Here is a 72089-nt window from a genome sequence, read left to right as displayed (position 1 = left end):
CAGCACAAAAATAAAAGTAAAAATGCCATGATGATTTGTTGCATCACTTCAGTAAGAATGATTATTATTACAAAGGACTACAATTAACAAGTTCTGGAGAGAATGTGCACACTGTACGTGGGAATGTAAATTAGTACAGTCATTAAGGAAAACAGTATTCAAAATCCAATTATCATATGATCCTGCAATCCCACTCTGGGTATACAGCCAAAGAAAATAGAGTCAGTAGATAGAAGAGACATCTGCATTATCATGTTCATTCAATGCTGTTCACAAAACCAGTGTAGACAAGCTGCCAGCTGATGAAAGGGTAAAGAACATGTGGCGCGTATACTATTTAGATATAAAAGGAATGAAATCCTGCATTTGTGGCAACATGAGTAAAACTGGAGATAATTATGTTCAGTGAAATAGACTAGGCAGGAAAAAACATTTACCACATCATCCCACTCATATGTGATTAACAGACAAATCAATTGCATAGAAGTAGAGAGTACAGTGGTGTTGCCAAAGGGTGGGAAGAAATTAGGTAGGAGGGAAGAGAAGGGAAAAGTTGATCAAGGGGTACTGAGTTACACTTTGATAGGAGCAAGCTGTTTTTGTACACTATTGCATGGTAGGGTAGCTGCTTTATATTTCAAAAAGCTAGAGGAGAGGATGCTGAATGTTATCCCCATAAATAAATGATTTACGCTAGTGCTGAGATAGATATGTTCACTCTGATAGGAAATTTATACAGTATGCACATGTATGGAAATATCAAATGGTACCTCAATGATATGTAGAGATTTTATGTTTTTATGTCTCAGTTAAAATAAACTAAAAATGTAAAACATATCTATGTTTTTACATATATAAACATATATAATACATATATACAGGTACACTATAGCTACATATATATGTATGAAGAGAACTTTAATTAAATGCATGTTGGCCAAAAGGAAAATTCTGTCTTGGCCAATAGGTAAGAGCAGATGTTTGGGGAGATATGAGGACTTTAGGAAACTCCTGAAATTCAGAAAGTTAACATCCCATGCCTGTATTCAGTGATCTTATCCTTCTTGAGACACATAAGGAAATAAACACAAATTCAGATATTGAAATTGTGAAATACTCAGCTGAATTTCCACATACCTTAAGATACATAGGTCTGTCTATTTATACTTATGTATTTTAAAGCAGATTTTTAAACTTAGGACAAGGATTTTATATTCAACTTCAAAATACAACTTGATGATTTTTGATAATATAATCTGCTTATAGAAATAGCATAGCATTAGTAAGAGAATTTTTGCATAATGTCTTTACTCAGAAAACCAAGTGACACTCAGGAACCTATCCAATAATACAGTAGTCAACAGCAGACTAATGTATAAAGCAAAGCTCCTTGAAATAATCACTGTGTTGTTTATTAACTAAAGAACAAGAAAAAGGTAAAAAGTACTTTTCTAATGAAAATTTAAATCTCCCTAGCAGTACCCTCTACATTTTTGGAAATTTTAATGCTCAGAGTGGTAAGGTACAAAATATTTTCTATGGCCACAGAATGATAAAATGGATTGTTATGCAACAAAGCTTCAGGACACTATTTTAATTTTTAATATTTTCTTATTACATCCTTATTATATTCACATTCTGGTTGATATTTTAAATGTCTCATATTGGTTTTGGTATAAAAGATTAAAGGTTAAAGAATCCATGAGGTCTGAAACAAATGTATTTCATTAGCACTGAATTCAGTTTGTTTAATATTATCTATACCAAAAACCTTAAAGGTAAGAAATTTAGAACATTATAAGGCAATCCTTTAAATTTTATCTTAGAGAGCATAATTGAGGTAACAGTCAATCCAGCAACCCACTCCTGGGGATATAACCAAAGAAATACAACACAGATTACCCCAGAGGCACCTGCACACCCATGTTTATTGCAGCACTATTCACAATAGCCAAGTTATGGAAACAACCAAGATGCCCCACTATTGGTGAATGGATCAAGAAAATGTGGTCTTTGTACACAGTGGAATTTTACTCAGCCGTGAAGAAGAATGAAATCTTATCGTTTGCAGGTAAATGGATGGAACTAGAGAACATCATTCTGAGTGAGGTCAGCCAAGCTCAGAAGACCAAAAATCATGTGTTCTCCCTCATATGTGGACTTTAGATCTAGGGCAAATGTGGCAATGTGGTTGGACTTGGATCACATGATGAAGGGAGAGCACATTTGGGTGATATAGAAATAGGTAGAAAACCCAGAACATGAAAGCATTTGATGTCCCCACTCCAGAGGAACTAATACAGAAAACTTAAAGCAACAGAGGTTATCATGACAAGGGGATCAGTAACCACGGTAAAGATCAGTTAGAAATGAATCAACATGGGTCATAACAAGTGTACACAAAAGCAATGCTAGGAATATTTCTCTATAGCTATCCTCAACTCAACTAGCAAAAATGCTTTGTCTTCCATATTAGGCTTGTGTCTTTTCTCCAACAAAATTAGTGATAAAGGCAGAACAGGACCTGCCTGGAACTGAGGGGGGAAGAGAGGAGAGGATGAGGGAGGGGGGCAAGAGGGAGAGAAATGACCCAAACAATGTATGCACTTGTGAATAAATGAATAAAAACAAAAAGTCAGCATAAAAGTAGAAATAAGCTATTGTCAATCTTTTGGAGTCAAAATCAAAACTTGTCATTAAAATTTAACATTATTCATGATTAGGACATGTAGTTTTGCATAGAATTTTGTGTATAGTTCCCTTAATTAAAACCTGAAATTTTAATTTAGAAAACAAATATTTAAGACAAATATTAAAATTTCACTTCACCACATTTGATTTCACTTCCCTCTCAGAGTCATGGCCTGGATGACAGGTATTCATTTTGTCCTTTTTCTTATGCATTTCTGTAACTAATTAACATGCATATGGTTTTCATTTTAATAAATGTTCTAATGCAGTACATACAATTATTGTGGCTTTTTTGATGGTGGTGCAGTTAATTTTATATAAAGTGTCTTATCTAATTTAAAATGCAGCATGCAGAGCCAATGGGAAAGAATGCTGGAGGTAAATGTCTCAGGGCTGGGCCCTGGAGCCTGGGTTTGTTTGATACACAACAGGCAAGGCCACCCAGGCTCTCAAGAGACAACCACAAAAGGTAAGCCCTGTACGTCTTTTTCAGATGCCTTCCACTTATCCATTATTCTTGGTACACTGATATGAATGCCTTTTTTTATGAGACTAGAGGTACTGAGTTTTAATCTCATTATTGTTAATGAATAATCATTATATTTCTTTTTCTGTTGTGTCAAAAGTCAAGAGAACAGCATCTGCAAACAGTTTACTCTGCTTTCTTTCTAGCATGCTTCCCCTAGTAAGATTATGATTCCATAATTTCCATAAGTGAAAACTCACTTGAGTCTGGCCATGGTGGTTCATGCCTCTAATCCCAGCTATTTGGAAGGTGGAGAGTTGGAAGACTGTGGTTCAAGGAAGAGAGTGAGACCAGATCTCAAACAAGAAGCTGGCCATGGTGGTTCATTCCCAGAATCCAGCTATACAGGAGGCATAGGCAGAAGGATCATAGACCCAGTTAAAAAAATGTGAAAAATCTCTATGAGAAATAAAGCAAAAAGGACTGGGGTATGTTTCAAGTGGCAGAGCACCTGCTTAGGAAAGATGAGACCTCAAGTTCAAACCAGAGTAGTGCTTTAAAAAATGATAAAAAAGAAAGATTCACTTAAATTGATAACTATTCATGGATAAAAATATATGTATTCATTTGTGTAATCCTATAAGAAATTCAAAAATTTCTGTTTCAAATAATTACTTATTTTTTCACTTAGTTTGTCCTTTGTTAAATTACCATGAACAAGTGGGTCACAATGCCCTATATAAAGGAGGTAGGTACAAAGGCCTAGGGCACTAGCTATTTCTGAGGGCCTGAGGATAAAATCATGAAGTTAATGAGTTGAGCAATTATGTTTAGTCATGGAGTTAATTAATTTCAAACACACTTTTAAGTTATTAATGATACAAAAATTATTTAGTACCATTCAGTGTAAATATTCTAGTAGAGATATTTCATCTCTTCAGTTCTGAGTCACATAAACAATTCTGAGAATATTTAAAAGAATAGGATCCCCAACTATCAGTGCACAAAAGCACAGTTCTCCATGGCTTTAACACATTCTTCTCACATGTGTACACTTTGTTTACTACAATACAATTGCATCCTATTGTGTAAGTTGCAACACAAGATTTTAAATTATACATCGTCCTCCTTGAGGCTCATGTTTAGAGTCAGAGGAGAACAAGCTATGCCTTGTTGAGCTCTTTGAAACACATAGAAATAGTTGGAACTGAATAAATATCTTTAGAGAAATGTCCTGACAAAGCAATAATGAAAAGGTCATGGCATATTTCATGCAGCATTCATCTTGTTTAATAAAAGTTGTGTACCAAAATTAGCTTCAATTCCTGATAATAAGAAACATTATATTTAAAGAGGAAATCAGGGCCAGCTTACTACTAAATTAAGCACATGGGAGTACATTTTTTATTGAAATGACATCCTTTTGTTTACAGCATCCAAATTTATCTTTAAAGCTTTTTAACTTTTCCTAAGCATCAAGGGCGTAGAATTTTGCAGTTTCTATTTTATTGAAAATCAGGACAAGTTTTTGACTGTTATTACTTTAAGAACCATGGCTTATGTCTGAAGACAGACAAGAACCAGTCATAAGAATACCACATTATAAATTTAATTGAATATGTGCAGAATATAGAAAACCCATAAATACCCTAGAATGTTTATTATACTCTACCACATGACTTTGAACAATAAAATATATAAAATCTTAAGTTGTAAGAAAGAACAAAATGGAAGCCAAATCTTTCATGTGCTTGTTATTGAGTTTCCTAGTAAGAGTTATTTTAAATATAAAATGAAGCTGAAATAAAATTGAAAGGGTAATAACACTGTTCCTTTTGCTGAGGTCTTATTTTGGGCAAAATTCCAGTGAACATAAAACAATTTTAAACAATTGGACACTGTTGCAAAATTCAGAATTCAGCTGGAGTAAAATCTTAGCAATAGCATATGTTATCTTGCTTACCAAAGGTAGGCTATTTATTTTTTTTTAATTTTCAATTTTTTTCATCTATAAACAGAGAAGATTGTGTGTGCATCTTAGTACTGTTATAATGTGTAAACAAGGTGGTGTGACTGCAGCAAGATAGCCTCTCAGAAAGTGTGCTATCTTTTCATCACTCCTGTCAATGGAGATTTGGAAGTTTCCTATGTTTTGGTCAATGGCTATGTTTTTTGTTTGTTTCCTTTAATGCATACACACATACTTTAAATATTCCTAATTCAAACTATGAAATTATGTCTTATAAGAGTTTTCCAACGTGCTAATTGACTGTGAGATTGTAAAGGATATTTCAGTATAGAATCATCTAAGAGAGTGAGAGAGAATTTATATAAAAGTTATTGAACAGTTTCTAGCTAAATTCCAGAAAGTGACTTACCTAAAAACTTACCTAACTTACATGTTTGGTGAGGTGAGGGGAACAGTGCTACTGGAAAAGAAGCTAAATTTTCTGAGATTAGTGTTTTAACTTATTGCAAAGCAGAATATTATTCAGGGTTATTAACTAATTATATATTTAAACTTTTTAATATATAAAATATATCTAAGGAAAAAGATGAAGACATTAGCTTGATATATATTTGCATGTAAAAATGTTTATATGTCAGATATAAAGAAGTCACATATAAAGTAATATACAAAAGAAAATACATCATATGTAAAGAAGTATAGGTGGTACTTAACATGCTTGGAAGAACTCAAATGGCTTGAAATGCCATGGCTATTAGGTGAAAATTATGCTTTCAGAAAAATATTCACTCTGTGTCCTTTTTACTGATGTAAGAAACTTGTTATAGTCATCAAGTAAGTATGTCACCACATTTATTGTGTTTTGAACAAAATTTAGCATAAGAGAATGCATTCCTGAGGATGTTGGATACTATTTGAACTCAGTGGACTGAGGCATGAGATGACAAGATATGCCTGAGAGCTCAGGAGGAACAAGATTAGACTTTATAGGTCAGAGAATGAGACAGGACTGATGTACAGGGAAAGGACTTCAGGGATCTGCAGGAAGACTCTTCTCTGCCATTCAGTAAGAGCTGGTTAGTGTATGAGTGTAAGGACCTGGTGTGACAAGGCACCCCATTTGCTCAGGGCCAGGAATAGTACATGTTCTCACCATCCAGAATGGAGAATCTCAAAATTTAGACAATGTTGGTGTTGTGTTCAGAGGGAATTATTTCAGTAGTAGGGAGTAAATAGTCTTAAACAGAATACTGCAGACTTCCCAAATTATAAATCCAAAACAAAAACCAAAAGGATTCAAAGATTTCCTCCAAGACATTTAAATAAATCCCAAAATGAAGCATGAGAGTATTTACAAAAATAAATACACCAAACATTCAAGTATGTAAAACCAACCATGTCAGAGAACAAATATGCTGTTGAAAGTGTACACACAGATATTTTAAAAATGTCACCTGTATCACATGTGTTCAGAGGTAAGTGGAAATAAGATATGATGTGGTGCAAATCAAATGTTGTAGCCTCTACAGATGAAAACTGCAATGTCTAAGATGAAAAAAGACTGGATATGGTTAAAGAAAGATTAAACATTGTCAAAACAAAGATTAGGGAATATGAAAGCATAGCAGCAAACCCATCTAAAATATGGTAATAAAAGAGAAGTGAATGTCATTATTGTCTATAAAACTGAAACCATTTGTAGTGAGACAAGTCATCTTGGGTGTCTGGAATAACTTCTTGTCTTTAGAGCTGAGGCAATGAGTGCTATTTTTACAGAATACTTTTGAAAAAAATGCCTGTATCACAAGCATCTTTTGTGGAGATCATCTCTCCCTCCAGAGCAAAGGGCAAGTGTGCTGCTTAAACAACATAGCAAAGATTAGAACAAAGGTCAGGTGAACCCACCATAAAAGATTCAGGTCAGTAAACTCAGAGGTCCTGTCTTGTAATTCATCTCATTCCTTAAACTTGTTTTTCTTTCCAATATCACACTGATAATTTTGGCTTGTAGGACCAGCAAGAACTCTGATATGTTACCACAATAGCTGTGAGTATCAAACTCTCCATTGCTCTGGCCCCAGACTCTGGTCTCCTAAGACAGCACCTATAGAACTGTGGCAGGGCAACTTGTTAACTTGCAGCTAGGGCAAGACCTTGGACCTTTCATTGCTATTGACATCATTATACTTGTATTGAAAGTCAAAAACTGTAGGGATGACTTTACTCAACGAAGGGCAGAAGTTTAAAGCTCACAGCATACTTTTCAGAAAAAAAATTCCTGAAAAGCAATGAACTTTGTAGAAACTTCATTGTTTTAATCTAGGCTTTGATTTTCTACCTCATTTTGAACAAACTATTCAATATTTTTGGCTTGATATCCTCATAATACTATAAAGCCTATTGAATTACTAGCTTGTGTTTTCATTTTTTCTTATCCTTATTTTCTTATTTATACAATATCATATGTGTGCATAGGAGGACAATATCTAAAACACATTTTAATAAAAATGAAAGACCTGGGCTGGTGGAAGACTTAAGTGGTAAGTGCATCTGCCCAGCAAGTATGAGGCACTGAGTTCAAATCTCAGCACTACTCAAAAAATGAAAAAGCTATTTCAATGTCTTGCTAAAGAAGAAATAAGTCCCTACTTGCTTAGCTATTGACTACTCTAAGAATTCCCACAAGGTACTCCTTCACAAGGAGGAGAAAGTAGATTAGATAATTCCCAATGCAAAACTGGTATGATATAAAGTTGCTATTATGTGACTTATTCCAATTTAATATAAATGTATTATTTTAGAGAAATGTAGTAGAGTGAGTGAAATTATTAGAAAGTATTAATTTTCACTTAAATCCAGGCATGTTTGATTGGTCATCTTTAACAAGGAAATGGCTTGCTATAAATCTTGAATATTAAAAATATGTACAATTAAAGTTGAGTATTGTCACTGAGAAATTCCTGAATACCTTTATAGGATTCATACTAGCAAAACAAATGATTTTAGTGCTTGTCATATAGATCTATTCATTAAAATAGGGATTATTTATAACATTATATTGAGTTTGATGCATTACTTTACCTGAACTTATCAGTTGGCTCCTAGCTTTGCTTCAGTGCTTTAATATATAAACATATACATCTAAATTTCTTCATTTGTCTCCCTATTACAGTATCTAATCATTTATTTATAAAACAAATTAAATTTCTTAGTCATGTTTAAATAACAAACTCTTCAATATCAAATTTGATCTTGAAATATATTTATTTTTCCCAGTGAGCAGGTTGCTCATAATCCTCAAATACTATGCTGTTTCACCAACAACATGTGTTGGCAAGGATGTGGGAAAAAAGGAATCCTTATGCACTGCTGGTGGGACTGCAAACTAGTACAACGTCTCTGGAAAAAAATTTGGAGGCTTCTTAAAAATCTAAACATATATCTGCCATATGATCCAGCAATACCACTCTTGGGGATATACCCAAAGGAATGCAACACAGGTTACTACAAAGGCACTTACACACCCATGTTTATTGCAGCACTATTCACAATAGCCAAGTTATGGAAACATCCAAGATGCCCCACTATCAATGAATGAATTAAGAAAATGTGGTATTTATACATAATGGAATACTACTCAGTCATGAAGAAGAATGAAATCTTATCATTTGCATGTAAATGGATGGAATTGGAGAACATCATTCTGAGTGATGTTATCTAGGCCCAGAAGACCAAAAATCATATGTTCTCCCTCATATGTGGACTTTCAATCAAGGGCAAACACAACAAGGGGATTGGACTTTGATCATATGATGAGGTAAGAGCACACAAGGGAGGTATGAGGATAGGAAAGAAACCCCCAAAAAACAAGATAGCATTTGATGTCCTCAGTGCAAAGGAAATAATGCAGAAACTTTAAAGTGACAGAGGCCAATAGGAGAAGGGGACCAGGAACTAGAGAAAAGGTTAGTTTGAGAAGTATTAATTTAGAATGTAACACATATGTACAGGAAAGCAATGTGAGTAAACTCCCTGTATAGCTATCCTTATCTCAACTAGCAAAAACCCCTCCTATTATTGCTTATACTCTCTCTTCAACAAAATTAGAGATAAGGGCAAAACAGTTTCTCGCTGGTAGCGAGGGGGTACGGGGGGAGAGGCAGAGGGTTGGGGGGAAAGGGAGGGGGCAGGGGGAAGGTGGGAGAAATGACCCAAACATTGTATGCACATTTTAATAAGAGAAATTTAAAAACTACTATGCTGTTCTTATCCATTAGTTTCAAAAACATCTCAACCAAGGACAATTCTAATAACTCAGGTTATTAGTTAATGGCACCATAAATACACCAGATTACAATGAAAGTCATGTAAAAGAAATTTATAACATTCATGTGGTTGTATTGTGAATTTATAATGTGTCAGATTTTATACTAAGTAAATTATTAAAATAAACTACTACCTCTATTATTCCAGTGGATTGAGAACCCTTATCTGAGCAGAAATAAAGTAATTGTCCTTGCTAGACAGTTCTACGTGAGTGCATAAGCTTGGTATCATATATGCATTTTGGGCCATGGTGCATAAGATTTATCCACTCAAAAAATTAAGCTCTCCTCATAAAGTTACTATTTCTTACAAAGTTGCTACAATATTTATAAGCATGTTAAGATTAAATGTGAACTGTAGTAATTCATATCATCTTTGATACATTTCATTACTTTTTAAGCTTTTTGAAGGCTTTGTGTCTTCCAGATATTTTGCTATGTTCTAGAAAACAAAGAGAAAGAAAAAAAGGATATGGTTCTTGTATTCAAACTGAAATATTGTCTTCATAGGATAGAAAAATAACAAGATTACTAGACTTTAAAAGTCAATTATGGATGTAGGCACAGGAAAATATGATTGCATAGGTAAATGTGTGTCTAATTCTACATGGAAGAATCAAGAGAGATTTTCACAGATGGAGTTCTTCACATTTAATGACCAGGTTAACTAAGCAGATGGAAGCATCTGCAAATATGTGTAGTAACTGAAGGAGTTCAATGCTTCTGGAGAAAACTGTACATGTGTGTGATAATTGACATATGTGTGGAAGAAAGATGGAATAAAAGCTTATACTGAGTCTAGAAAACATCCTAAAGAGATCTAGGGAGCTATTGAAAAATTGGGACTGCAATAATGACATATTCAGATTTATATTTCAAAAAGATAACATTGATAGCAGTGTGAAGGGTGGATTGCATCATAAAAAGTTTTACATAAGGAAGGAGAGATGATATTGTGAACAATCATGTAGACTGAAGGCTAAAAACTTGCTTAAACAATGTCAACAGTAGTCTAGATAGAGAAACATCAACCTACGATGATGCATCAGTAATAAGGAAGGGTGACAAGGTCTAGTAAATAAGAGAAAAGAGTTCAGTAAGTCACAGGTTCCTGAACAAGGTAAACAAATAGAAAGTGGAACTACTCACTAAATGGGAATTAGTTACAAGAAAGCTGCATTGCATTCATTGTGCTAGTAGAGTATGCTACTGAAAATATACAGAATGATTTGTATGAACGTACACAATATGTACACCTTTTGAACACTATGAGGCACATATGGTTCTATGGTACATACTAGAACATTATGAAAGAGAAGTATTTATATGCATGTATTGTGTGTGCATGTGTGTGTGTGTGTGCATGTGTTACTGGGGATCAAACCAAGAGTCTTTCATATTCTTGGAAAGTACTCTACTCTCTATCACTAAGCTGTATGCCCAGTAAAGAAAAATATATTTTGATATAGATAAGTTTAAATTTAGAATGCAAATGATAGGAATACCTTCTATATGGACAAAATTATCTAGGGAGAGAGTACAGACAACACAGGAACATCTATCAAGGAAAACCAACAACTAGGAGCCAATAGAAGAAAGAAGAAACTGTAAAACAGAGTGATGGGCCGGTGGAATGACTTAAGTGGTAGAGCATCTGACCAGCAAGCATGAAGCTCTGAGTTCAAACCCTAGTACTGACATAATTGGAAAGGATGCAGAAAAGACTGAGACAATGGAGAAAGCCAAATAAGAAGTTATATTAAAGTGCACCAGTCATAGTGATGTGATGGAAATATTATCGGCTTGCTTGTGGTAATCATTTCAAAATGTACAGGCTTATCAAAACATCATGATGTACATTTTAAATATATATAAATTTTGTCAATTATAGCTGGAGATAAAAAATTGAAAGTGAGAAATCTTCTATTTAATTTTTGTAAGTAGATTGTTAAATATAAAATAAATTTAAATTCAATCTCACATCCAGAAAACATAAAAATTAGACTTTGATTTCCTAGATCTCTTGTATTACAAATAAGGATTTTTTTGGAAGGCAGCAATGCTCACTACTATACTACCAATGTGCTCAAGGATATTTTTACTAAATTTCTGCTACTTTCTCTCCCTACCCATCTCCCATACAATTCGTGAAACTGCTTTTCTATACCCTCAAATATACCTCATAAAGCATTTTTATTATATGTACATTATAAATATTTTGAAAGCTGAGACATGTTGGACAGTGCCAAGAGGATCCTGGTTGGAGTTCCCCTAATGGATGGTAGTAAGCTGTTGTGGGTGACACCTACTGAGTGAAGTACAACCCTCAGCTTCATCACAACCATATTTGTGTCAGGTGTAGGGTGTGGATGCTGTCATGAAATTCTTCACACACAGTTTCCAGCATTAGAGGACTCTGCTTCCAATGTGGCTTTGAAGCATTCAAACAACACCCCAGAGTCACTGTCTTTCTATGGTCACTCCTCTGGTCTGAGGTTCTGAACTAAAAAGTGATGCTGTAATTACTTTTGAAGCTCTTTCTCCTTCCCTTTCCAATTCTGATTGACTCCTGTCTCCATCCTCTTCAGTGCCTACATCTTTCTTAGTGTGAAAATATTTGTTGGTTTTATAAAAACCTTTCACTGTCAATAAGGAAACATCTCAATTGCACCTTAAGTTCATGAAAGCCCTATGCAAAGCCATTAACAACAATAAAATATGTTTTTTATTCCTTAACAGACTACACAATTGAAACTTACAAGGATTAGTCTTAAGTGGATACTTGAAAGGGAGAATTTAACTGACTCTATGGCATAAAACACAGATTTGCTTATTGATATCCACAGCTACTTCCTAGAGGACAGGAGGTCGAAAATTGCATTTCTCAGACCACTTGCTTGTGATCTGTATTGAGCTAGGCAGGATCACCAGCAAGAGACTGATACTGCAGAGTGAACAGGGACAGGTGGTGATCTTGATTCAGGTGAACAGCTGTGTAATGCTGGACAGTTCTTTTGTGACAGCTAAAATAGAGATTTTTTTTTCTTAGATCACTTTACATCATAGGTGTTCAGTGGTAAGTAGCATTATCAGTGGGCTATCAGGGTAGAAAAATTGAGTCTTTTTCCAGGTCATGTGGCTCTAAACTGTGTAGTATCTATGCTTGAGTCTCTGGATTTTCCAGCAATCTTGAAGTTTCTCAATAATTTGTGTAAATCTCTTTCTGCTTAAATTATATATGATGAATATTATTTGGTGAGCTACAGTGGTAACCAAGACTCTGAATAATATAAAGATAATATTGAATATATATATATGTATATATATATATACATAGAGAGAGATGGTAATAGGTCAAAATTTTGCTCAAATTCTTGAACTCTCCCCACAGCCACACATTTTTCACCATGTGACTTTCCAGTTTCTTGTATAAACAATGAAATATGTTTCTCCCCCTTTGGATTTGACTTGGCTATATGTCTTCTGTGGACAATGGATGCTAATTGTCGTGCAGTAAGCAGTAGTTTTATATATGTTTATTCAAATGGAGGTTGGTCTCATGCATTTAGGACATGTTACAAAAAGTGTCCTAAATAGCTTCCATCCCTGCAGTCTGGGTTTCATGGTCTGCAGAAGAATCAATCAGTGTGCATAAGAAGTACAATCATCACAGATGTTGCCATAGTTTGAAGCAGACCAACTGAACCTCAGATCCCTAATAAAAATAATTGTCATTTTGAGCAGCTGAGTTTGAATTGATTGGTTGAGTACTGCTATCATGACAATGGGCAACTCATATAATATTTAGCTGCATGCTGCATATAAAACCAGTCATTAACTACATTTATTTCACTCTTATTCACTTGCTCATTCATTCAATAAGTATTTTCTAAACAGTATGTATTAAACCTAAAAAGCTGGGGATATAGTGCTCAGCAAAAGAGCCAAAATGGCTGCTGTTCTGAGGCTTATAATACAGTGACAGAAAATATTAAACACATAATTACAACATTTTAAATCACTAATCTATACAAAGTAAAACCATGGAGTCCTGTGAAATGGTAGTATTATCATGGAGAAATATTTAAAAGAAGGCTTTCTTCGGTATTGATTTTTATAAGAATCTTTGTAAAATAATAAGGAATAAGGAGGAATGAAGGTGTAGTCCAGAGAGCCTGGTGTGTGAGGCACATTGCCTAGCTGGCTCATTGGACCAAATCAACAAGTTCCTGGAATTTCTGATAATTTGTCATTCTAGAATTAGGCTCTTGATCTTACTGAATCACTCACAGTGATAGAGGAATTATATTCTGAGGTTTGAGGAAAGCTTGCTCTTTATTTGACTAAAACAATACTTTCATTATTTAGCCAACAACCAAAAGAAGAAGAATGGAACCTGCAATCTGAGATGATTAGAGAATATTTTTATATTGTCTAGTTAAATGTTCCAATAATCCCTCTTCTTCAGCTAAATATACTAAGTTTAAAATGATATTTTATGTCATTTCAGGGGGCAGAAAAAAGCAAGCATCTGAGGTCAGGTTCACTCTGGACTGAATGGGTTATGAATGTGAATCTAGCTCCTGTGCGCCTCCATGATGTGTCTTGATTGTTGGCATCCTACCACTGTGACTTGCTAGGATTCATTAATGCCATTTGAAGCTCAACGATTCAAAGCTATTTTGCCTCTTCTCTGTTTTTTTCTGTACTGTCTCCTGTCTCTGCTTCCTTTTATTTGTGTCAGAGTCTATAACTGCTATTTTAAGTATTTGTAATTGCTACTTATTTATCATGAAGAAAATAGGCATTGGAAAGGCTATTATGTGAAACATAAGGAAAAGACAGTAACATACTTCCTAGATTCATTGTCATTGCTGTTATACTCAATAAGAATAGAAATGAGAGAGTTTATTGTTCATTTATTTTCATATGTATTGTAAATATCTTATAAGAAGAAAAGACACCACATGTAAAAGTCATTGCATTTTACTCAATATGCCCGTTGTAAAGAGTAGTCTGAAATTTAATATTTAATTTGCCAAGAAAAATAACCATATTTTCTATATCACATTGAAGACATTAAAACAAATTTTATATAATATAAATAAATGTAAAATATTTCTTTCAATGCACTGACACATAATTTATACCTTTAGAAATTAATCCTAAGCAGAATCCAAATTTTATAAAAAAATTAGAAAATAACTCTTGCTATGGTTTGATTTGTAATCATGATTATAAGAAAGAAATTACATATCAAATTTAATTTTATATAAATATCTATTGATGTAGATATTAGGAAAGAAATATGTCATAGAACATCAAGTAGTGATCTGTGTTTGAAGAAAAATAGAATAACTGGATGTATTTTAATCTATCTTAGTATATACAAGATTTTCTGTAATAAAAGCACAATCATAATAGGGTTTACATTTATAACTTCCATATAAGGGAAAGATGTTTTCCTAAATCACTATAAAAGGAATTTTATGCAATTGAAATTGAATTGCTGATTCTTCATATTCTTATTCATGCCATACATTAGTGTTTGTGTCAGAAATTTTGAAGAGTGGTGAAAATTAGCTGCAGTAAGTGGCAGTGAGTATATAAAAATTAAATGACCACATTCTTAGCCTACCAGAATTAAAATTTTGGGATTTAGTGATAAATTTAAATAAATTTATTGATCATATCCTAATTGTATAATTCAAAACACTTTTAGTCCAAGGATTTTATCATTATATTAGAATGTTGTGAGTTACAAATTTGTATACCACATAGATTTGTAATATTTGTAACCATAATTCTTTCTCTCAAATAGTGTAATTCTGTGGGCTATAATTTGTCTGACAGCAAAATGATTAGCAGTAAGAGAGATTTAGCAATTTTATTTAGGGGGTATGTACTACCTACTACTCCTAGTTTTTAATAATTACATTATATTTAAGCTTTACTTCAAAATGAAAGACAAATATTTGGTAATGCTATTCACTTTTGTTGAGCCAATCATTCAATTTCTCTCTCGTATTCTCTGACATAAGCCAGAACGTTATAAAAAGAAGTATTCCTTAATAGGTTATTAATACATCAATGAACCAGGAAGAGAGAAAACTATTAAAATGAGAATCTCAAAAGCTCATTATTATTCATTGAAATTTGGATTAAGTATGCTGTCTGTGTTAAATGTTACTTTCCTCCAAGTAAATAATAAAGCTTTATCCCGTTAATGCTTTTTTGCTATTTTCCTATTATATGTAGACACATTTTTCCACATTTTAATTTGTGGGAATCTCAATATTTGGGAATAAGTGCTTTCATTAGTCCTCCCAAAATTAATTGTTCTTTCTAACAAGAGAAATTTTACTTTGTTGCTAAATCTAAGAACTAGTATTTGTGGCATATCTACTGCTTGAATTTTTTTCCACCAAAACCCAGTATTTATCATAACCATAATACATTTTCATAATTTAGACCTTTGTTTTGTTCAAATTTGTTATAAAATTTCATATGTGTTGTATAAAAGACAGCATTAATTGGTTTGTGCTTTTATTTCTGCTGATTCCATTTGCTTTAAATTTAGGTGAGCAGGGAAAACTACTTAAGGTTCTTTTTCTGTCTGAATATATTATATTCTATGAAAAAATGGGCAGGGTGATTGGAGGGGTAGGACCTGTGGAGTCATATGCTGTTTCAGTAATTTTAACTCATCCAAATTACTTTAAAAAGCTTTCTTTATTTTTTAATTGAAAATATAAAACACTTATTGAATTTTTATAAGGTTTTTAAAGATTTCAAATAATTTTCCAAGTATATTTATAGCAGGGTATACATATGTAGTTTTGTGACATTTCTTCTTTTTTTAGCTTTTCCTTCAAAGGACTTGTTGTTTAACATCTTTTCATTCTCCTGCCTTCCTCCTTCTTGTCATTGTCATTATTTGAGGGTGATTACCATTATTAGCACTAACATACTGTAATTATGAAATCCTCAAAAAAGTCAAAGACCTCACTTATTCACTTTGCATTGATTAAGTACCAGAACCACAGTGTTATAATTCATTCTAAGTTTTAAACAAGAAAAGACACAGTATATCAAATTTCCAGGGGTTAAGAAGATTCCCAAAATACGTTCCTTCACTCCTTGCATTTTGAGGCTTGGAAATGAGCTTTTATCTTAAATTAATAGTATAGTTTCCTAAATGAATATTTACTCTCTCCAGTTTTGGGAATATTTTTATAATTGGATGCAATGATGTTTCTCACAGATGTATAGCCTGTGAAGACTGGTTGACTACATCCTTGTTCAACTCTTCTGGGTTGTCTTTTCTTGTTGATCTTTTCCAAGTTCCAATCCTTATTTTTCTTCCTTTACAAAATCACTTTGACAATTTACTTAAATAGAAATGTCCCATGCCACCAAACTGCTATTATTTAAATTGGTCATAAGAAGTATTCACGTCTTTGTTAAAAATCATTTTCTATTTTTACTGTTTTATTTTACAGTTGTATAAATTGTAGAACCAAGTCCCAAGTAGCCTTAGGATGTAGAATTTGTATATTTCCTACACATAGAATACCTTTATGGACTTTATAATCACTGTTCAGTTGTTATTTATTATGTAATTTTAATCATCCTAACATAAGCTGATAGAGAAAAGTTACCTATATGCATTTAAAGCATACTTTATGAAATACTTAAGTAGAAATATTTCTAACTCAATTGATTTATATTCCCTACACACTTTTGAGTGTCAACTACAAATATTGTAAATGTATTTTCTAGGCATCACAAATCTGTGTGACTCTGACTTCCTTATTTCTCAGATATTCTATGAATTTATTTATTTATCATTTATGTATTTTTCTGTGTAATTAAGAATGGATCAAAATAAACAAAATCTCTCTCAAAGTTAGATGAAAAAGTTTTCATAAAAAATTTCCTAATACACATATATAAATAGAAAGGCAGTTATATATATATATATATATATATATATATAATTATATTGCCAAATGGTCACTTGACATGTGAGAAGAACTGTCTCTACAAAATATACTCATGCATGTGAAATGAAACAAAATTTGATATGTGGTGATTTTTTAATTAAAATTATAGTGACAATTTTTCAATACAGTGATACAGGCATTATTATAAGAGACAGGCAGAGATATATGTAGTAATATTTTAACATAGAAAAGAGAGTGACATACATCATAGACTAAATAAAATCATGTGAACACTCACTATAACCAGTGAAGTACTTGACCTTAATATTTTACCAAAGACGTGTTCTTTCTTCCATTGCTGTTTCTTAGATATTCACAGAAATACCTATATCCTTATAAAATGTTCTTTCTTTTGAACTTCATGTCTGTGGAAATGGATTAAATAAAGCAAGATGTATCATGAAAAAAAATCAGCAGGCAGTTCTCTTGGAGACCCAAGCTGCATGTGGTGGTAAAACTGAAAAATCATACAGTTACATAATTAAAGCATCTGTTTAGAGAATACAGAGCTATTCTAGAAGCACATACTTATTTTAAAGCATTTAGAGAGGGTATATTTATTTTTTCTGTACAGCTTAGAATAACTTTGGAAAATTTCCTTACAGGTTTGCTTGAAGGAAATATTAAAAAGTACCTAAAAGGAAGTTTAGTTAAAGTAATATTCTTGGCAAGTTATTCTTCTTAGGTTCTCTCTTATTTTTGTAATTTTTCTTTGCTTTGATTATTTTATGCTTTACACAAAGTGCAGTTCTTGGGAAGGATTTGACCATTAAATTGAACATGGGCTTGGGAAGGACTGTAATTATAAATGTATGGGCTTTAAAAAATGCCTAAAAATGATATCACCATTCCAATATAGTGATGAAAATATTATGATGAAAAACATCTATTCTGCATAGAGTAAAACCCAGGTATATTTAATATCAATTATATAACATTAATATCAATGCTGATATGATAAAGATAGCAGTATTATATGATAAATGGGAGAAATAGTACTTTTATTTTTATTTTTGTATGAGATAAAATCTACAAATAAGATTATCAAATTGACATACATTGGAAACACAATTTATCAAGGTGCATCTCAGTGGTTAAAACACTTGCCTAGCATATGAAAGGCTTTTGGCTCAACACACAATAGTACAAAAAGAATAGAAAAGAGAAAGACAAGAAAGAAACTGAAATATAACTTTCATTAATGAATATCTAGATGATTTATTTAGAGAAAGCAGAACTTGTGAATTTTGGCTAAAACCTACAAACACTTAGGCCAGAGATGAATTGAGCTTTAATGTGTACATTCTGGAGTAAGTTTTGTTGTCTGGAGTAAGTGGTGTGTCTATTCAATGACCTGACATGATGGAAATATTTCTGAGTGCTTCATAGAGGTAGTTCAAACTGCCAAAGACTAATTAAAATCAGATGAGTGTGAGTTGTTAAAGTTAGGACTTGATAGTCTTTTTCCACTAACTAGTCTGTTGAATCCTTATGGTTCAGGGACCCTTGACATCTGTGTTGCCATTTTCTTCTTCAGTTACTACTGATGTAGCTTCAACAGAGTGAAATGAATGTTGATCTGCCTTGGATGCTTTAGAATTTAATTTGATTTTGAACTTCAGACTTAAACTCTATGAAGCAGAAGTGTCAGAAATAAACACACATTTATGTATTCTTGTGCGATGATTCAGCTCATCAGTGCTATACTTAGGTGTATAAATCCACAAAACAACTCAATTCTCAATTTGCAACTACAGAGTGTCAAATGGAAAATAGATCCTAAAATGTAAAATCTAGGGCTTTCAAAACCCAGCTGCTTTGACATGATATAGGCAAAATAAAATGAAAAATGACTTTTAAAAAATATTGGATGCAATTAAAAATTAAAGAATTAACCAAATTTTAACTTATGTACACTCAACTGTTTATGTTATCTCTTTTATATAATTATGTTATCTTTTTTCTCTGCACATATTAAATTGTTTTTATTAATCCAGAATGGCATACTACAGATACTGTACAGCATGAACATTTATTCATTACAAAAATGGCTTCCAAACCATTAAAAATGAATTTGAAATAAGAGCATGAAATGGAAGAGTAACATCACAACTGTTAGGAAACATTCAAAGTATTCACAAAAAATTTTATAGTTAGCATTTTAATAAACCAGACAGTTTTACAATCACTTCATGCCAACTACCATGGCACTGAATGAACAGGTTGCAGCTCTATACAGCATTTTGCAACATCAACATGCCTACATTTTTATTTTATTATTATTCTTAAAGTTCACTACCTACTTTATGTCATATGCGTACATAAAAGCGGCTGCTGGTTTTTCATTTAAGAGTAATCTAATATGCTGACTTTTGACCCTTAAGGGTTTATGCCTCTTTGTTTAAAATGCTTTCTGGATAATCTGCTACTAAACACATTTTGTTATAGGTGACATTAAAACTACATACAAATCTACCTATATGACATCACACCAAAACATGATGAACAGAAAGTTCAGCATCAAAATAGGGAGAAAGCTAAAGTCACAGAGAATTTTGGCACATAAAGTTTTGCACACTGTCAGTCCCTGTCCTAAGGGCACAGGGCATTTGGCTAGGAGTTCATGGGAGAAACGGGCAGTTTCCACTGCTGCTCAGACAGCATCTAACATTCCCTCACTAATGTTCAAGTCTTGTTGTCCTTAATGGCTTTTAAATCAACTTTGTTAATGCTACTGATTCTTAATGCAGAAATTAATGTCCATTTGGTAGCATCTAGGTTTCATACAGGAAAAAAAAGTCAAAAAGGGAAACAAAAAATATATACACATTTTATATATAAACTTAAAAACCTTGTACAAATGAGTTGTTATATATAAGATGCTTATGCTAAGGGAAAAAAACTTTATACAGTTTCAAGAAAAATATTTAAAAAGGGACAACATACAGGTACGAAAAGCAACATCTAAAGCAATAAATATTAGTGGTCCAACAGCTCTGTGATTTCATTAAATGATGAATAGCACCCCTTTCCCCCAAAAAGAACACCACCATGGAACAAGGTATATTAACACATTTTAACTCTTTGTTTCTGTACTTTTAAATGATAACAAGTAACATCACAATAAAAGTTGTTTCACACAGAAAAAAAAAGGCAGTGGCACTGCATTCATTGTGTCCTTGTGGTTTAAAAAACAGGTCTAAAATGATTGGTTTGCAAGCTCACATTTAATACAAATAATACAGAACCAACTTCTTCTGGAGGGCTGCTACAAAATTGCTTCTCTCTTTTTTTTCTTTTTGTTTTTTAATCAGTCTTTTGAAACTTAGCTATCCAAACTATGTAACAATTATGTATACGTATATATATATATATATGTATGTATATATTTATGTTATATATATATATTTTAACACTACAAAGACTTTAAACAGATGTTGATAAAAATTTCGGTAGAATCATGAGGTTGTTCTCTCATCTACATATGTAAAAGGAGATATTGAAATAAGAATAGGTCATATATTGACCAATGAACTCAATAAACATCAACTCATGTAGCCATATGGCACAAAATTAAGAGTACAAAACAAAAGTTTTCAGAGTGGGGTGCGGGTCAAACCAAGAACCTGGAAGAAAACACTTAGAGCTGACTCTAAAGCTATTCTAACGACTTGGTTATGAGGCACAGAGGTTGGGGCTGGATCCCAGCCAGTGAGTTGTGGAAATGTAAGGAAGATGTTGATGGCTGTGCGAGAGATGAGGAGGGGACGATGGGCGGCTGCAAGGCGGCAGGTGGCAGGTCCAGGGCCCCCGTTGGGACAGATGGCAGAGGCCTTGCCATGGGTGGTCTCGGCCAGCAGGAGCGCAGGTGGTGGAGGCATCATGGACAGTTGCGCCAGGGGGTCAGGCTTCAGGGACAGGGACAGAGGCTGTGTCTGTTCAGCCTGTGACTTGGCGTCTGGCGTGGGGACCCTAGTAGGTACAGGGACCGGGGTGGCGAGTCTAGTAAGCGTCCATCTGAAGAGGGTGGGCTGAGGCAGGGTTTGCACCATAAACACTGTGGGTCAAGCCGGAACAGAGCCCTACACTTCTTTGGAGTGTTTGCATCAGCAGGGGCCTCACCAGTTTGTCTGCTGATCAAGGCACTCAGCCACGACCTTGGCTCTCATTTCTTTTTTTTTTTTCTTTTATTATTCATATGTGCATACAAGGCTTGGTTCATTTCTCCCCCCTGCCCCCACCCCTTCCCTTACCACCCACTCCAGCCCCCTCCCTCACCCCCCCACCCCCTCAATACCCAGGAGAAACTATTTTGCCCTTATCTCTAATTTCGTTGTAGAGAGAGTATAAGCAATAATAGGAAGGAACAAGGGGTTTTGCTGGTTGAGATAAGGATAGCTATACAGGGCATTGACTCACATTGATTTCCTGTGCGTGGGTGTTACCTTCTAGGTTAATTCTTTTTGATCTAACCTTTTCTCTAGTTCCTGGTCCCCTTCTCCTATTGGCCTCAGTTGCTTTTAAGGTATCTGCTTTAGTTTCTCTACGTTAAGGGCAAAAAATGCTAGCTAATTTTTTAGGTGTCTTACCTATTCTCACCCCTCCCTTGTGTGCTCTCACTTCTATCATGTGCTCAAAGTCCAATACCGTTGTTGTGTTTGCCCTTGATCTAATGTCCACATATGAGGGAGAACGTACGATTTTTGGTCTTTTGGGCCAGGCTAACCTCACTAGAATGATGTTCTCCAATTCCATCCATTTACCAGCGAATGATAACATTTTGTTCTTCTTCATGGCTGCATAAAATTCCATTGTGTATAGATACCACATTTTCTTAATCCATTCGTCAGTGGTGGGGCATCTTGGCTGTTTCCATAACTTGGCTATTGTGAATAGTGCCGCAATAAACATGGATGTACAGGTGCCTCTGGAGTAACAGTCTTTTGGGTATATCCCCAAGAGTGGTATTGCTGGATCAAATGGTAGATCGATGTCCAGCTTTTTAAGTAGCCTCCAAATTTTTTTCCAGAGTGGTTGTACTAGGCTACATTCCCACCAACAGTGTAAGAGGGTTCCTTTTTCCCGCATCCTCGCCAACACCTGTTGTTGGTGGTGTTGCTGATGATGGCTATTCTAACAGGGGTGAGGTGGAATCTTAGTGTGGTTTTAATTTGCATTTCCTTTATTGCTAGAGATGGTGAGCATTTTTTCATGTGTTTTTTGGCCATTTGAATTTCTTCTTTTGAGAAAGTTCTGTTTAGCTCACGTGCCCATTTCTTTATTGGTTCATTAGTTTTGGGAGAATTTAGTTTTTAAGTTCCCTGTATATTCTGGTTATCAGTCCTTTGTCTGATGTATAATTGGCAAATATTTTCTCCCACTCTGTGGGTGTTCTCTTCAGTTTAGAGACCATTTCTTTTGATGAACAGAAGCTTTTTAGTTTTATGAGGTCCCATTTATCTATGCTATCTCTTAGTTGCTGTGCTGCTGGGGTTTCATTGAGAAAGTTCTTACCTATACCTAACTCCAGAGTATTTCCTACTCTTTCTTGTATCAACTTAAGAGTTTGGGGTCTGATATTAAGATCCTTGATCCATTTTGAGTTAATCTTGGTATAGGGTGATATACATGGATCTAGTTTCAGTTTTTTTGCAGACTGCTAACCAGTTTTCCCAGCAGTTTTTGTTGAAGAGGCTGCTATTTCTCCATCGTATATTTTTAGCTCCTTTGTCAAAGATAAGTTGCTCATAGTTGTGTGGCTTCATATCTGGATCCTCTATTCTGTTCCACTGGTCTTCATGTCTGTTTTTGTGCCAGTACCATGCTGTTTTTATTGTTATTGCTTTGTAATATAGTTTGAAGTCAGGTATTGTGATACCTCCTGCATTGTTCTTTTGACTGAGTATTGCCTTGGCTATTCGTGGCCTCTTGTGTTTCCATATAAATTTAACAGTAGATTTTTCAATCTCTCTAATGAATGTCATTGGAATTTTGATGGGAATTGCATTAAACATGTAGATTACTTTGGGGAGTATCGACATTTTTACTATGTTGATTCTACCAATCCATGAGCATGGGAGATCTCTCCACTTTCTATAGTCTTCCTCAATCTCTTTCTTCAGAACTGTATAGTTTTCCTTGTAGAGGTCTTTCACATGTTTTGTTAGGTTTACACCTAGGTATTTGATTTTTTTTGAGGCTATTGTAAATGGAATCGTTTTCATACATTCTTTTTCCGTTTGCTCATTGTTAGTGTATAGAAATGCTAATGATTTTTCTATGTTGATTTTATATCCTGCTACCTTGCTATAGCTATTGATGATGTCTAGAAGCTTCTGAGTAGAGTTTTTTGGGTCTTTAAGGTATAGGATCATGTCGTCTGCAAATAGGGATATTTTGACAGTTTCTTTACCTATTTGTATTCCTTTTATTCCTTCTTCTTGCCTAATTGCTCTGGCTAGGAATTCCAGTACTATGTTGAATAGGAGTGGAGATGGTGGGCATCCTTGTCTGGTTCCTGATTTTAGAGGGAATGGTTTTAATTTTTCTCCATTAAGTATAATGCTGGCTGTAGGTTTGTCATATATAGCTTTTATAATGTTGAGGAACTTTCCTTCTATTCCTAGTTTTCTTAGAGCTTTTATCATGAAATGATGTTGGATCTTATCAAAGGCTTTTTCTGCATCTATTGAGATGATCAAGTGGTTTTTGTCTTTGCTTCTGTTAATGTGGTTTATTACGTTTATTGATTTTCGTATGTTGAACCACCCTTGAATCCCTGGGATGAAGCCTACTTGGTCGTGGTGAATAATCTTTTTGATGTGTTGCTGAATTCGGTTTGCCATTATTTTGTTGAGGATTTTTGCATCAATGTTCATTAAGGAGATTGGCCTATAGTTCTCCTTTTTGGAGGTGTCTTTGCCTGGTTTTGGGATAAGTGTAATACTGGCTTCATAAAATGTGTTTGGCAGTTTTCTTTCCCTTTCTATTTCATGGAACAGTTTAAGGAGGGTTGGTATCAGTTCTTCTTTAAAGGTCTGATAGAATTCAGCAGAGAATCCATCAGGTCCTGGACTTTTCTTTTTGGGGAGACTCTTGATTGCTGCTTCAATTTCATTTTGTGTTATAGGTCTATTCAGGTGAGTAATTTCCTCTTGGTTCAGTTTTGGATGATCATATGTATCTAGAAATCTGTCCATTTCTTTTAGATTTTCAAATTTATTTGAATATAGGTTCTCAAAGTAGTCTCTGATGATTTCCTGGACTTCCATGGTGTTTGTTGTTATCTCCCCTTTTGCATTCCTAATTCTACTAATTTGGGTTTTTTCTCTCCTCATTTTAGTCAGGTTTGCCAGGGGTCTATCGATCTTGTTTATTTTTTCAAAGAACCAACTTTTTGTTTCATTAATTCTTTGTATGGTTTTTTTGGTTTCTATTTCGTTGATTTCAGCTCTTATTTTTATTATTTCTCTCCTTCTATTTGTTTTGGGATTTGCTTGTTCTTGTTTTTCTAGGAGTTTCAGATGTATCATTAGGTCATTGATTTGGGATCTTTCAATCTTTTTAATATATGCACTCATGGCTATAAACTTTCCTTTCAAGACTGCCTTAGCTGTGTCCCATGGGTTCCGGTAGGTTGTGTTTTCATTTTCATTGACTTCTAGGAACATTTTAATTTCCTCTTTTATTGCATTGATGATCCATTCTTCATTAAGTAATGAGTTATTTAGTTTCCAGCTGTTTGCATGTTTTTTGTCTTTACTTTTGTTGTTGAGTTCTACTTTTACTGCATTGTGGTCAGATAGTATGCATGGTATTATTTCTATTTTCTTATATTTGCTGAGGCTTGCTTTGTGCCCTAGGATATGATCTATTTTGGAGAAGGTTCCATGGGCTGCTGAGAAGAATGTATATTGTGTAGAGGTTGGATGAAATGTTCTGTAGACATCTACTAGGTCCACTTGATCTATTGCATATTTTAGATCTTGGATTTCTTTATTGAGTTTTTGTTTGGATGACCTATCTATTGATGATAATGGAGTGTTAAAGTCTCCCACAACCACTGTGTTGGCGTTTATATATGCTTTTAGGTCTTTCAGGGTATGTTTGATGAAATTGGGTGCATTGACATTGGGTGCATACAGATTGATGATTATTATTTCCTTTTGGTGTATTTCCCCTTTTATTAGTATGGAATGTCCTTCTTTATCTCGTTTGATCGATGTAGGTTTGAAGTCTACTTTGTCAGAGATAAGTATTGCTACTCCTGCTTGTTTTCGGGGGCCATTGGCTTGGTAAATCTTCTCCCAGCCTTTCATCCTAAGCATATGCTTATTTCTGTCGGTGAGATGAGTCTCCTGTAAGCAACAAATTGTTGGATCTTCTTTTTTAATCCATTTTGTCAAACGGTGTCTTTTGATGGGTGAATTAAGTCCATTAACATTAAGCATTAGTACTGATAGGTATGTGGTGATTCCTGCCATTTAGTTATCTTAGTTGTTTGAAGGTTTGATTGTGTGTACCTAACTTGATGTTACTCTCTACTGTCTTGCTTTTTCTTATCCTGTGGTTTGGTGCTGCCTGCCTTTTCATGGTTAAGTTGGGTGTCACTTTCTGTGTGCAGGATCCCTTGCAGAATCTTTTGTAATGGTGACTTTGTGGTCACATATTGTTTTAGTTTCTGCTTATCATGGAAGACTTTTATTGCTCCATCTATTTTGAATGATAGCTTTGCTGGGTAGAGTATCCTGGGGTTGAAGTTATTTTCATTCAGTGCCCGGAAGATCTCACCCCATGCTCTTCTTGCTTTTAATGTTTCTGTTGAGAAGTCTGCTGTGATTTTGATGGGTTTACCTTTGTATGTTACTTGTTTTTTCTCTCTTGCAGCCTTCAATATTCTTTCCTTAGTTTCTGAACTTGTTGTTTTAATGATGATATGTCGTGGAGTAGTTCTATTTTGATCTGGTCTGTTTGGTGTCCTGGAGGCCTCTTGCATTTGTATGGGAATATCTTTCTCTAGATTTGGGAAATTTTCCGTTATTATTTTGTTGAATATATTACGCATTCCCTTCGCTTGCACCTCTTCTCCTTCTTCGATGCCCATGATTCTCAAGTTTGGTCTTTTGATGGAGTCAGTGAGTTCTTGCATTTTCTTTTCACAGGTCTTGAGTTGTTTAATTAATAGTTCTTCAGTTTTTCCTTTAATTACCATTTCATCTTCAAGTTCTGAGATTCTGTCTTCTGTTTGTTCTATTCTGCTGGATTGGCCTTCCGTTTTGTTTTGCAGTTCTGTTTCGTTCTTTTTTCTGAGGTTTTCCATATCCTGGCTGTTTTCTTCTTTATTGTTGTCTATTTTTGTCCTGAGTTCATTTATCCATTTATTCATTGTGTTCTCTCTTTCACTTTGGTGTTTATACAGTGCTTCTATGGTTTCCTTTATTTCTTCTTTTGCTTTTTCAAATTCTCTATTTTTATTTTCTTGGAATTTCTTGAGTGTCTCCTGTACATTTTGGTTGACCCTATCCAGTATCATCTCTATAAAATTCTCATTGAGTACTTGTAGTATGTCTTCTTTTAAATTATTCTTGTGGGCTTCATTGGGTCCTTTGGCATAGTTTATCTTCATTTTGTTGGAGTCTGGATCTGAGTTTCTGTTCTCTTCATTCCCCTCTGGTTCCTGTACTAATTTTTTGCTGTGGGGAAACTGGTTTCCTTGTTGTTTCTGTCTTCCCGTCATTGTCCTTGGTGTTGTTACTGTCCCTGTACTGTGTGTAATTAAGTATTTTCTAGCTTGTAATAATAACAATGGTAATATTGAGAATGGAAGAGTGAGCTGAGATGGAAAGCAAGAAGTTAAAGAAAAGGGGAAAACAAATATACAGACAAGAGGGAGAAAGCAGAACAAGGTGTCAGACAAGAGAGTTTCAAAGGTATAAACAGGGAGTGTTAGTGTACTAATTGACAGTAAGCTGAACAGACAATAGAGAGACAGAGAGAGGATTGAAAATCAAAGATAAAAAAATAAAAAATAAGTATATGAAAGTAATATCTATTTATAAAAATGAATTAAAATAAAATGGAAAATAGAAAATTAAAAAAAAAAAAAACCAAAAAACTTCCAAGTTTATATGCAATGCAATTTCAGTCTTAATAATTTGGATGTCCGTCTCAATCTCCAGTCCTGGAGTTGGTGCCTCAGATGTTGTTCTGTAGTTGTCTCATCAAAGGGGATGCATAAAGTAGAACAAAACTACACTCACACACACACAGAAGGAAAAAAAAAAAAAGCCCCACCAAGTGTCCCCAGTTCAAATGCAATACAGTTTCAGTAAGTTTTTCGGCTTGCAGGTGTAATTCGGTTGTTCTCTCATCAAAGGTAGGGAGAAAAAGAAAAAAAAGCGTCTGGAGGCAGTTCTGAGAGTGGTATCTGCAACTGTGGCTCGCCTGCCTGCTGCTCTCAGCCTGTAGCTGGCGGCGTTATTTATGCAGATCTCTGGGGTGAGCTAGCACTCACCTGGTCCCACAGGCTTTGTTTGTTCAGAGTTCTCCTGTGCGGGGGGCCTCTGCTACAGGCTTTCCCCTTTTCAAGCACTGGGAAAGGTGACACTGCCCCGCGTTGTCAGGCCTGCGTGTTTATTTACAGTTCACGTGGGAAGTGGATCTTCCCTCCTCTCACAAGCGTCCCCGCTCCTGGTTGCTGGGTGCGCCCCGCTCCCGCCAGAGCCTCTGTGGCCCACCCAGCTTGTTTATTTACAGTCCCGGGAAGGATTCCCTTCCCCCAATCTTCAGCGCTCAGGGCGCCCCACCCTCTTTCCAGTGTGTCTTAATTGTTCTTATTGCTTAGTACTCAGTTTCTCTTTTTTTTTCCCCGGGTGGAGGTCAGTCTGTCCAGGGGGCTATGCTGCTCTGGCCCAGGCTTGTCTGTGGGGGAACCGTGGTACCGCGAAGCTCACCTGGTCCACGTCTTCCCAAGCCGTATGGGCGCCGGCCACTGGCGGCCCCGGGGGCCCTCCTCGGTTCTCCGTTTAACGTGAAGTGGAGATTCTCTGCGCCGGCTGGAGATGTGGAGGAGTCAAAGTTATGCCTTTTCTCGTGATTATGCCTGCAAAGTGTGTCTCCAGCGTCTCTCCAAGATTTCACTATAGGAGGGTCGCTTTCTGTTCCTACCTCTATCCGCCATCTTGGAATCTTCCTCATTTCTTTCACATACAACATGAACGCATTAACGGGCTTCTTTATGTGGGGCTTCTTCTTTTCTTCTTCCTTTTTGGAGGCCTGATGCTTTGAGCTATGGAGTAAGCCGACGTCACTCTGGGAGGATTCCTGTTTGACTGTTGCTGTGACTATGGTACCGTGGGGTATGTCTGTCGTGTGTAGAGTACGATGTGGTGGAATCGTGTGGGGAGGGAACCTAGAAGACAGAAAGCTGGACACGGAAGCATTGATGGGATAGGGCTGTCTGAATCCTCCTGTAGTGATTGGGTACTCCGGTTGACCTTGCTGTGGTACTAACCATCCTAACGGATGGGGGATTTGTCCTATGGTTCTGGGTGATAGCGGTTAATATGGAGATATGTCTGGAGGGTGCAAAGGCCGTGGGATTCCTGTTTTGGGGTCCAAGTCAGCTGGTAAGTGGAGAGGTGGGTTCCCTGGGGTGAAGTGTTCATTGCTGTAGGTGATGAGAGGCGTGAGTGGGTGAACAGGATGGGGGTACTGCACCACCGGCACTTTGTTCGTGACAATGTGCGCTGGCGATGGTGAGTGGTCATCCTTGAGGGCTTGTCTGCTCTGGAGGCTCCCTGCCTGGACACCAAGTAGCAGCCATTTCATCTAAAGACAGGTTCAGGCGGTGGGCGAGAGAGATCCGTTGGGGAAGTAGGGGCTCCTGAGGTCGGGGATCATGATGAAGGACTAGCCAGGATAAAGTGACCCCTTAAAGAGCCCTCTATCTTGCCTTTTGGCGGCTTCCTCCAAAAGTTCCTGGGATTTATCCCAGGAACTTTTGGAGCGAAGTGGAGGCCGTCTTTCTGCCTCGGAATCGGAGGAGCTATTCTGATTTGTTTCTGATTCATTGACTGGAGACGACTTTACATCAGCTAAGTCCCTCTCTGCAGAGGAGTTGTCCCAGCTCTTCTCCTCCTGCTCACCCTCCTCTTTGAAGGAAATCTAATTATGTTATTTTTCTGTCCAGTTCCAATCACTAGCAACTTGAAATTCCCAATTAAATCTGTCTGCCTTCTTACTTGAAAAACCTCACTATGACTAAATTGTCTTAAGGTTTTTATTAATATAGAAACCTGATTTGAAGTTATGGTGACCATTAAGAAGTTTTTTCTCAGTTAGATGCTAATTGTAATGAAAACTAGCACCAGTACTTTAAAAAAGTCAGAATTTTACAAATTTATGGTCTAATTTTTATCTTGAAAAAATAAAAGTTGACAGCTCAAAATATTCTAAAGAGTAAATTTGTTTCCATGAAGTTATTCATTTTGTTCTTTCATTATTGACCACTACTAATAAATGATACTCACTCATTCTGATAGAAAATTATTCTCATTTCATAATAATTACCTTGCCATAAACTAAGAAAGTCTTAGTCCATAAAATATATTTATTTACAATATATGTTTTGAATATTATACATTATTTTTTGCAGTTGTCCAAAACATTTATATCTATCAAAATGGGATTATGATGTTCCTGAGTGACTTAATTTTCCAAGTAATTTTATTGCACAATATTCATTCATCCATTTTCAAAAAATGTCTTGAAGATCTGTTAAATACTAGGCACAGTTCTAGGCAGAATAGATGTAGCAACTAAAACAATAAAGTCCCTATGCATCATTGGCTTTATATTATGAATGAGGGGAGGTAGATAATAATGGGTAAATAGAGTCTAGTAATTTTATGCTAATTGTTTTGGAGAAAAACACAATAGGGAAAACTGGATAAAAATAGTCAGATGGGCTAAGGTTCATATTTTATATTATGTAGTCAAAATGTTCTGATTAAGAAATAGAATTCATACTAATTTTATAGGGAAAATAGAATGGAAATAATTAGCTATGAAAGAGAATTGGCTCATAGAGTAAATGAAATGCTAGTAGCATAAGGGATTGGAGAGGCCAAGAGCAGCCTAGAACTGCAATGGAGCATACAGTGAAGAGTCCAGCTAACTTCCAAGACTGAGTGAGATCCAGTCCTTGCTGGAAAGGGCATGTGTATGGCTTGTCTCATGGCAAATAAGTCACTATGGAGCCACACCAGAGGAATTTGCTTGAAATCTGTCCTCAAGGTCTTGAGCAAATTTTTCATTCAGAGACATTTAACAAGAGGCACTGAACTGAAGAATCACTTGAGCAGAGTTCTGGGGATAGTTACTGTTTTCTGGGTATAGCAGGTGACCTTGCTGGTGTTGTAGAGATGAGGTGTGCACAGAAGAAGGATATGCTTCTGCATGGTCCAAAACAAACACAAAATTCACTAGCACAAGGCAGTGTGTAGAAAAGTGTCTCAGAACCAGGAAGCAAAACTCTCCTCTTGCTACATCTCTCCAGTTATCTCTATTAACAAACTGTCCCTTTTCACAGATTACACAACTAATAATGGTTTGAAGCTTAAAGCAATAGCTGACAGACATGTAGAAAGGAATCATGAAAATTTGTTCTGATGAAGTGAAGACCCTGAAGAAAATAAGAGAGTAGGTTATGCACATATCTATGGAAAGAGCATTCCAGAGTGATGAAGCAAGTGTAAAATGGCATAACTCAAGAATGTGTTTCACATATTGTGACATAACAAGGATGTCAGTTTTTCTGGAGCAAGCAAAAGGAGAAAGGTGTAGTTGAATATGAGTTCAGTCAAGTAGCAGGAGCAGAAGTAAGACTAAATTAGGAATATGTGTTTAATTTTCACTGAAAAGAGAAACAGGCCTCTCTTGGTGTCTCGCTTCGACCTCACCATCATCCCGGGGCCCCAAGGACTTTTGTGTGCAGCAGTGGGTGGGAGACAAGGGAGCCTCTGCCCATCTTCTGCTGGGAGCACGTCTGTAGGCATGACCTGCCGGCCAACAAGTGGCTGGTCATTGAGCGCAACATCAGCCGCTGGGTGCAGAGGCACCCAAGGGGCAGCCGCCTTATTGGCCACCACAGTGCAGAGGTCGCCAAGGATGCTTTCCATGCCTTCCACCAAGATCTCCATTTTGTGCACAAGTTCCTGTGGCCCCTGCTGATAGGAGAACTGGCCTCAAAGGAGCCCAGCTAATATGGATCTCAGAATACCCAGCTGATCAAGGACTTGTGAGCACTGTGCCAGACAGCCAAAGACATGAAGCTGAGACTGATCCCATCTTCTTTGCTCTCCTGCTGGGCCACATCCTAGTTATGGAAGTGCTGGGCTGGCTCATCGTCTACCTCCTGGGCTCTGGCTGGGTGTCCAGCACTCTTGCCGCACTTATCCTGGCCATCTGTCAGGCTCAGAGCTGGTGTCTGCAGCAGGACCTGGGCCATGCCTCCATCTTCAGGAAGTCCCAGTGGAACCAGGAAGCCCAGCAGTTTGTGATGGGGCTCCTGAAGGGCTTCTCTGCCCACTGGTTGAACTTCTGTCACTTCTAGCACCATGCCAAACCTAACATCTTCCACAGGATCAGGATGTGACAGTGGCACCTGTATTCCTCCTAAGGGAATCATCTGTGGAGTAAGGCAAGAAGAAACACAGATACCTACCCTACAGCCACTAGTACCTGTACTTTGTCCTGATTGGCCCACCACTGCTCACCCTGGTGAACTTTGAGGTGGAAAATCTGGCATACATACTGGTGTGCATGCAGTGGACAGACTTTTTCTGGGCCACCAGCTTCTACTCCTACTTCTTGTCCTACATCACCTTCTACAGTGTCTCTGGGGCACTCCTCCTCTTTGTTGCTGTCAGGGTCCTGGAGAGCCACTGGTTCATGTGGATCACACAGTTGAACCACATTCCCAAAGAAATTGGTCATGAGAAGCACCAGGACTGGGCCAACTCTCAGCTGGCAGCCTCTTGTAACGTGGAGCCCTCACTCTTCATTGACTGCTTCAGCGGGCACCTCAACTTTCAGATCGAGCACCATCTCTTCCCCACAATGCCGAGGCACAGCTACCACAAGATGGCCCCTCTGGTCAAAGCACTGTGTGCTAGCATGGCCTGTATTATGAGGTGAAGCCTTTTCTCACTGCCCTGGTGGACATCATCAGGTCCTTGAAGAAGTCTGGTAATGACTGGCTGGATGCCTACCTCCACCAGTGAAGGCAGCATCTGCCTGGGTGGAGAAGGGATAAGGGCCCAGGGCCCCAGAAATCACTGAGCCACCCCAGGCAATATGTGCAGTTCCACCCTCACCCCACCATGGTGTACCCTGCCTGCCCACCTGGTCCTGCCATCTTCCCTGGTCAGCAGCACTATGGCTGTAGCTCTGTGGCCAAAAGGACCAAGGATAGAGGGAGGGTACTCAAAGCCACATGGTGAGCAAAGCATCTTTTCCTAGAACAAGATTTGGAGGAGAAACTGTTATTTTAATATAAAAATCAACCTAGATATATTAAAAAAAAAGAAAAGAAGCAATTCAATAGTTTCTAACAGAGAATTAATTAAGATGATATCTGTTCAGATAACTGATTACTTTGTTGAAAATAGAAAATGTAAGTGGAAATGGTGGCCGGTTGTCAGTATTCTAACTCACATGTACAGGTACACACATACAATGATGACACCACAGAAACAGAATGAAAAAATATGCACAGGTTTCAAGAAAGTGCTATTGTATTTTGTAAAAGAAAGTAAGTGTTAAAGATAGCTCCATTTTGGTCTTACTAAGTAGACAAATAGAATTGTCAATTCTGAATGGGAAGACTACATGATGTTTTGAATGGAATCAGTTTTCTTTTTACACATCATGATTGATAAGTCTATCTGTAGAGATACCTGGAAGTTATCAACTGTGATAAATTTGTTTGGTTCAATGAGAATTTTCATGATTGTCCTTTTCTTGCAATAACATTATAATTATAGGTGACCTTTAATAGTGCCATTTAGTGAATGTGAGTATATGAAAGGCTGATTATCAGATAAATTCCAGAAAGAAGAATGTGTCAGTCACAATAATGTAGAAAAAAAAATTTTTTCTTTCTCTGTTTTAAAATTATTCATATTTTAAAATAGAAATTATCATTATATGCATAAATGTTGATGGAAATAAATGAGTAGAACAAAAAATATGATTTGAGATGGGAGGCATAAATCTAACGAAATTTTATACACAAAAATGGTAACATAAAATGCAAACGTGTTAAATTTCTCTCCATTGCTTTTTGATGACACGAGGTGTTTGAGAAGAGAGGATTATAATGTGGGGAAATTTGGGGGAAAGTGAACAATGTAACTAAACATTAAGTTTGCAGAGCAACACCAGATTGCTGCTCTGTCTTCACTTGACACACATTGTTCTCTAGATAAATTTTTTTTTATCAGTGAAGAAGGGGAGAAAGAGGAGAGTTATCTTATCAGAACTGGCTTTTCCTAAAGCAGATACCTTAAAGCAACTGAGGCCAATAGGAAAAGGGGAACAGGTACTACAGAAAAGGTTAGATCAAAAAGAATTAACCTAGAAGGTAACACCCACGCACAGGAAATCAATGTGAGTCAATGCTCTGTATAGCTATCCTTATCTCAACCAGCAAAAACCCTTGTTCCTTCCTATTATTGCTTATACTCTCTCTACAACAAAATTAGAAATAAGGGCAAAATAGTTTCTGCTGGGTATTGAAGGGGGGGTGGGGACAGGGGGGAGAAATGAACCAAGCCTTGTATGCACATATGAATAATAAAAGAAAAATGAAAAAAAAAACCAAAAAACCCAAAAAAACTTCAGTTTCAACAAAAAAATTGTTCAGGCAAAGGATGGGGCTCAGTGACACAGCATATGCTCTCTGTAAGAGTGAAGACCTGAGTTTGATCCCATCACTATGCACGCACAAAAAATTAAATTACTCAATAATAATCTAAAAAAAAAAAAGAACTGGCTTTTCTTTCTTTCAGTAAATAAACATACATAGAAAAAGAGAAAAAGGTCAAAATAATTTCCACAGCAGAAATTGTATTCATAGATTGCTGAAAATAAATAAATAAAAGGTAGAAGAATAAGAAAGAGAGGATGGCAAAAAAAGTAGTTAAAGGGTGATTGAGTCAGTAAATCTGGTCTTATTTATTTATTTATTTTGGCATTAAGATGATTTTATTTTTCTTGAACATTTTTAAGAGAATGCTGACAATTACTAAGAATGCATAAAGATTTATGTAAAAAAGAATGAAGGCAAGGGTTAATTTTGAGATCAGAGTTGAGTATTTGAGGTCAAGTAATTTTCAAAAAGTAACACAGAGGAACGTCTTAGTGTGATAAATGACTCTTGCTGAAAAGGAGGACACTAGGATTACATTATGAAGAAGGAGCAGTTGTGAGTAATAATAATCAGGTACCACCATGGAATTTCTGGATAGATAAATCAGAACAGATAAAATGACCATTTCTGTAGAGTCCACAAAAGCTGAGAAGTTCATTTATTGATAGACTCATTACTGTTGATATTAAAATCATAAAAAAATTATGAAAAGAATACATTTTGAAATGTACTCTAAGGTTTTTAGATTTTAAGGTTTTTAAATTATGAAATTGTGGACAGTGGGCTTTTCATGCAATCCTGTAAGTGGAACAGAAGCTCCTGCAGGTTATTCTTGAGGATGAAGAAGTTTAAGTATTTACTACCTTAAATGGTTCATATGCAAACCAATGGTCTTTGATTTTTATCAAAATTTTTGTATTTGACTAAATCAAAGAAGTGGGAAGTGGATGTGGTTTTGAGAGATAGCTATGTGATGTCATAAGCATATGAAAACACAGATATACATCCAAACAGGAACAATGAGATTCTTTGACTTTCTTTGGTGGTGGTGTTGCATAGATGCATTTTTTCCAATTCTTTCAGTTTATCAATAAAGTTAAATGCCAATTAATGTTTAGTAGAAATGAATGGGAAACGTGGAAGGACACAGTGATATGGAATTCTGTGCCTGAATTTTTTGCTTAAAATTGACCCTTCTTACACTTGCTAGGTTTCTCTCTTTTAATTTCTGCATTTTTGCCTCTAAAAATATAGCTTTACACTTAAAATTCTGCCATTTTAAATTAGAATTTTAAGTTGAAATGCATCATTCTGTCATTTTATTGGAAACAACAATATATGTAGGGACTACTATATATCATATAGTAGTCCCTACAATATATATATTTTATATATATATATATATATATTTCATATATATATATATTTTATATATATATATATTTTATATATATATATTATATATATATACATGTGGGGAATACTATATATATATATATATATATATATATACACAAACACAATGGATAGATATACTATGGCTATCATATATATATATATATGAGGGCAGAAAATCTAATCCAATTGTATTAGAAGTTTAGTGTTAAAGTCATTTTAGACAGTAAATACTAAATTCTTATTATGGAGCTTACATTTTCATGATGTTGAATTTAATTTAATGATTGCTGTTATTCATGAATAATTTAAATAACTTAAGCTACCAAAGAATGAAAAGTGTAAATCAGTGAGAAGTCATGCCCTGAAATATGTGTTCCTCTTTAATCCAAGACAATGTGATAATCCAGGGTCTCTGGTTTAGAATTTTCCTGTCACTCACTGAGTGTGTCATCCTGGGCAGTTATTTACCTCTCTTTGCTTCACTTTTGTCATGTATAAACTAGAAATCATTGCTGTTTACCTCATCCAGTTGTTATAAGGAAAAAGTTGTATAAAATATTTATATTTCTTACAATAAAGAAAATGTTATTGTTAGAATTCCATTAATATTAAATTTCACAGCAATCTTTCCAACAGATATTCATTCCCATTGTTGTATCATGCAGCTGATAAAATTAATTATTAACAATATGTGTAACTTGAATACTGTCACATACACTGTGAGTGTTTGTGAGTGCCATCACAAAGCTGTGAGTGTGCAAGAATCAAAGTCAATTCTAGCTTACTCCAGTCTCTGCTGTGTTATGACACCACTGTGTGCTCCCATCTTCATGTTCCCATAGTCATAATGTACTTTCACTTAGATTATGGCTCAGATGTGAAAACTGAAATCTTCACATTATGTTTAGGCAATTTGAAGAACAATTTTCAACATGATGGGGTTCAGAGCATGCTATCCTCAAACCTGGTTGCTTGTATTGAACTGAGAAAGGCAGGCACATGAAAGACTTTCTGACCTTGCTATACCCAGAGGAAAGTGGAACCATTACCTTGGAGATGGGGGATACAGAGGAGCCATAGCTAACAGTGTTCATGAGCCTGAGTTCTTACCCAGTAGCATCCCTTTGTACCTGCCACATTTTTGTACATCTTTCTCCTCTTCCTCAAACCTAGCATAAAGAAAATTATGCTTATGACTTTCCAGGTCTTTGTTTTCTTATGGATTCTCCTGTGTCATGGAAAACTTCCACAATATTAATGTACAGGCTTGCATCTTGCTAATCCTTTTGTCACTTCCAACCAAGAACCTAAAAGAGTAGAGGGAAAATAATTTTTCTTTCCCTATAGTTTCTGGCAACAAATATAAAATACAATCCAGAGGGATACCTTGTTTATTTGGAGGTAGAAGTTCACATCTGAGATCTCTGACTAAGGCAGTCAAGATAAAGATTCTTACCAAGGTCAATACGCTGGTTTCAGTCAACAGCATCCAACTGAACAGGGGTGGAAAAAGCCTCCTTATCTTTTTTTTTCTTTCCTAATTTCTATGGGACTAAAAGAGTTGAAAAAATTAATTGTTTGAGTGATGACATGAATTTGATTTTGTATACACAGTGCTTAATCCCTTCTGGTCCAGGATCACCTGTTTTCATATTTGTCCTGAGAGTGGGTCTTTTAAGCTTGTTTACTTTCTACCTGCCAGAGGAACAGGTGCCAGGGGTACACTTGGAAGAGGATTTGCAGATGGCTAGCACCCCATTTTCAGCCTATGCTTTTCCTGTTTTTGCCCACTCTCAGGTGTCCTGTCTGCGTCCTTTGGTCTTTTTGGAGGTTCAGGGTCACAAGGGCTCCTCTTTTACCACACTTTGTAGATGTGACTGGCCTTTGTATTAAAGGCATTAAGAGTCTATAGACATCAATATTAGTATTAAGCCCAGTATTAGTATGGGCATTAATTTGAAGAGTTGGTCTCTTTAAACTAAATACAGATGGGCTGGGGGCAAGGATGAAGTGGTGGAGTGCCTGCCTAGCAAGTGCAAGACCCTGAGTTCTAACCCCAGTACCACAGTAAATAAATAAATTAAGTAAGCAAATAAACAAATAAACATAGATGCTGCTCACTTATGGAAGCTTTACATCTTTATAAACTCCCTGCATTGAAAGTATCATCCAGTTGAAATGAATTAACAGACATAACCCACCAAACAGAGCTCAGCATTGCTAGGTACTGTAGAGTACTCATTTTTACTTTTGTGGACCTCTGGTCTCAGGGTAGCATCCAGCATCTCCAGAGACAATTACCCTGTGTATCACTGGTCCAGGAGAGAACACAATTGCAAGTTTGAAGTCAGTAGGGTTTCTACTGAATGTGTGTAGCTTTTGTGTCATGGCAGAAGAGTCAGGAGAATTGTGAATGGAGCCACCTTGAATCTCGGACTGCCTGTTCTCTCCTATGCTTTTGTTAATCTGGATTTTGCTGCAGTGTCCCAAATACCTAGAAAACCAAAAGGCAAAGATTTCCTTTCTCCCCTACACACTTACACTAATAAATTGACCATTGTCTACATTATAGAATAAAAGTCTAAACCAGAATTTCTGTCCCTGACAGGGTGGAGGGTCAGACACTGATAAAGGCCTTCCCATTCAAATACAGATAAAATCTAAAAAAGAATCTTTTGCTCTGGGAAAGGCAACTCTCTTAGTAAATAAAATGAAATAAATTAAGAGCAGTAAACATAACCTGAAGATATGTTATATCAATTACATATTAGAACTTACTATGGTGCCAATAACAAGATGGAGGAGTTGATCCTGAGACTACAGTTCAAAGTTGAGGACCTACTTAATTAAAGTATAATATTTTCAAGTTTCACTTTAAGAATTTAATAGGCTTGTAAGGCAAATTCTCCAAGTATTGTGGGATTTGTTGCTGAGTGCTTTACTCTCGTCCATAAGTCTATTTTCTTTAATATGAAAATTTGAATGATTTTCATTTGCATAACCACAATTACCACAAGTTTGCAGAAGTAAGATTCTAATAGTAGATAATAATGTGTCCACCATCCAAAATTAGCATTGATTCTTCTAAGCAAATGTCTCTGTATGTGACTCAGGAAAGTGTAATTAACACATTAATTTATATGTAGATAACCATCTCAATGCCAAAGCTTTTTTATTTGACTCATTCCATCTGACTTTCAAATCTGAAGAGACATATGGCTTTAAATGCATATTAAACACAATAAAATGAGAGCTCTATAAAATGAGAAGCATTGAAACTCTTTGAGAAACATTTTCATTCTTTGAAAATATTCTCTTTGGATTTGGAAAATCATTGTAGGTTGAAACTTGAACAGAAGACAAGGTGAGGATAATAGTTTCTGTTGGTTCAACTATTCAGACTTTTACTTAAGTATTAGAGGTAGGCTGATACAGATACAATTATCAAATACAGATTTTTTTTAAATTGGAAAAAGATGCATAAATATATATTGATAAATGCCACAGTAATAATCCTGGTTTTCATCTACCTGATCCCATCTCTCTTGCAGGTGTTCAGTGTATAATTTTTTAGCTGAACCTCGGCCAATTTCACAAGTGGCTATGAATTTGCCTTGCATCTTGTGCTCATCTTGTAACTTTGAAGAAGATTATATTAATTTTACTCAGAGCTTTTATCTCCTAAAATTCAATTTCTAATTATATAATTTCTTAAAATGTCAATAATTTGGATGATGATGGAAGATGTAACAGAAATGAATAAGTTACTCAATTTATCCATTCTGGCAGGAAAATAGTTGTTCATTTCATTTGTCATCTGAGTATCCGTTATTAATACACATATTGTATTGCTGGAATGATCCAATAGAAATTTACTTTAAATTTTGATTTTTATTTGTTTTCCTTTCAATATGTATCTTCACTTATCTGAAAATTAGGGCAGAGGGAAACAAAATCAAAGTCTTAGCTTTACATAAGCATGTGTAATAAAATGCATGTCAGCAAAGATAGAAACATCCAGAAGAATTAGAAAATAATCTGAAATATAAATGTTGCAGGATTTTTTTTCACTTTATTCACCAGGAAGGAATTGATGCATACCTATTATAGGTAAACAGAAAATAAAACAACTCATGCTGCAAAAATTATATTAAAAAAGGGTAGAGACATCATACTATAAATAAATAAAAAAGGTGTTTACTATGTCTGAAGGGGATGGCATCTTGGGATGGGGTTTGTCTAACCTGCATGGGGATGCAGATTGCTGTACTGAGTATGGTGATTGCTAGGGATCTCCTTGACAAAACTATGTTTTCCTAAAGGCTTTCAGGAAAGAACAGAGTCAATTCTCCCTTACAACTTGCCGTGAAGCCTCCTTGATGCATCTGTCATTATATGTCTATAGCTTTACCTGACTGTCTCTTTTTGAACAGCAGTCTAAGGCAAATTTTTTTTGTTTTGAATTTTATAAATATTTAGGTATGATTCAGACAAATGATACCTAACTTCACTGCATAATTCTGTTTTCCTGCTGAAAAACATGAAACTGCATGTATTATGGTCAACCATGTTCTTGAGCATACACTTGTCATATTCACTCTGATGTTTTTGAAATTGGTTGGCTATTTTAGAGGAGAGATAATTTATCGACAAAACAATCATTTTTAATGAAATTTCTGATATTCCTTTATTTTCCCAAATAATTTCCAATTTTACATATGTGTTAAATTCTATTCTATTATTCTAGAAAATTCTAGAATTCTAGTTATTGAATATATATGCTAACTAACATTGATTTCCTTTGTTATCTATAATTAGATAATTTTTGAAAAAAAATTCTGAAGCTATCTATTTGTAAGGCATATTTGTCTTTTTTTTTGCTTTGAATTACCAGACTGTCTATTTTATTTTTATTTTCAAGACCAACTTTTAACTTTGATTGTTTTCTTTAAATAATATCCCTTAATAATTTAGTCAGTTGATTACTCATTTCTATTTACTTTCTTTTTATTATTAGTTAGAAGCCTAGTACATTGTTTTGTGATTTTTTAATATACTAGTCAGTTTTACATTTTAAGAAAACTGTAAATTTACCAATGATTATTACATCATCAAAATCAAGAAGTTTTGATACTTTGTGTTTTTATCTTCATTACTTTAGTCATAAAAATATTAAAATAAAATTTCACAGTATAATCCTTTAAATGTTTTAAGTGTTTGTCCTTTCTATTCTATTTAGTCATATTGTTTATGCTGTAGAATGGAAATATGTATATATAAAATATTTCCTATCAATTAATTTATATAATTTATGTTTTTTTTGTAAACTACAATTTCTAAAATTCTTTTATTTTATGTGAAAATATATTTCTCTGTGTTGTTTATCTTCATACACTGGATAAAGTAAAATTGTGACTTTTCCAGTGTCTTTCAGAGCTCATCAGCAAACAAACAGATCACATTGAGTAACCTTATTTGCACATTGATTCTCGTTTTAATCATAGTTACTTTATATTAGATCTAAACAGTACTCACACAGAATTCCTTGTTTCAACATGTTTGTTGAAAAACTAAGATAAGGATCAGGCTAACAGTCCTTTCCATTTCTTTCAAATGCACTTTGTTCATTTACTACTACATCTAGATGTTACCTTTTAGTATCTATTGAAAACATTTTCTCAGTTCAGTTTCAGCAATTGTCTCCCTAAACAACTGACAACAAGCTATTCTGCTAATTGGAATTGTTACAATTGTCTGCAGCATTCTGAATTTCAGATCTTTTGTGAATTCTTTAATGTATTTCATTTAGACTTCCTATTTGCAATTGCCCAACTTCAACTTATGTAAGTATGTGACTGTCCCTCATTCATCAAACATGTCCTCCTATCTGAACTGCACTTTTAGAGGTAATATTTCACTGTTGGTGGCAAGGCTGTGTTCCAGGATTTCTTTCTGGTGAATATAAATATAGTTGAAGTAAGCTGGTGAGGGATAAAGTAATTTCTAAATCAAGTGTACATGAAAAAGGCAATCCTTCTCACATACCCAGATACATTTTAAAAGTAATTATTCCAAAGGAAATGGATATAGAGCCTTCCATACATACGATATATCAAAATTTACTGCAATCTTTCTTTATTCTCATTTTGAGAAAATTCTCCTTAATTTTTCTCTTCAATAATGTCCTTCTGCCTTATGTAAGTGTGGCTACAAAATTGTATATGTGTTAATAATTAATCTCAAGTGATATTACATATGTGATTAAAAATAACGATTGACTTGTTAATGACATTCCAAGGAAGCATATATACATATATATATATATTTAAATACATAAGAAATATTCTGTATGAGAATATTCACATATGTTTTGTCATCTCATATAGATAAAAACTATTAGAATGAGAAATTTATAGAGCCTGTGGAATAAAAATGGTAAAGTGTATTCTATTTTAGTTATTTTATGTTTGACAGTGCAGGTCTAAGAAGTGATTCCTGAAGATATTTTATATCAGTAAGGTTATTCTTTTTACCAACAGTAAAAAACAAACATGATTACTTTAAAGAAAAACTGGTATTTATTGAGTGAATTTAGAGTACTTCATAGAATGCAAAGGAAAAGAATAAAGGCCAGACCTTAGAAGAGTGAGAAATAGGCATTTCTATAAATCTAGAAACTTCACAATTGTGTCAGGATGCACAAAATGCTTCCTTATAATGAGCAAATGACTTTTTCCAATACTGCTGTCATTCAGACACCAAAAATGTCTAATGGATTTCAAAGTAAAATTCAGTAACATGAAATTGCATAATAATTTGAAAATATGATACATTAATTTTAAATACTTACAGGTAATCAATGATAGTAAATAGACAAAATGATTTTTTATTTCTTTTATTCATATGTGCATATAATGTTTGGGTCATTTCTCCCCCCTTTTCCCTGACCCCTCCCTTTCCCCCTTCCTCTCCCCCACTACCCCCTTGCTACCAGGCAGAAACTATTTTGCCCTTATCGCTAATTGACAAAGTGATTTAGATATGCTAGGATATCTAAATCTGAATGTATAATTTTGCTCATGAGAATTTTCACTTTTTCTCACTAATTTATGTGTATCTTATAAAAACTATTTTCTGAAATGGCATTTCTATCATTTCTTTTCATAGCTGAGCTCCTTAAAGTTAAAAAATTCTCATTCTAAACTCTGTGAAATGTATAACTTCCATTACTGTATTTTTCCTGTTGCATTGCTAGTATGATCTCTATAAACAATCAATATGTGGACAGCTTTGAACTCTGTGGAGCTGCTAAAAATGATTTTAGAATGTCAATTTTATCATATACATGATGAATGACGTTTGTCACTGAACATTTCTCTGAAGACTTCCCATAACCTCACCATTCTCAAAATGTATTTGCTGATTCATAAGAAGATCTTATCTTGTGATATAAAATACTTCAGAGAAAATTTAAGTCCTACAAAGAGAACACCAAGTAAACCACGCATCTAATGTTCTCTAACTTCACATTTGAAGACATCAACTAATAAACCTTTCAATTTATGAAATATTGAATAATATATTTTGAGCACAAATAACCAAGCATTATTCCTATAACAATGCCAATACTCTACTTACATCAATTCTTATTTGTCATTCTCATACATATAAAATTTTAAATATGAAATTTTAAATATTTTAGATAAATATTATATGCCACTACTTTTCATATTAGTTGTCAGTAATATTTATGCAATTCTTGGGATCTAAAACCTTACAAAATGCAGCTATGGGTTGATCTCCATCTCAATTTCATGTCAGAAACTGAGTGTAGAATGCTGGTTACCAGATTGTGGAAGGAGACAGGGGAGAGGATATTGTGAATCAAAGTGTACAAACATCCAGTTAGATGTAGGACTACATTTTATGGATACAGTCCATTCATGGTGACCTTAGTAAATAGTAATGTGTGTTTTAAAATTGCCACAAGGGAATTTAAACATTCTCACAGAAAAAAACTGAGGTGATGACTACATTAATTAGCTTGATTTAAACTTTCCATAATTTGTATATAAATAAAACATCACCTCATACCCTTATTTGTCAGTTACAGATGAAAACTATCAATTAAAATACATGGGAAATTTTCTCATGAAACCTCAAAACTAAAGAGATTATGTAAATGTGGGAAATGGAAGCCTATTTTTTTTCATTTTTCTTTTATTATTCATATGTGCATACAAGGCTTGGTTCATATCTCCCCCCTGCCCCCACCCCCTCCCTTACCACCCACTCTGCCCCCTCCCTTCTCCCCCCCCTCAATACCCAGCAGAAACTATTTTGCCCTTATTTCTAATTTTGTTGTAGAGAGAGTATAAGCAATAATAGGAAGGAACAAGGGTTTTTGCTGGTTGAGATAAGGATAGCTATATAGGGCATTGACTCACATTGATTTTCTGTGCGTGGGAGTTACCTTCTAGGTTAATTCTTTTTGATCTAACCTTTTCTCTAGTTCCTGGTCCCCTTTTCCTATTGGCCTCAGTTGCTTTAAGGTATCTGCTTTAGTTTCTCTGCGTTAAGGGCAACAAATGCTAGCTAGTTTTTTAGGTGTCTTACCTATCCTCACCCCTTCCTTGTGTGCTCTCGCTTTTATCATGTGCTCATAGTCCAATCCCCTTGTTGTGTTTGCCCTTGATCTAATGTCCACATATGAGGGAGAACATACGATTTTTGGTCTTTTGGGCCAGGCTAACCTCACTCAGAATGATGTTCTCCAATTTCATCCATTTACCAGCGAATGATAACATTTCGTTCTTCTTCATGGCTGCATAGTTTATCTTCATTTTGTTGGAGTCTGGCTCTGAGTTTCTGTTCTCTTCATTCCCCTCTGGTTCCTGTACTAATTTTTTGCTGTGGGGAAACTGGTTTCCTTGTTTTTTCTGTCTTCCTGTCATTGTCCTTGGTGTTGTTACTGTCCCTGTACTGTGTGTAATTAAGTATTTTCTAGCTTGTAATAATAACAATGGTAATATTGAGAATGGAAGAGTGAGCTGAGATGGAAAGCAAGAAGTTAAAGAAAAGGGGAAAACAAATATACAGACAAGAGGGAGAAAGCAGAACAAGGTATCAGACAAGAGAGTTTCAAAGGTATAAACAGGGAGTGTTAGTGTACTAATCGACAGTAAGCTGAACAGACAATAGTGTGACAGAGAGAGGATTGAAAATCAAAGATAAAAAAATAAAAAATAAGTATATGAAAGTAATATCTATTTATAAAAATGAATTAAAATAAAATGGAAAATAGAAAATTAAAAAAAAAAACAAAAAACCAAAAAACTTCCAAGTTTATATGCAATGCAATTTCAGTCTTAATAATTTGGATGTCCGTCTCAATCTCCAGTCCTGGAGTTGGTGCCTCAGATGTTGTTCTGTAGTTGTCTCATCAAAGGGGATGCATAAAGTAGAACAAAACTACACTCACACACACACAGAAGAAAAAAAAAAAAAAGCCCCACCAAGTGTCCCCAGTTCAAATGCAATACAGTTTCAGTAAGTTTTTCCAGCTTGCAGGTGTAATTCGGTTGTTCTCTCATCAAAGGTAGGGAGAAAAAGAAAAAAAAAGGGTCTGGAGGCAGTTCTGAGAGTGGTATCTGCAACTGTGGCTTGCCTGCCTGCTGCTCTCAGCCTGTAGCTGGCGGCGTTATTTATGCAGATCTCTGGGGTGAGCTAGCACTCACCTGGTCCCACAGGCTTTGTTTGCTCAGAGTTCTCCTGTGCGGCGGCCTCTGCCACAGGCTTTCCCCTTTCCAAGCACTGGGAAAGGTGCCACTGCCCCGCGTTGTCAGGCCTGCGTGTTTATTTACAGTTCACGTGGGAAGTGGGTCTTCCCTCCTCTCACAAGCGTCCCCGCTCCTGGTTGCTGGGCGCGTGCCCTGCTCCCGCCAGAGCCTCTCCGACCCGCCCGGCTCGTTTATTTAGAGTCCCGGGAAGGATTCCCTTCCCCCAATCTTCAGCACTCAGGGCGCCCCACCCTCTTTCCAGCGTGTCTTAATTGTTCTTATTGCTTAGTACTCAGTTTCTCTTTTTTTTCCCCCCGAGTGGAGGTCAGTCTGTCCAGGGGGCTATGCTGCTCTGGCCCAGGCTTGTCTGTGGGGGAACCGTGGTACCGCGAAGCTCACCTGGTCCGCGTCTTCCCAAGCCGTATGGGCGCCGGCCACTGGCGGCCCCGGGGGCCCTCCTCAGTTCTCCGTTTAACGTGGAGTGGAGATTCTCTGCGCCGGCTGGAGATGTGGAGGGGTCAAAGTTATGCCTTTTCTCAGTGATTATGCCTGCAAAGTGTGTCTCCAGTGTCTCTCCAAGATTTCACTATAGGAGGCTCGCTTTCTGCTTCCTCCCTCTAGCCGCCATCTTGGAATTTCCTCTTCATGGCTGCATAAAATTCCATTGTGTATAGATACCACATTTTCTTAATCCATTCGTCAGTGCTGGGGCATCTTGGCTGTTTCCATAACTTGGCTATTGTGAATAGTGCCGCAATAAACATGGATGTGCAGGTGCTTCTGGAGTAACAGTCTTTTGGGTATATCCCCAAGAGTAGTATTGCTGGATCAAATGGTAGATCGATGTCCAGCTTTTTAAGTAGCCTCCAAATTTTTTTCCAGGGTGGTTGTACTAGTCTACATTCCCACCAACAGTGTAAGAGGGTTCCTTTTTCTCCGCATCCTCGCTAACACCTGTTGTTGGTGGTGTTGCTGATGATGGCTATTCTAACAGGGGTGAGGTGGAATCTTAGCGTGGTTTTAATTTGCATTTCCTTTATTGCTAGAGATGGTGAGCATTTTTTCATGTGTTTTTTGGCCATTTGAATTTCTTCTTTTGAGAAAGTTCTGTTTAGGTCACATGCCCATTTCTTTATTGGTTCATTAGTTTTGGGAGAATTTAGTTTTTTAAGTTCCCTGTATATTCTGGTTATCAGTCCTTTGTCTGATGTATAGTTGGCAAATATTTTCTCCCACTCTGTGGGTGTTCTCTTCAGTTTAGAGACCATTTCTTTTGATGAACAGAAGCTTTTTAGTTTTATGAGGTCCCATTTATCTATGCTATCTCTTAGTTGCTGTGCTGCTGGGGTTTCGTTGAGAAAGTTCTTACCTATACCTACTAACTCCAGAGTATTTCCTACTCTTTCTTGTATCAACTTAAGAGTTTGGGGTCTGATATTAAGATCCTTGATCTATTTTGAGTTAATCTTGGTATTGAGTGATATACATGGATCTAGTTTCAGTTTTTTGCATGGAAGCCTACTTTTATGTCTTACTGAAATCTTCCTGTGAAATGAAAATTCTTTCTTCATTTAGGATTAATATTTTTTAGTATATGCATTTATGATTAAGAGACTTATCTATCTTTTATTGAGAACATTTGCATATGTAAGTTGTCTTTCTGTGTACTTTTCCCTATTATAGGTATATATGTATATCCAGAAAAAAATAGGTATCTGAAAAAAGTCATAAATTTTTGAACAAAAATAGTCTTATCAACATAGAAATCTAGCATCTTATATAAATTCAGAAAAAAGTAAGTAGAAAAAAGTACTTCAAATCTAGCAAATTCCAAAATAAATATTCAATGTAATAACCTTAAGAGAATAAGGTTTTAAAAAGTATTCATGTGCTATTTTTAAGTACAGCAATTATTTTATTTCATTATGCAATCAGCAAAATATTAGATTACAAATTAGTAAAGTTATTTTAAAATGGAGTTAAGCAAATAAATGCATGTCTTTGACTTTCCAGTGACCTGACATACATCAAGATGACAATTTTCAAAAGTTGAGGGTATGGTTTTCATTTAATTGCTTCCCCTTTTGTTAATCTTGGTATTCAGTAAGAAGTCATCAGAGAGCAGTTTACAGTGTGTTATTTAACACATTTATCTCTGGGCTCTTAGCTTTTAAGTCTTCATATTTTAGAGTTCATTAGAACTCTTAATAAAAGAACAAATTAAGTCACATGACACTGTTACTGAACTATTTTAACTTCAGTGCAATGGTTGTACATGGTTGGAGCTAATACTTGTTTCTAAGTTTAAAACTGTAGGGAGGCTTATTTTTATTCTTCACTAAATTTATATTGAGTGTGTATAGGGTATCATATACATATGTATTTGCTATTAAATACATTTTTCCTTCTCAATGCATATTTAAATGTACTTCCTTTTCTTACCAAGTTATTATAGAAAGTATTCTATGTTATGTTTATTTGAAAATTGTCTTGGTTTAAAAGAAGCATGTGTAGCCAGCCTTGCTTTTCATTGTTTTGGCAAAATACCTCAGAAAGTCAACCAAGGAAGAAGTGATTTACATTGGCTCCAGGTTTCAGAGTTTTCTGCCCACAGGCAGCAAGTTCCATTGCTCTCACTCACATAGCAAGGCAGAGACATCGTGGAGACAGGGATAGGTTAGAAAAGATGTTCATCTTATGGCACCCAGAAAGGAAGGAGTTACAGTAAGGGGCCCGGGCCACCATGTACCCTTCAAAGGCACACCTCCAGTGAGACATTTCCTTGAAGTAGGCTCACCTCCTAGAGTTTCACCACTTCCCAGCAGTGTAGTCAAACTCTGAAACCATCAGTGGATTAAACTATTTTATGAATCCACATGACAAAATGGTTTCTGGAAATCCCTTGCAAACATACTCAGAAGTATGATTCATTAATCTCCTAGGCATATCTCAATCCAATCAAGCTGACAGTCTAGGTAAACAAAGCAACATTTAGGCTACAAGATTTTCTAGACAATAAGATCCTAAGAAACAAAAATGTGCATATTATTTTTAGATTGGAAAGAACTGGCAGTTCTGTTAATGGAAAATTCAATGCCATGTATTGTATGAATTCAGTAAATGCCTACTTTCATGCCAGTCATCCTAGCTACTCAGGAGGCAGAGATCAGGAAGATCCAGGTTCCAAGACAACCTCAGCTAGTAAGTTCATGGACCTTATCTCAAAAATACCCAATGCAAAACAGGAATGGCCAAATGGCTTAAAGGATAGAGCACCTGCCTAGCAAATGTAAAGCCCTGAGTTCAAATCATTGTGCCACAAAAAAGTGCTGACTGATAGAAATAAAGTGGATATCCATTATAACAATGGCATTAATTATGGTGGAACAAATTTGACTGAGATAGAAGAAAATTGCTTTGATTATTTTCTGACTTCTGATAAAGATAGTTTCATGGCTGATCCTGGACTACTCTATGTTGAGCTTATTTCCTCATTTTCAATACAATGAACATTCTCATGTTCCCCAAAAAAAGTTTTGAAGTGTATTTCTAAAATTGTAAAATCTGTACTATTGTTTGGAGCATATTCATTTTTAAAATGTTTTAAAATAGTACTGGGTTATGTATACCCATCTTCTTAACTCAGCCATTGTCAGAAGGACCTGTAGTAATTGTATTATTGTACATTAAAATGATGAAACAGGGAACTTTTCCCCCACTGGTGGTGTATTGGGGAGTAATTGGATCATGATGGCTCATTCATCAACTGACTAATCCATTGATGGATTGATAATTTGATGGCATTATTGGCAAGTGGTGGAAACTATGATGGGGGGGCCTTGTCAGAGGTACTGATTCACTGGTAGTAGGCCCTTCAAAGGCTTACCTTGTTCCTGGTCCCTCTCTATCTCTCTGCTAACAGGCAGTCATAAATTAAGCAGCTCTGCTTTACCACACCCTTTTCACTTTGACATTTGACTCTGCCTAACACTCAAAATAATGGGACCAAGTGAAAATAGACTGAATCCTGTGAAATTTAGCTAAAATAAATCTTTTCTCCTTTTAATTGATTTCTTTCAGGTATTTTGTCACAGCAATGAAAAGTCACTAATACAGGAGTAGATTAAAAACATTTCAATTTATTTTTATTACTATCATAGATCTAAAAGTTATTTAGGAACACAAATTTTAATTTTTCATGACTCAGTTTGCTAAGGTTCATGAGGATCATTAAGATTGTGTTATGCATAACTAAGCTTCCTTATGAAATCACTGTTTTGCATACAAATTTAAGTTTGCTTAGATAATAATTACAAACTTACTAATTTTCTTTTAAATATTTAAGGTTTTTGTAATAGATTAAGTTAAATCTGCTTGGTAGTATATAAAATGAAAGAATGTGGCTTTTATTTGGTGAAACTTGAAAGTAGAAAGTGTTATCAGGGCTGAGGATGTAGCTTAAGGGTACATTATTTTTCTAGCATGGACAATGCTCTGAATTTGAATCCCAGGATCCCAAAAATGAATAAGTAAACAAATACAAAGCATGCTCATTATTCAAAAAAGGAAACATTATCAATATTGTGATAAAACAATGCAAGCATTATGTTTCCCACAACTATTTTCCTTAGAATTAGCCAAGAAATCTTTCCATAAATTCTTCAAAGGCTAAAAAAAAGTTATCTAAAAACACCCAAACCATAAATATAATTTCCCTGTGTAATTACTCTAATATGTCAATACATTGATTACTTTGTGTCTTTTTCTGCTTGTTGCATTTCTAATATTTAGAATGTTTCCAAATTTGTTTATTTAATATTTTTCTATTTATGTTTTCTCCTTTGACTCAGTTTATTAATCTTTTCCTCTCTATCTTGTCCCATTGGATTTTGCTGTGTTGAAAATCTGGAATCTGAATAAAAGCATAAATACATTTTTCTTCAAATATGCAGAAACTCTTTGGTGTAGTTTCATACTGACTGTGCTCAGTGGAGAACAGCCTTAGTCTTCAGATAGCTTTAAGACTCTTCCTTTTCTTTTCAGTCACAATTTATTTCTGTTCTTAATCTTACAAAATTTCACTCACTTCAGCAAATGTCTCACACTGTTTCAGATGTGGAGTCTGCACTTTCTCTTTCCTGTGCCAGGAAGTCATTCTCCCTCTTCCTCAGTACCTTTTCCTATTTTTACCAGAATTTCATGGTATATTAAAAATGTCACTGATTTCAAAACTATATGAGACCCTTTCCCTTTTATAGTATATGACACTTCTCTTACTAAAACACTTGACATCTGTTATAAAACCAGTGCTCATTGTCTTAGTTCATCACCACTGTATTAGTCAGGTTTCCCTAAAGGAATAGAAACACATATGAGGAGTTTATTAGGTTGACTACAGGGTAGTCCCACAATGGCCATCCATGGTGCTGGACAGCCAGGGAAGCCAGTAGCTGCTCAAAACAAAGGGGAGTAATGATGCCAGTCAAAGTATGAACATCTAGATAAGAGCGTAATTGTGCAGTTTAATGTGGATGTTGAAATTGCACAGTTTATATATTGAATAAGCATAATTCCTAAGTAAGCATTTTCATGTTTTAATAAAAATAAAATAATGTATGCATTGTTAATAAAGAAGCTACTTTATAGAGGAAATTAATAAATATACTTAATTGCCTCCAGAACCTTGATGTTTAGAGATTGTAAGAAAGGAAGGGAATAAGCAATTCTACAGAGCTTCTGAGCATCAGACATGGTTCTTTGTGAGTTTCGTATGTTAACACATTTATTGGTCTTTGTGAGTGCAAAGAGGAAACTGAGGCAAGTGTGTGTCAGCAACCTCTCCAAGTTCCCCAGGGTACTCAATGGCAGAGCTGGGTTCTTTACCAGGCTGTTGGACTGCAGAAGGATATTCTTTGTTGCTGCTCAATTCTGCCTGAAATGAGGTTTGTCAAAACAATAACAGATCTTAAATTTTAATCAAATTTTGCTAAATACAACTTAAGTTAAATTTTACTTAAGTTGTCTTGCTTTGTTATGAAGGACCATTTGTTATGGCTAGACTCTTGCTCTCCCTGCCATCAACACTAAACTTGAATGAAGGATTTGCAGAGAAGTACAGCTCAGCTCTTTCTGTCTCTCCTTGATACTTTCTGTCAAAAATTATGGGTTTTGTCTGTGGCAAATGTTGCAATGAGGTCCTAGTAACTGGCAGAGGATTGGGGCTTTGCAATGCTGCCTGAGTGTGGATAGATCTGTCTACATTTTACATTAGGTACATGGAAGCCATTGTTGTCTCAGGTCAAAGGCATATCTGGTAAGAGCTGAATGAGTAGAAATCCAAAATTCTTGTTTCTGTTTGTCCAAATTCTTGACTTCCTTCTTGTCTTGAATGAAAGTAGTGAGGGAAAAAGAAATTTCTTTATTGACTCCATCAAACCACACAAATCATTTTATCAAATTTCTGCCACTACTGAAGACAGTAAAACATATAGGTAAAGAGAAATATTTTAAAAATATGACAAAAATCCAAAGCATAAATCTCTACATTGTCCTGGAGAGATGTTATAAGGAAAATGATAAAACTAAATGAAAGAGGCGATAATCTTGAAGGCTGCACATCTTCTCTTCTTCCCTGCCTTACCAGCCCTGAATTTCTTGACTTTCTTCACCCACACAGCTGCTGACATCTATGGAGAAATAGACACTGAGATTTGAGATCACATTTTTAGAATTAAAATAATGCACTGTCCTCTGTGGCTTGGTGTGTTGCATCTGACTCATACCAGAGTAAAAATGCTTGTTTTTTAGCATTAATACCCAGCTCTTCAATCTCACTTGAAATTGTTCATCATGGAAATTTTTACACCATGGACATAAACAAATACTACAAATCAGGCTGACATTTGTTTTTGTCTTTTAAAAAGAAACAAACAAATACAACAATAACAAAAAACTCTTAGTGATTACTTTTTAAATAACCAAATATTAATTGTACAGAGAGGCTTGTCTCATTATGGTTGCAAGACTTCTATGCATACATACAATTACTTTGATCATATTTGACTCACTTCCCTTACTGTTTCTGATTTCCACACCCCCTCTGTTTTTTTAAAATAATTTGTAATGAATAAGAAATTATTACACTGTGCATCAACATACCACCTCATTCTTCTGGTTGAGGGTAGATCTTTAGATTCAAATTTACTTTCACTATATTTAGAAGCCCTGTAAAACATTCTTTTATTGGTCTTTTCAGTTTCTCTGTTCTTTGAATGCCTTTTAATCTTGTTTATTTTAATAAAATACAAACTCCATGAGGACAAGGGCTTTTTTCTCAATACCTTGAAAAACTATGAAGATATTATGTGGCACAACAGACACTCACATATTTAACTAATGAATGTGTCAAATGCTGTTTAAAAAATTTATCTTCTTGTATTATGCCCTCGGGTCTCTATATTTTGGTCAAGTGTTCAGTCTTTTTGATATTTTACTCTAAGTTTAGGTTGGTTCCCAGTGAGTTCTGCTCGTTCTGTTCTTTTTTTATTATTTCAGCACTCAGATCACTTTCTTGCTCTCTAGCTGAGCTTTTCTGCATATGTCATCTCAATTCTCTTCAAGAGAACCTTTGGAATTCTTTCAGCATCCCTTTTTCTTCTTTTAATCTTCTCTGCTTCCTCTGCTATTTGTTTTTCCATTTATTCATCTCAGTGTTTTTCTTATTCACTGTTGATCTCCCCTAAACATTATGATTCTTTAGTAGTTGTTTCTTGTTTTGTTTTTATTTGTTTATTGAGACAGGGTCTTGCTTTGTAACTTAGCCTGTCCTGTAACTCCCAATCCTTTTCCTCTGCCACCTGATTTAGTAGTTGGTTTCAATGTATAAATAAAGAACTAGTTTATTTTGATATTTCTGGCCCCATGCTTTATTTAAGAGGTCTGAGTGAAAATATGTGTATAGTTTGTTAACAAGAAGGTTTCATTTTCATCTAGTGAAGAGACTTGTCACATGTATGTATGTCTATATAATTTGTTTTAAAATTAGCTGTCCCTTCTTTATGAACAGATTTCATTCCAAATGTGTTTGAACAAGTTCTACAAAATGATTGACTTTCTGATATTTGTCCTCATCTTTCTTATAGCTTCTGTCTCAGAATTTAATTTTTTCACTGTTATGCTCTTTATATTCAGTTTAATGGCTCTTAATGAGAGAAGATAGTTAAAATATGTACTTAGCTCTCTGTCTTAAATCATGTGGTTGGCTTACATCTTAACTTCCTCAATAGTAATTTATTTATTTATTTTTCTTTTATTCATATGTGCATACAATGTTTGGGTCATTTCTCCTCCCTTCCCCCTCCCCGCTTCCCCCCCCCGCCCCCGTCCCCTACCCCCTCCCTACCAGGCAGAAACTATTTTTGTTGAAGAGAGAGTATAAGCAATAATAGGAAGAACCAAGGGTTTTTGCTAGTTGAGATAAGGATAGCTAGACAGGGAGTTGATTTGCATTGCTTTCCTGTACATGTGTGTTACTTTCTAAATTAATTATTCTTGAACTAATCTTTTCTCTAGTTCATGGTACCCTTCTCCTATTGGCCTCTGTCACTTTAAAGTATCTGCTTTAGTTTCTCTGCATTGAGGGCAACAAATGTTATCCAGTTTTTTGGGTGTCTTACCTACCCTTATACCTCCCTTGTGTGCTCTCACTTTATTGTCTCAACAGTAATTTAAACTCCAATTATTTAGAAGATTTTTCATTTCAAAGAAAAGACATCTGTGATACGATACTAGATATATGGGAGGATGAGAACTTACATTTTCAAATTTTCAACTAATAGTATTATATCTATATTCTGGAATGCAAAATGTAAGTCAAAATAGCATATTACATGGTCACAAAATTAATGGCTCCTGTGAAAATTGGGCTGTAGGACAACAGTCTGGCCAGAGTGAATATCACACCTGAAGAAATCTGTTTAATGTCAACATTCTTTGTAATTCATTTAAACATATATCCTTGGCTCTCAGGTGGGAAAATGTTGGGATAGATTCATTTTAATCATGGCATATCAAGTTTTACAGAGAATATCAAAACTATATCCTTTGGAAATATTTTACATATTATGGGTATTTAAGTAACCATAATTATTTAATGAATTATGACAAAAGAAAACTTAACTAAAATCTGTAATTTTTATTTGGTTGGTGATTGTAATTAGATACAAGAAGTAGTCATTGGTTGTTAAAATTCAATTTATTGGCCCTGTTTTTATAGTTCCTGGAATATTTCCTAAATTAATAAATATCCTTAGCTTGAATGTAACTATTACAAATGATCATTGGCATATCTGTCCATTTCCCGTAATTGAGTAGACAGTCTGTAATTTCACAAGCTATACATTTGTTGTGCTGTAACAGTTTAATTATATTAATGACATTCATTTACATTGTCATCTTATTGTGATGTCTCTTTGGCTTCTGGAAAAAGATGTAAGACAATTATGTAATCCATACAACACATACACAGTGAGTATGCTACAACCAACATGTTCATAACTTGAATACTTTCAAATCTATGCTTCTAAGATATCTGAATCTTTGAACGCTTCAGTTAAAAGAAAGTGGGTCTATGAATCATACCACTAGGTTGATAAATTAAAGCTAGTTATCATTTCTAAATGTCTTTTTTACCTATAAAATGAGAGAATAATATCAAAAATTATTTTGTGTAGATTCAGCTTTAAATTTTTAAGAATTTAAGATTCAAATACAATAAAATTCAATAATAATATAATTATACATTAACATTTTTCTATTGATACAGGAAATTAGGGCTATTTATAATATAATGTGGATATATTTTCTTATTTGATATGAGTTAAAATTATGAGAAACTGGTGCTAAAGCTTGAACTGAATTTACAGAAAAATGTAAAACTTTCCTGAATCATTCTTCAATTTTGGCAAAAATTTAATCGTTTTTCAACATATTACTAGCTAACAAATTATATGCCAAAAATGATTAATAAAAGTTGAAATCAGCTAGTAATTTCATTAAGTTAAGTGATATGGGAAATCAGTAGCACAGAAGGTGAAAAGTAAATGCCTCTTTTATGTTCTCATTTAAGTCATAAATAATGGAATTAGAGCTTTGTCTTAAATGTTTATCAAGACCATGCTCTCTCATTTAGAACTATCAGACATTGCTTTCCTCACGCTTAAATGTTCAATTTCATTAATATTGTTTTGGCATGAGTAATAAAGTATAAATATTTTACAGAATCCAAGCTGTAAAGAAGGGACTGAGAAACAGTTGGTGTGTTTCTTAAAGTAGTCCCCTGCAAATTAATTTAAATTGGCTCTGCAATGAGCACTGAAAATTTGCTTAAGGATCATAAGGAAGAGGTAATTATAAATGGCAGACCATCCAACTTAGGGGAGCTGTCTGGTGGGGTGCTTGGTGTTCATCCAAGTTTTTTCTAACTTTATTATCTGGAAGAAGAAATAAACAGCATATTAATTAAATTTGAAGCTGATAATTATTGAGAAATGTTGCCAACTCCAATGCAAAAAAAAAAAAAAAGAAAAGAAAAAGAAATAAAAGCAAGGGAAAAGAAATAATGAAAATGAGAATGCAGTTGTGTGGTCATAAATATAAGAAAGCAAGAATTAAATGATAAATAGAGAAAAACAGATAAGAAAGAATCTCAATAATAAATCCAGAAATTAATACATTAAATCCAGAAAAAGAATACATTAAGAACAGGGTTAAGATTTATAATGTAGCATTTTAACAAATAAACATTTTAATGTTGAATGTGGTAGAAATTGCACACAGCCATCTGGAATGAATTACTGGAATGATGACCCACGTGAGTCATCCATAGATTTTGTATGTGGAAGAAGCTCTAGCACAGAAGACACATGAAGTTTTGGTAGCTGAGACTTGGAGAAATCAATGCAATGAGAAGGGTAAGAGTATTAATATGCTTAGGTTTTCTTTAACTGGTCACCACTTGCTTACTGTATCACCAGCCTTTACACAGTCACTACCTGTTCTCAAAGGCAATCAACAGGATTTTTTTTAAGATGAAAAATTATTTGCTGCTTGAATGACAGCTGTGTTCTGTGGCATTTATCAAACATAAAATAGGAGACAGAAGAGGAAGAATAGTTGACAAATGAAATCCTATTGGGACAAGTTTAAGTAAAGTTGTAGATTTTTTTAATCCTCCATCATGTGTTGTTCTTCTATAGGTACCATGCATATAACAGATTATTTTGTAGATAAACTCCCCTAGTGATTTAAAAATCCCTTGAATCCTCACTTGAATCCTTTACACTGCTTACCACATTACATTTCAAGCATTTGCCTCTTTTCACAATATGATGAAATCCTTAATGCTAGGAACAGTATCTTAAACATCTTTGTAACATTTTAAATCTAGAGTCATGTCTGATTTCTAATAATTGCTCCTGTAAAGCTAACTGAATAGATGCCCATGGCGCTTTAGAAACCTCTCCTGCTTAATTGTGAGCTCTGTGACATTTAAAATATTGGTACTGTCCTGATTCTCAATGTTCATATCCTACATATAGAGAAAATAATATTGCATTTTATATAAAATTAGGAAGAACTGCATTTAAAACATACTATCTGATCCATAAAATTGTATTTTCCTCCCTTTTTCTAACATTCATTCACTTTTTAAAAGGAATCTCAACAAAAACAATTTAGGCAGATATTCCACCTAAAATTAATGGTTCAATGAAAATATTGCATATATGAATATCATGTTTTTTAAAAAAATAATAGATGCATCTAAGAAAATGTTCAATGAAAATATTGTGTATATTAATATCATGTTTTTAAAAAAAATAATAGATGCATCTGAGAAAAATGGGGTTATTTACATTAGATAGCTATAGTGGTCCTATATTTTCTAAAACTACGATTTGCCTTGAAACTTATAGATTTTATCCAAATTCTATGTTCAACTTTATAGGCATTGTAAGTAGGTATTGAATGATTTCCTTGAGTTGTCATAATGATAATATGTGAAAGATCTTACGATTTATGTACTTGGGAATTTTAAGACAATTATTATTTAGGACACTATATGACCACTCCATAAAAATACACATCACCATAAAATAACTGCATATGGAGTATTTAATCCTGAACTTCTAAAGATGAAAAGTGAAAAATAGTTATAATAATCATTATTTTCAATTTTATGTAGTTAAGTGATTTTACACAAAAATTTAGCCTTACAAATGCCATAGTTATAATGTGTTAGGAATAACGTGTATTATGCAACATAATTTCATGGATATTATGTATAGCATTTTAGAAACTCATGTACTTACAGTTATTAGAAGATACTCATTTTTTTCTGACCATATTCTTCTTAACCCTATTACTTAATGTAATCCTTGAGTGGTTTCTCTGCCTTTTGATAAGAGGTCTTTGTGTCAATTGCATAACCTATTTTCTGACAGTTTAACTTACTGCTTCCAAATTTCTTCAATATCATTTTTTGTCTATGTTTTCCTGACTGAATATTCAGAATATTGTCTTAAAGAGATCCCCAAATCAGAGAATAGTTATAATCCCAGCTATCTATTTTATAGTGATATGGGTTTGGATTTTGAAAGTTGGTTGTTTATGCAATGAATCTTAATAAATTTAAATGTAATTGGATATTTCTTAAAATCTTCATTAATACCAAAGATCTCCATAATTTATTCAGTTCTTTGAAAACATATCATCATTTCTCAAGGTCACCATTTGATCAGTATCTGCTTTTTGACCATGCACACGGTGTTTAGCAATATAGACCTTTCCTCAAAGAGACCTGGATTGAAATCTCAGTTTAACTCCTGCATGAGTCCAGGCAAATTAATTTCTCCAAGACTCCTCCTTCTCTAACCTCTGAAATTGAATAATCATCACTCTAACCTAATTATTTTAAAGATACTCAAAATAACATCGCCAAGATATCTGGCATTTAGTCGTTGTTCAGTACATCAAAATAGATATTATTATTCTAATTTATAATACAATATATCAGTTGGTAGTTTTGAAAAGGTAAACAGTAAGTTCATAATTACTGCAATTAATAAATTAGCAAAATACTGTGAACATTTAGGAAAAAAGAATTGAATGATTATGGTTGAGGAGAGTATGAAAAGGTTTAGAGGTTTGAATTTGGAGGATGAATAAAAATTAAACAATTGAGGAGTATTGGAAGCCAAGAGAAAACCAATGACAAAGTTTTAAAAGCAGTAGAATAATTGAATGTTTTCAAGGTCAAAATTTCCAGTATTTTATCAATGAGAACACATTGAGCATAATGGTGGAGAGGTACACTGGGGTGACACTAATGGCAGGTACAGTGGATGTGCAATTTTCTTTAACAGAAAATGGGGAGATTTTCAATGATGATCAAAACCATTCAAAAAAATCTTTTGGTGGTACTAGGGTTTGAACTCAGGGCCTTGCACTTGTGCTCTGATACTTGAGCTTAACTTCAAGCCCTCTATTTCCTTTAAAAGATTATTTTCAGTAGTGTCTCATGTTGTTGCCTGGGCTGGCCTAGATTGCAGTCCTTCTACCTATGCCTACCTATTTGTCAAAAGAAAATTAATTTTTTTTGACATTTAAATATACTATATATGTGTGTGTGTATACATACATACATATATAAATATATAAATGAGTAAATGTAGAAAAAATGGAGGGGAATATTATCCCTTTAATTGTTTTTTGTTGTTATTTTTTATTCATTTATTCACATGTGCATACACTGTTTGGGTCATTTCTCCCCCTGGCCTCACTCCCTTCCTCTCACTCCCACCCTCCCTTGCTTCCAGGCAGACCCTGTTCTGCCCTTATCTCTAATTTTGTTGAAGAGAAGACATAAGCATAATAAGAAAACAAAGTGTTTTTCCTAGTTGAGTTAAGGATAGCTATACAGAGAGATTTCTAGCACTGCTTCCATACACAAATGTGTTACAACCCAAGTTGACTAATCTCTAACTGATCTTTACACTGGTTCCTGATCCCCTTCTTGTGTTGGCCTCTGTTGCTTTAAGGTTTCTGTATTAGTTCCTCTGCAGTGAGAACATCAAACACTTTCATGGTTTGGGTTTTCTACTTATCCCCATACCTTCCATATGTGCTCTCCCTTTCTCATGTGACCCAAGTCCAATAACACTACTGTATTTGCACTAGATTTAAAGTCCACATATGAGGCAGAACATATGATTTTTGGTCTTCTGAGCCTGGTTAACCTTGCTCGGAATGATGCTCTCCAGTTCCATCCATTTACTTGAGAATGATAAGATTTCATTCTTCTTCATGGCTAAGTAAAATTCCATTGTGTATAAGTACCACATTTTCCTGATCATTCATCATTAGTGGGGCATCTTGGTTGTTTCCATAACTTGGCTATTATGAATAGCGCTACAATAAACATGTGTGTGCAGGAACCTTTGGAGTAACCTGTGTCACATTCCTTTGGGTATATCCCCAGGAGTGGGATTGCTGGATCATATGGCAGATCTATGTTTACATTTTTAAGAAGCCTCCAAATTTTTTTCCAGAGTGGTTACACCAACTTGCATTCCCTCCAGCAGTGTACAAGGGTTCCTTTTTCTCCACATCTTCCCCAGCCTGTTGGTGGTGGTGTGTTTGATGATGGCTATTCTAATAGGGGTGAGGTGGAATCTTAGTGTGGTTTTGATTTACATTTCCTGTATGGCTAGTGATGGTGAGCATTTTTTCATGTGTTTTTTGGCCATTTGGTTTTCTTTTTTTGAGAAAGTTCTGTTTACAATGGAATTTTATGCAGCCATGAAGAAGAAGGAAATGTTATCATTTGCTGGTAAATGGATGGAATTGGAGAACATCATCCTGAGTGAGGTTAGCCTGGCCCAAAAGACCAAAAATCGTATGTTCTCCCTCATATGTGGACATTAGATCAAGGGTAAACACAACAAGGGGATTGGACTATGAGCACATGATAAAAGAGAGAGCACACAAGGGAGGGGTGAGGATAGGCAAGACACCTAAAAAATTAGCTAGCATTTGTTGCCCTCAATGCAGAGAAACTAAAGCAGATACCTTAAAGGCAACTGAGGCCAGTAGGAAAAGGGGAATAGGTACTAGAGAAAAGGTTAGTTCAAGAAGAATTAACCTAGAAGGTAACACCCACGCACAGGAAATCAATGTGAGTCAATGCCCTATATAGCTATCCTTATCTCAACCAGCAAAAATCCTTGTTCCTTCCTATTATTGCTTATACTCTCTCTACAACATAATTAGAAATAAAGGCAAAATAGTTTCTGCTGGGTATTGAGGGGGGGGAGAGGGAGGGGGTGGAGTGGGTGGTAAGGGAGGGGGTGGGGGCAGGGGGGACAAATGAACCAAGCCTTGTATGCACATATGAATAATAAAAGAAAAAGGGAAAAATAAATAAATGAATAAATAAATAAATAAAGAGAAAGTTCTGTTTAGTTCAGTTGCCCATTTCTTTATTGGTTCATTGATTTTAGGAGAGTTTAATTTCTTAAGTTCCCTGTATATTCTAATTATCAGTCCTTTGTCTGATGTATAGCTGGCAAATATTTTCACCCACTCTGTGGGTGGTCTCTTTAGTTTAGAGAACATTTCTTTTGTTGTGCAGAATTTTTAAATTTTATGAAGTCCCTTTGTTCATTCTTTCTCTTAGTTGCTGAGCTGCTGGTATTCTATTGAGGAAGTCCTTGCCTATACCTATTACTTCCAGAGAGTTTCCTGCTAACTTCAGAGTTTCAGATATGATATTAAGGTCCTAATAGATTTTGAGTTGATACTAGTAAAGGGTAATAAACATAGAACTAGTTCCAGTTTTTTGCAGACAGATAACTATTTTTCCAAGCAACATTTGTTGAAGAGGCTGTCTTTTCTTCATCGTATGTTCTTGGTACCTTTGTCAAAAATAAGGTGGGTATACTTGTATGGATTCATAGCCTGGTCCTCTATTCTGTTCCACTGGTCTTCATGTCTATTTTTGTGCCAGTACCATGCTGTTTTTATTGATATTGCTTTGTAATACAGTTTGAAGTTGGGTATTGTGATACCTCCAGCATTGCTCTTTTTGCTAAGTATTGCCTTGGCTATTCGCAGGCTTTTGTATTTCCAAATGAACATTAGCATAGTTTTTTCAATCTCTGTGATGAAAGTCATTGGGATTTTCAGAATTGCATTAAACATGTAGATTTCTTTTGGTAGTATAGCCATTTTTACTATGTTGATTCTACCAATCCATGAGCATGTGGGATTTTCCACCTTCTGTAGTATTCACTGATCTCTTTCTGCAGGTCATTCACATCCTTTGTTAAGTTTACTCCTAGGTATTTGTTTTTGTTTTTTTTTTTTTTTGAGGCTACTGTAAATAGAATTGTTTCCATATATTCCTTCTCAGTTTGTTTGTTGTTGGTGTATAGAAAAGGTAATGATTTTTGTAAGTTGATTTTGTATCCTGCCACCTTGCTATAACTGCTTATGATGTCTCAGAATTTTTGGGTAAATCTTTTTGGGTCTTTAAGCTATAGGATTATATCATTTGCAAATAGAGATATTTTGACCGTTTCTTTACCTATGTACATTCTTTTTATTTCTTCTTCTTGCCTAATTACTCTGGCTATGAATTCCAGTACTGTGTTGAATAAAATTGAGGATAGTGGGCACCCTTGTCTCATTCCTGATTTTAGGGGATATGGTTTCAGTTTTTCTCCATTAAGTATGATGTTGGCTATAGGTTTGTCATATATAGCCTTTACATGTTGAGGTATATTCCTTCTATTCCTACTTTTCTTAGCGCTTTTACCATGAAATGGTGTTGGATCTTGTCAAAGTCTCTTTCTGCATCTATTGAGATGATCAAGTGGTTTTTGTCTTTGTTTCTATTAATGTGCTGTATTACATTTATAGATTTGCATATGTTGAACCACTCCTGCATCCCTGAGATGAAGCTGACTTGGTCAGGGTGGATTATCTTTCTGATGTGTTGTTGGATTCAGTTTGCCATTATTTTATTTAGGATTTTTACATCGATGCTCATTAAGGAAATTGACCTATAGTTCTCCTTTTTGGATGTGACATTGTCTGGTTTTGAGATGAGAGTAATATTGGCTCCATAAAATAGTTAGGCAGTGTTCCTCCCCTTTCTATTTTATGAAACAGTTTAAGGAGGGTTGGTATTAGCTCCTCTTTAAGCGTTTGAGAGATTTCAGCATAGAATCCATCAGATCCTGGGCTTTTCTTTTTTGGGAGACTCTTTATTGCTGCTTTAATTTCATTCTGTGTTATAGATTAGTGTTCTCTTGGCTCAGTTTGGGATAGTTGTAAGTATCTAGAAATCTGTCAGTTTCTTCAAGATTTGTTTTTATGTTTTCTCATATTCTTTATTCTGTCCTCTTGGAATTTCTTGAGTGCCTCTTGTACATTTTTGTTGTCATGTCTAGTAACATCTCCATAAAATTCTCAGTGATTACTTGCAGGGTTTCTTCATTCAGACTGTTCTTGTGGGCTTTGTTGGATTCCTTGGTATAGTTTATCTTTGTTTTGTTGGAGTCTGGAGCTGGGTATCATTTTCTTCATTTCCATCTGTATCTTGTACTAATTTATTTTTGGTGGGAAGAATGGTTTCCATCCCTTTTTCATCTTCCCATTATTCCACTTGTTACTGTTTCTGTCCCTGGTCTATGTGTAACTTAGTATTAGCTAACTTAAAATAGTAAAACTAACAAAACCAAGAAAGAAAGAGAAAAAAGAAAAAAAAAAGGAAAACCAAAGAAATCAACAGGGAGAGATGGTGAACAATCAAACAGTGAAGAAGACAAACAAACACTTAAAGAAAAGAAAAAAAAAAGTTCTCAGTTCAGGAACAGTAAAATTTCAGTCTTAGTAGTTCTGGTGTTACTCCTTTAGCATCCAATCCTGTTTATCTTTGTCTCCTAGGCAGGTTTGTAGCCAGCATCTGGTGGTGCTGGAGCCCTCTTCTTTTCTCAGTTTAACATGGTGTGGAGTAGCTTTTTATGAGCTGGGGGTTCAGGGTTTTGGAGTTTTGTTTCTTCCTTTTGTTTTTTTATTTTGCCAAGTGTGGCTCCATCAGGAAAGTATTCTTTTTGGTCTGCTGAAGGTCTCCTAAGCACGTTGGGAGCCAGCAGGAGGATGGCAGGCCAGTGGGTGTGTGGTGGCCCAGTGGGCCTGTGGTGCAGTGGTCGGTATACCAATGGGCTGGCAGGTAGGTGGAGGCCCAGGGGGCCAGTGGTGTGGGGGTGGCGGCCCACCTGTTCCTTCAGTGTATGGTGGCATGGAGAAGCCTTCCACAGGCTAGGGGTTCAGGGTGCAGAAGTTTCAGCTCTTCCTGGTGCTTTACCTCAGCCAAGCATGACTCCAGTGTCTCAGCAAAGTCCCTGATTCATGGAGCTCACACAGTCTGTGTCTGTGTCCCAGTTGCCATTTTGTATTCTCCTCAAGGAGTCTCCCTGTAATTGTTAAACTAAGAATATGGTGACTATTCTACATCTTAATATTTGTGCAACTTTTTGACATTTATGACTCATTATTTGCCAACCAAGTTCTTCTGTAGCTCTTCAGTTACTATTATTGTCATCATTCTCCCTGGAATATGCATACAAGATCTTACTATACATAGTAAAGGAAAAAAGGGAGACAGTGTACTATCCAAAGGAAGAAACATGATTAAAAGTAATTAAATAAGAATGAACTCTGTCTTCTAGTGTCTTGAGATGTATATTAGAAAGCATCATTAAAATATAAGTAGACAACACATTTTCCTCAAGTACTTTTGATTTTTATGGAGAAATATGAGTATATAGAGTCATGTAATATATTCATTCAAAAAGGTTCCATAAATTAACAAATTTCCATGTACTTTTCTGACAAGAAAGAGTTTTAGGTGAAGAATATTTTAAATAGAGATTGAATAATGAAATCTTTAATTCAATGAATATAGCAAGCAAGCATATTGCATTCTAGTTTTCATGAATGCTGAAATATTCTATTATCTTTTGACTGCTAGATTTATATGTCATATACAACCCCAGAAGCAAAAAAATGGGTTTTTGAATAAAGCTAATAGTGCAAACAGTTTTATCCCATTACATTAATAAGTGTGCTAAAATAATATTTCATGAGCTATTTCTTCAGAATAATAAATATCTGAGAAAAATACTAACACTTAAAAAAATCACACAAAGAAAATTTCTGTTATTTGATAGCAAAAAGTGGCAGGCTCAGGATACAGCTCAGTGATAGACAACTTGCCAAGCATGTGCAAGGCCTGTTTTTAGATTCCCCAGACAGGGAAAACAAAACAAACAACAACAACAAAATGACAGTCTTAGAGTCTTTGTTTTTTCCATAATATGTCAAATTGCTGATTATTTTCAGCCTTCCTTCTACCAGATACCACATTAGCAGAAATCAATAAACTTTAAGAAATTCTTTACAAAAGACTGACATTTCAAGCCATCTGAACACAAACATCATCATTAGAATTTCCTGTTTCTTAAGCTGGGCGGTGGGCAAGGTGCCTCACACCTCTAATCCCAGGTAGTAAGGAGATAGGGAGGATCACAGTTTGAGGGCAGGTCAGGAAGAAAGTTAGCAAGATGATTAACAAATAAGCTGGGGGTGGTGATGTGTGCATATGGTGCCATCTACATGGGTGACCACAGGTAGCAACATTGCTGTCTGAAGCTGATCCAGGCTAGGGCAAAAATGGGAAAGACCGTATCTGAAAAATAACAAAAGAAACAAAGACTAGAGGTGTGGCTCAAGTGGCAGAGAAACAGCTTCACAAGTGAGAGGCCCTGAGCTTAAAACCCAGTACACCAAAAACAATTTTTTATTAAAAAAAAAGAATTTAAGAAGGTCCAGCCTTGTGGAGTCAGCTATTTTAGTCATGAGAGTTCTTGGAGGGAGCAGGCCAATGACTGCAAGGATGTCTGAGAAAGAAGGTCCTGAATACTATGCTAAGAACCACTAATCATCAAAGCAAAGAACCCAGGTTTACTTTAATGAAATTTGTTTAAAGTGTAGGAGAGAAGAGTAAAAAGCATCACTGGCCCGGGGAATGAGCTGGAGGGATGCATCCTCCTCCAAGTGAACCCTCAGCTCTGCCTCAACTGGGCCTGTCAGACCCCTCCTGCTTTTGTCAGCTGGAGTTGGGGACTGTGGTCTCTTCACTTCCCTTTCCTGGGCATCTAAAGGAAGCTTCTCCTGCTCTATGACGTTTGTGGCTAAATGTTCACTTCCAGCCATCAGGGTTGCTAATATAACAGCTTTCATGGGTATTAGAGTTCAAGGAAAATAATCCTTTTAAAAAAGTGTACATTATTTCTAACTAAATCATGAGAAAGGGTCTTCTTTATCAATTACTAAGAATTAAAAAGTTACCAATTATTAGGGGTTTTACTGACAAGGTCACTTATAAAAGAATCATTCAATCTAACCAGAGAAAACTGATGCTGAGAACACAGCTAAAAACAATTCTTCAGCTAAATTCCCAGGAAATTAATGTTTCTGTTATCTATATTTATATTTAGAGAAGGAGCAGTGAGAATGTTTCATTCTTGAACTGAGACACTACCTCTGAGCTCTTTGCAGAGAAAAAGAAGAAAGTTTGATTGCAGTGGCAGGTTTGAACAATTTGATGTGCAGAATATTGATTTATGCCCTGTATTTATTCTATTCTTATGTTAGGAACCTTAAGTATCTGGAGAGAGATGGCAAAGTGGTCCTTTTAAACAGTTTGACATGATTGAAAGCCTTCATATTTGTCAAGGTGTTTCTCTGCTATGTGGAATTGTTTTGTTTTCATGGTTTTGCTCTCAACAGATGTCATATCCTTGAAATGTGGCAGATTCATGTCTCTGAAGTAGCCGTTTTTCACCTTAACAGCAGTAAAGGGTCAGTTGTGGACTGGAGAGCCATGGTAGCCTCACATAACCAGATGCTTCTGCACCTCATTTTGCTAATCGGGCAGTTGGTAAATACAAAGAAGAGCCTGTACTCTTGGCACATGCATCAAATGCTATTTTTTGCACTGTATGCTAACCAGCTGTGGCCACTCTTTAGTCATCTCTCAAAAGGTACCACAGTTCCCAAGTTGGTTTCTCTGGCAACTGTAGAGACTGTTGAATTACAACTTATAATTGACCAGTCACTAGGCCTGGGGATTTTTTTTTATCTGCCATGCTTCCATGTGGTCTGTGGAGTGGGAAAGTGGTTACCCCTCATAGTTTCCTGAGTTCTTTGAGACAGAACCAGTGAACCACAACTCTCTGTTCTGATCACTGGAAGGATTGTTTTTTTCTCTTTACAATTCATTCAGAACTGCCTTGAATTTCTTAAAAGATCACTACCTCAGGGAACAATGCTGCTTATTTTGGAATGTTTTGCATTATTCTTACCTGTTGAGCTCAAATTATGCTAAAACCACATTCTCAATTTATAAAAGATATCATCTAGAAAATAATTCAAAAATCTCACCTTTGTACATCCTTTCCAAACTTCCCTACTCTTGAATATGACCAAATGAAAAGTGTAATAATTTGTTAGGCTACTAAAACATGTCTCAGTACTAATGTAAAAGTTGTTTCAAATTACTTGTCTTGAGTCAAAGATAGCTATAAATGATTTTTTATTTCTTAAGTCTATGGAAAACTCCTCAGCTCTTGAAGGACATTTTGTGTCTTTCCTTTGTAGATTTGTATGTAAGAAGTTTTGAATCTGAAGACATACTAGTTAAATTAAGTACTAAAAGTTTGTTAAAATTGTCACACATATAAAATAATTGTAAATAAGCCTGATACTTAGAAGCATTATGTATTCTGAGAAATATTCAAGTACATTCTCATTATTGGTTACTGTAAAAACAAACCACCAAACTCAATAGGGATATTTCAATTGGAATGGAAATTAACCAGAATGGCATTAACATTTACTTTGCATTACCTGTGACTGTTGATACCATTTATGTTGGTGAAGACAATAGGCTGATGTGGATCTTTACCTTTTAAATTGACACCAGCATTCATATAATGCAACAGGCAAGACTGAAATTGCTGGGCTTAAGTGAAATAGAGCCACAAAGAACCAACAGCACAGGGGCAGGTCACAAATGCCACTGGAAAAGAAGTACTCCTTTTGTTTACCATTGTCAGTCACATTATTGATTAACAGTATCCTCAGTGAAAATGTTACCACCAATGCTACAAATTGAGCTGGAGAAGTAACTCAATTAACATGATTCCAATGTCAGGGCCACTTTTTCAAGACATTTTCTTGTTCACTCAGTGACTTTCTAGTCATTGATTCTGGGCTCTTGAATTCCCTAACAATGTATATGACCAACTGCTCTTTCTTTGCTTTTATGGCATACCATAGCATAAATTGCTGCACATGTGAATGTTCATATTGGCATACATGGAAGAATGACCTTACTTTGTTGTACTATTATAAAAGCATGGTTTAACTAGCTTTTCAATTTTTACGTGACAGAAGAAGGGGCTAATCTTATGGGTCTTGACCTCTCTCGAATATTCAAACTATTGATGATAGAGCACAAGGCTCTGTGCTTTCCCTGCTTTTCATTTTCTTGTTCTTAGATGATTCCCAACCCGTTTCAGTGCATATGCCTTATTGACATCCTACATTGGAGGATAATGCATCTTCTCAACCTCCATGTCTCTAGTCTACTCTTCTGTAAGGATTAAGGAAGAAAACGAGCTTCCTAACTATATCCAGACCTTGATTTCTGCATTTCCAATTATACCATCTAAAGTACTAGCAGAAGTAGTAATAAGGTACCTTATTAATAAGAATACATAATCAATGCATTACTTTAAGTAATTCATTGATAATCCAATTTAATGGCTTAAGTTTGTTCACTAATCTGGATCTTCTTGAGATATCTTTAATTTCTATTACAGCAAATATCCAAAATTACTTTTATATTTTTTAACTGAGGCTTCAATGAGGATCCTATCTAGTGTGTTTATTCTTCTTTAGTCTATAGAAGTTTCAACAGGAGAATTTTTAAATTCCTCACAAGAATATACAAATGAAATCTATGAAATTGTGAAGGATATGGTAAATGCAGTACAAAATAAGATGTAAACAACAGTAAAAGAGGACATTCCAATCTATCATTGTTTTCCTTGGAGATTCTTCTATCCAAGGCACCTGTCACTTCTTCATTTCTTCTGAGGGACTCCTTAGGCAGATGATGTCACACTTTTATAATGTACAATTGGTACCAGAATGTGTGCTGGACACAAAGGCACCCACATAAAGTCTGGTCAGTACAGTGTACCTTATCCTGCCAAGAGCACTTTTACACAACTGGGCTGCCTAAAAATGGACCAGAATTCTATACCCCATCATATTTTCATCTCTATTGTGAGGTTTGAATAGGACATTCAAAGAAAGACTGCAGACAATAGGAGGGGGTAAAGTTGCTTAGAGATACACAAAAAGGAAGCAGTAAGCAGAAACTATGGGGTTACCAGACTCAGGGTTAAGAAAATGCCTCAATAGAAAGGAAAATAATGAGGGTAAGTTTGCAAGTAGCAGCAAACACCATAGATGCAGAGTGAGAACATCTGAGTTTAATGCTAAAGTAGGAGGAAAGGGGACACCTTGGTTCTCTACATTTATTTTTACCATAAGCGATTGTCCATTTCTCCATGATACCAAACCATGTGCTTCTGGTTGTTATGAAAGTTGTTTAATTTCCAAATTTGCTATCTGTCTTAGTTTTCTTCATTTTTTTTCCATTTACTTTTTCAAGAAACCACAACCAGAGTATGTGGCTTATGTAGGAGACAAAACCTAGGATAATACTTATAGTCATTTTATGGGGGAAGAAAGGTGGTTGCGAGCTCAGATCATATGCAGTCTGGCCAAGTTAAAAATTTGGCCAAAAATTCTTACATTAAAAGAACTATCAGGGTAAGCATTTCTCAAACAGTTTTCTGGGGATACTATATGGATGCAATTCTTAAAAACGGGGCTTTTGGGAGAAGATAGTATGTTAAGTTTGGGTAAGCTTTAAGATGCACATTTGCTTATTAAAAACTTGGTGAAGTCTTTCATTTAAAAACAAATATTCATTTTTAACTCAGAAAAAAGAAAATACATTTTCATTTCATCAGAGCAACAGATATCATTTCACCAGATGTTTTTGCATGATATGCAGCTTTTAACATGAATGACCAAGCTATATTATCTCTTATAAAAGATAGCTAGCCTTGAGATTATCCTTAGCTGTGAATTGTTTTCAACTTTGGAATTCTTAGCACTTCAGATGCTTTGAAAGAATCCTTAGAAATAATACTAAAGGTATGATGGGTAATAAAAGGTATAAGTAAATGTTAGAATATTTTTTTGTCTTTTCCCACCCCCCACTGGTTCTGTACTAGAAGAGCATTTCCTTTGGGGATTACCAAAGCCATTTAGACTTTTTTGCACATAAGTTTTTAACCTGAGGAAATTAAAAGAGCAATAAAAATTAGATGGCGACATAGTCATTTTAACTCCTTTGGAACTAGAAAGAGATTGGATAAATACATGATTTAACTTTTTGAATGGCTGTAACTGGATGTAATAATATTTGGTACAGAGCAATAAGGTATTGTATATTCTAAGATACACAGTTTGACCCACAAAGGAAAATATTCAAATTTTGTATTTCAATGAGGAGATTGATAATTAAAAGTATTTCAATGGATATTCAATAAGAACAAAGGAGAAAATATTTTATTTCTAAATAGAACGATTAGTCTAATCTAAAGAAGATTTTTAGGAATGTGAAAACAGAAAATTAATTCTATTTTTTTGGCATCACATCTCCTTAGTAATTCTTTAAAAATAGAATGGTATATACTTGGTGCAATGAAATAATTAATTACATGTAGAATTCTGTGGTAGAAAGGCAAACATTAAATTTTTCTGACTGTTGAAGCAATAAATATAAACTTTGATAATAGAAACATATAAAATCAATTACTACCCATTTGTAATAACAGCAATTCAGTAATATTGACAATTTTGGTATACATTTTCTTCTAATTTTTATGCATATATACTTTTATGGAATTGAAATGTTGGTGTGTAATTTTCCTGCCTTATTTCTGTCCTCTTGTTTTAGTCTATTTTGTACTGCTATAACAGAATGCTCAAGCCTTTCTATACTACACGACCAAATTAAGATTATTAAAAACATTTTCCAAGCCACATCTTAATAGTTATGCGATATTGGATTGCAACTTATTTAACATTTCCCCAAGATCTCAATCTAAATTACCTTAAGACATCAATTTTTTCAGTATTACTAATGTGTATATCTTTTTTTAAAGTTTTACTTTAGGATAAATTCCCAAAATAGGATTAATAGGCTAAGCATTTCAACATTTTAAAAACTTACAGTGTATATTTCAAAGTTTTGCTACAGGTCTCATAAACATTTACTTCTTTAATATAAGATACTAGACACATGGTTAATCATTTGCAAATTTTTATTCAAATCCTTTCCTCCACATACCTATTTTGCCTTTTGTTTTTCTTACTGATTTTATATGAAGTTTTTCATATTAGCCCTTTATTTGGCATTTCAACCTCCATTTTTGAAATATTTCTCCAAATTGCTTTTTTTTGTTATTTTCATAAAGTTTATGTTTACATTCTAAAATATCCTGATATGTCTGCTGTGATTTCTTCATTTCCTTATAAGCTTAGTTCATTTAAGGACTTGCAGAAATTAGGAATGAACTACTTCTTTAGGCTGTTGAACTTGTGAGACAGTATTTTCACAATACCTATAGAGGAACTAGTAAGTATGCTTTATTGTTTCTTTATTTCTTAGCAAGTTTTTTGGATGTGGGTGAGAAAATATTCAAATGTTTTAATGTTAAGCTTTAGCATAGCAGAAATGGGGGCTCTCTGGTCACATTTTATCAGATCCTCATCTTTTCAGTAACCAAAGTTTTCTCTAGTCTCCCACAGAACTAAATGTAGTCTGCAATAATTTTAAAGAAACAGGCTTTGAACATGAATGAAAGTTGGTCAAGGTCATTTGCTCTCTTCTCAGTGTAGTCCTAGAAAAAGGGCACCCTAATCTTCAGTAGATTTTTTATGAAAAATGAATGATAGTCACAGACTTCATTTCATCTGGCCTGTACCACCCCCTCTTAAATATGTAAACTATTTTTGGGTTTGTATTGAGACAATTTCATTCTCTTTCAATTACCTGGTGTTATTTCAATATTGTTGCCATCTTGTTTTAATTGTGTAATTTTATGGTAAGGTTTTAGTATTATATGGCAAATGTACTATCATTAGTCCTGTTTTCACCATTTAGTTTTCCAACTATTGATGTTAATTTAATCATTCTAATGCTATTTGTCAAACCTTAAAATCATCCCTTTGGGATTTTTATTGGATTT

General features: G+C 35.1%; 2 pseudogenes; one reads left to right on the top strand and one right to left on the bottom strand.

The window, feature by feature from the left end:
- Positions 1–21115: 21115 nt before the first annotated feature.
- On the bottom strand, positions 21116–29373 carry LOC141425907 (transcription factor 7-like 2; annotated as a pseudogene).
- A 966-nt stretch (positions 29374–30339) lies between these two features.
- Positions 30340–32741, top strand: LOC141425906 (fatty acid desaturase 3 pseudogene; annotated as a pseudogene).
- Positions 32742–72089: the final 39348 nt, after the last annotated feature.

This window comes from Castor canadensis, chromosome 8 (genome assembly GCF_047511655.1).
Source record: "Castor canadensis chromosome 8, mCasCan1.hap1v2, whole genome shotgun sequence".
In the NCBI taxonomy this organism is placed as follows: Eukaryota; Metazoa; Chordata; class Mammalia; order Rodentia; family Castoridae; genus Castor; species Castor canadensis.
The sequence above is the reverse complement of the archived record's forward strand: the minus strand, read 5'-3'. Positions and strand labels throughout refer to the sequence as shown.